The sequence below is a fragment of the Urocitellus parryii genome, chromosome 1 (assembly GCF_045843805.1).
Source record: "Urocitellus parryii isolate mUroPar1 chromosome 1, mUroPar1.hap1, whole genome shotgun sequence".
Lineage (NCBI taxonomy): Eukaryota > Metazoa > Chordata > Mammalia > Rodentia > Sciuridae > Urocitellus > Urocitellus parryii.
This window is the reverse complement of record NC_135531.1, coordinates 126,227,468-126,299,556: the sequence shown is the minus strand read 5'-3', so window position 1 is coordinate 126,299,556 and position 72,089 is coordinate 126,227,468. Positions and strand designations below refer to the sequence as shown.

At 44.5% G+C, this 72,089-nt stretch overlaps 2 pseudogenes; one reads left to right on the top strand and one right to left on the bottom strand.

The window, feature by feature from the left end:
* The first annotated feature begins 22,417 nt into the window (after positions 1–22,417).
* Positions 22,418–27,435, top strand: LOC144254818 (melanoma inhibitory activity protein 2-like; annotated as a pseudogene).
* Positions 27,436–28,345: 910 nt separating this feature from the next.
* LOC144254811 (melanoma inhibitory activity protein 2-like) lies at positions 28,346–71,561 on the bottom strand (annotated as a pseudogene).
* Positions 71,562–72,089: the final 528 nt, after the last annotated feature.

The window sequence follows — 72,089 nt, the reverse complement described above, 5'->3', positions numbered from 1 at the left end:
GATAGGGATTTGGGTTACTTCCAATTTGGGGTTATTACAAATAAACTGCAATAAACATTCATGGATAAGACTTTGTGTGGAAATGTATTTTCATTTCTCTTTTGGTAAATACGTAAGAATCAAATGACTAAATTGTTTGGTAGGTAAGTGTTTAACTTTCTAGGAAACTGCCAAACCATTGTTCAAAGTGACTGTTCCATAGGTCTTCTTCCTGAGAAATTTTAGTTCATGAGGGCTTTAGTTGCTTCACATACTCATTAACACACAATATGGACACTTCGATTTTAGCCATTCTGGGAGAAGTGATATCTCATCTAGCATAATTATTTTGACATTCATCCATGCTTTGCATTCATCTGTGATTTTCATTTGTATAACTGTAATGACTAATATTATCAAATATTTTGTCATGTGCTTGACCTTGGTGCATCTTCTTTGGGGAAATGTCTGCTCAAATCTTTTCATATTTTTATTTATTTTTGAAAAAAAAAAAACCCTGGGGATTGAATCCAGGAACACTTAACCACTGAATCACACCTCCAGCCCTATTTATTTTTTGTTTTGAGACAGGGTCTCATTAAATTGCCTAGGGTCTCACTAAATTGCTGAGGCTGGCTTTGAACTTATGATCCTCCGGCCTCAGCCTCTGGAGCCACTGGGATTACTGGCATGTGCCACCATGCCTGGCTCAAATCTTTTTCTAATTTTAAAGCAGCTGTTTTTTTTTTTCTTTCTTACTACTGAATTGTTGAGAGTTCTTTATAGATTCTTTTTATAGGTCTTGTATCAGATGTTTTTCAATTTTTTTTTTCTGAGCTTGTGGCCTTTATTATTTCCATAAGGGTGTCTGTTAGTGGATGAGTATCTTAAATTTTGGTGAAGTCCAATTTATTGTTTTTTAAAAAAATGGTTTTTGATTTTGTATCACATTTAAGAAATCCTTCCCAAGTCCAGAGTTCAGAGGCAGGAGGATCATAAGTTCAAAGCCAGCCTCAGCAATTTAGTGAGATTTTAATTTAGATTTTTCTCTCAAGTTTCCTTCTTTCATGGTTTTAGCTCTTATATTTGGATCTATTGCCTATTTCAAGTTAATTTTTATATGTGGTAGAAATTAAGGGTCGGGCTGGGGATGTGGCTCAAGCGGTAGCGCGCTCGCCTGGCATGCGTGCGGCCCGGGTTCGATCCTCAGCACCACATACCAACAAAGATGTTGTGTCCGCCGAGAACTAAAAAATAAATATTAAAAATTCTCTCTCTCCTCTCTCACTCTCTCTAAAAAAAAAAAAAAAAAGAAATTAAGGGTCAAAATTCTTTTTCTTTTAACAAATCTGATTGTTCTTGTGCAATCCATGGAAAGGCTATTTCCCTCCCACTTAATTGCCTTGGCATCTTTTGTAAAAAATAATCTACCAACCACATATGTCTAAGTCTATATCTCAACTTCCTTTTAGGTTTCATTTTTCTATGTACCTATCTTTCTGTAAATAGCACACTGTCTTAATTACTGTAGCCTTATAATATATCTTGAAATCAGGAATCGTAAGTTCTCCAATATTCTTTTTTTTTTCAAAGTAGTTTTATCTAGTATAGGTCCTCCATACTTCCATTCACCACATTTGACTTGCCAATTTCTACCCCAAAATTCTGTTGATATTTTGATTGGAATTAAAGTGAATTTATAGATATATTTGTTATGAAATGATAAAATTATAAGCCATACTTTTTAAAAGTATTTAAAAATTCTTTTCCATCCATCTCCTCTCTCCTATCCTTTTGGAACTCTAATTAAAAGTATATGAGGCCATTTGAAATTGTCTTGCAGCTTACTAATTCCTTCAAATACTAATTCCTTAGTATTTTTCCTCATTTCATTTTTAATGGTTCCTATTGCTATGTATTCAATTCACTAATTTTTCTTTTTAGTGTTTTATTTTCAGTTAATCTTTTTTTAAAAAATATTTTTTAGTTGTATATGGGCACAATACCTTTCTATTATTTATTTATTTTTATGTGGTGCTGAGGATCAAACCCAGTGTCTCACACATGACAGGCAAACTCTTTACCACTGAGCCTCCCCCTCTTTCTGTTAATCTTATCCAAAGTAGTTTCAGTTCAGACTTTGTGGGTTTTTTTATCTCAAAGTTCAGTTCAGGTCCTTTTTGTATCTTTACTTCTCCTTAATATCCTGTGCATTCCTCCACCTTCTGGAACAAAGAGAATAGAGATATAAGCTTTTCAGTGTCTTTGTCTACTAATTCTGTCACCTGTGTCATTTCTGGGTCTGTTTGTTTTGACTGAATTTTCCCTTGAGCATGTATCAAAGTCTTTGCCTTCTTTGCCAACCTAATAATTTGTTATTGAAGCCATACATTGCAAAGTTTACGTTATTATGTGCAAGAGATTTTTGTCTATGAACTATTCCTGGATGTGTATGGTAAATGCTGTTCATTTCTTTCTAGTGAATTATTTCTGGCCTAGGTAATTTCTTCACCAAATTTGCAGATCTCTGCAGCTGACCGTGCTACTCCGACTTCTCTTCACAGCTTCCTCCTCTGTGGCACTCTGCCCTGTGAATTCTAGCTGCCTTGGCGTTCCCCAATTTTTAACTCAGGGAGACTTCTGGGCTCAGTTTGGATTCTTGCTCTGTGCTATGGCGTGGAAACTTTACTGGCAGTAATCTGGGATGCCAAGTAGGGTTCACATTTGGTTTCCTTTCTCTTATGGATTCTGTATAGTTTAATATAGTTCAATGCTTGAAAACAGCTATTTCATATATTTTTGTATAGGGTGGGAGAATAAATCCAATTCCAGTTACTCCAACATCTCCAGCCTCACTCACAGCGAAGGCAATTTTTTTGATACTTCCCATTCTGGTCAGGGATGAAGCAAGGTAGGTATGAGTATGCATGTGTGTGTTTCTGTTTGTTTACATGTGTAATAAATACATACATGTGTGCATACCTATGTGTGAGCATATGTATATGTGTACACTTGCAGATATGTGTGCCTCTCCTTGAAGAACATAAAAAGACTCACTAATCTGTACATCATTTGGGCTGTGTGTAGGACATACTTGCAGGGTGTACACAAATCATATTCCTTTGGTGTTAAAAGAGAGAAGACGGCTGGGAGAAGCTTCCATATATTAATTGTGGGTCTGTTTGTTTTGACTGAGTTTTCCCTTGAGCATGTATCAAAGTCTTTGCCTTCTTTGCAGACCTAATAATTTTTTTATTGAATGACAAACATTGCAAATTTTACATTATTATGTGCAAGAGATTTTTGTATATGAAGGTGGGTCCAGTTGAAATGATAATTCAGGTTCCAGAAATGACAAGCTAAATTTCTCTTTCTAAAGATGAGTAGCAGATAATAAGTCAATCCAGGTGTGTGTGTGTGGCAAGGGGTAGGAAAGATAGGGTCAAAATAATACCTGACGCTATCACTTTTATTTTAAAAATGTAATCCTATCATGATCTCCTTGGAAGGCACAACAGATTGTCTTTATTAGCATGATTGTTACCAGTTACCACACAATTCTGCTTCTGAGAAGTCATCTCAGGGCTGAGTGTGAGAAACAGAAGAGTTGCTGGTCACTGAATGGCCACAGCTGTTTCTGAGAGCTGAAGTTCTATTGAGGAAGCCCCTGGAGGGTGACCAGGGAGACTCTCCTCTGCTAACCCTACTTCCATTTGCAGTATCCATTTCAACCCTCCATGGGCCTGGCCCTGCCTCCAGATTCTACACTTTGCTGCCAACAGAACGGAAATGGAGAAAGTACTGGGTGTTTAATCAGTACTGACCAAGGAATGGAGTGGGAGGAGGGCAGGGGGCAAAGGGTCTGGGAATGAGGAGAGATCTAGTAAAAGGAGAAGAGTTGAACCTCATAAAGGCATTTTATGGTGTGGCCAGGATGAGAGTTGTTGGCATCACATGTTTACTGGCCCCCCAGGCTCTGCAGGAGCTGGGAAGTGCATCCACTCCCAATCTTGCCTTTTGCCAAGCGGCATTCTTGCTGACTGAGCAATTATTTAAAAGTTTACCTCTTGGAACATTTCAGTTCTATACTCACAAATGGGGCAACAAAGAAACTTTGAAAGTGAGGACTTGGCAAATCTTTAAGGAGGCAGTTCTGGTTTGGAGGGATCATCCAGAAAAGCACCACCCCCAAAATATGTGCTGAAGAGCTGGGTGGTCAGCAATGCCAAGACGGGGTGAGGCCAGGCTTCTGATGATTTCCCAGAAGTTGGCCTAAAGGGAGGGTCAGCCCCGTCATCATCAGACTGCTTACAGTCAGAGGACAAACACTACCTTGCGTTTTCCAGTCCTTTGTAATGGGAACATGGCTTATCACCGAAGGCTCAAAGTTCTTCCAAGATGTCTGGCCTTTGGAAACAGCCCCACGGAGCACCCAGACAGGGAAGCCCTGCAAAAGCCATTTCTTATTCGCATCCCAACTTGGATCCAGAATATCCCTGTGGGATTTGAAATGGATAAGAAGTAATATCCTCTTTGCATTGTCAGCAGCCAGATGGTGGCCTTGAACTCTGGTTCAGAGCCATGACCTAGGACATGGGCCTGGCAGAGACTTGTGCTGCATGCGGGTGACATCTAACAGCTGGAAGAGACCTGTTAGGTTGTCCTGAACATCTTCCACCTTCACTTCTCAAGGGCATCATTACTTTCCTTCTTTATTATTTTCCATAGGTAATATGTGCTCGTGATACAAATTTCAAAAGCACAAAAAAAGTAAAACCACGAAGTCTTCTTTCTTCTCCTAACTCCCAGCTACCCTGTTTCCCCCAGATTTAGCCAGTAGTTCATATTTTTCATGCCCTTCTAGTGGTAATTTATGTACAAATTCGGCTAGTATGTAAATGTGTAATTTTTTTTTTACGACCCCCTCCTTTCCCTTCACAGATTGGGTAGCAATTAAGTTCCAGAGAGATTTACAGGGTAGGGCTTATACTGGAAGTGCTCCTGAGGTCAGCATCTGTAAGAGAAGAGAAGGAAATAGGACTGAGCAAAGAGAGGAATTAAACAATACTGCAATCTCAGTAGAAGCCTCAGTTGGTCCCACAAAGAGCTCAGAATCTGAAGTGGTCCTCCAGAGATGCCCCAGTTTGGGGTAAGGTGAGCAGGCCTTATATTAGCCCTTGGATATGGGTATAATTTTTGAGAAGCTGTTCTCTGGAGTGAACTCAGCTATCAATCACCAATATTCACAGTACTGGGGGATCTGGGTGAGCCCGCATAGCATCTACTCAGCAGCATATTATGTACAGGATTTTGTACGTAGCTTTAAAAAAAAAAACACTTTACAGTAGATCTTGAAGATTATTTTTCACCATAGATAAGCTTGTTATTCCATTTTTAATGGCTACAGTGTTCCATTGTGTGGGTATAGCATAAATTACATATTTCCCAGTGATGGACAAGTAGTTGTCTTTTTTTTGTAGTTACACACTGTTCTGCAGTATAGAATTATCATTTCACGCATGGACAAATACTCAAATACAAGTTCAAAGGTCAAGGAATATGTGCATCCCTGATTCTGGAAGATATTATCCAGTTCTGTCTGGGGCGCTATCAGTTCTCACTCCCAGCAGCAAGGTATGAGACTGTTTTTCCAACCCTTGCGAGCCCTACATTATCGGATTTTAAATTTTTCCAAATTAGGTTGCAAATGGAATCCTGTGGTAGTTTCAGTTTGTACTTCTCTTTTTCATGAGTGAGATTAAGTGTCTTGTTGTTATTGTTTAAATTTAATTTTCTGAAAATGTTTTGTCCAATTTTCTTTTGGCCATTGGCCATTCTGTAGTTGATTGACAGAAATTCTTTATGTAATATTATTAGTCAGCTTTTCATTGATGTGATCAAAATACTTGACAAGAACAACTTAGAGGTGGAAAAGCTTGTTTGGGGATCACAGTTTCAGAGAGTCAGTCCATGGTGAACCCACTCCATCACTCTGGGCCTGAGGTGGGGCAGACATCAAGGTGGAAGGGCGAGGTGGAGGGAAGCAAGCTGCTTAGCTCATGGCAGCTTGGAAGGAGAGAGAGAGGAGAGAGAGAGAGAGAGAGAGAGAGAGAGAGAGAGAGAGAGAGAGAGAGAGAGAGAGAGAGAGAGAGAGAAGAAGAAGAAGAAGAAGAAGAAGAAGAAGAAGAAGAAGAAGAAGAAGAAGAAGAAGAAGAAGAGGGGGAAGGGGAGGGGGAGGGGGAGGGGGAGGGGAGAATCAGTGTCAAGATATAATCCCTGAGTGGCTGATTTCCTGCAACCATATCCCATCTGCCTATAGTTTCCACTCAGTAGTCTACTCAGATTATTAACCCATCAAATGGATTAATCCACTGTTGAGGTTACAGCCCTCATCATTGTCTAAAAGCCTTACCTCTGAACCGTTCTGCACTGATACTCATGCTTTCAAAACATGAGATTTGGTGGGGGGACATTTCTAAACCCAAACCATAACAACTATGAAAATGAGACTTTTGTCAAATAAATCAACATTCACTCTTTACTTAATTTAAGAAGAAGAAGAAACTGTCCTGTATTTGAGGACCCTTTAAAGAGTAGTTTCTGTGCCATTTCAAATTCTATTACATGTACCAAGTTCTTCCATCCGTCACCGAGTCCCCATGCTGGGGCTGAAACCAGTGGCAGCTTTTCTTCCTTTAGTGACATGTGCCCTATTTAAGCAGCGCGGAAAGTCCTGCAATTTCCCTGGGAATCTTTGACCTGGATCTGGTCTATTGTAACCTGAACTTCTTTGTGAGCTCCTGATTTTTGGTTCAATGGGGTTGGTGCTCTAGCTGTCCATCAGTTTCCTCAGGGGTGGGGGTGGGTTCTACCCAGCAATGGATAGCCCGTATGGATGCTTACGTCCCTTATATAAAATTAACTTATGCACATCCTCCCTTATAACTTCAGTCTAGATTACCTATAGTAATGGAAACAATGGAAATGCTATGCAAATATTATTGTAAATATTGTTATATTGTATTGTTTAAGGAATAATGATGAGAAAAAAACTGTACGTATTCATTACAGAAGCACTTTTTTTCTGAATATTTCTAATCCATGTTTGGTTGAATTTGCAGATGTGGAACCTATGAATCCAGAGCACAGACTGAACAGTGGCCCCTTGACCCCCCACATTTCAGTACATTCTGTGACTAGATTATATGAGGATAGAGAGAGTTGAGCTTGGTTGGAGCTTCAGGTGGAGTGTCCTGGGTTATAGGAATGACAGTTGAACTTGGGTTCAAATGTTCCCATTGCCATTTAACCACCATGTCCCTTTGGACACGCTAGTGAATCTCTCTCTGAGATGTAATCCCTGCTTTGTTTAACAGGGAAAATAACAGGCATCTGCATGGGTTGCTGAGAGAATTGGATGAGATAGTGTTCAAACTACTCAACATGACTCAAGAGGCCCTTCACTGGAGGGTCCCTCTCTGTCCCTCAGCTCCCTGGTCCCTGTCTTGATGCTTGCACTCCAGCCACATCAAACGTCTTTCAGTTTTTTGGATGCCCGTGCTTGGACTAAGGCCCACCATCTTATAAGTCTCAGAGTGGTCTCCTGCTTAGAGATGCCTCCCAGGACACTCCTGCTCCCTGGAAGCTTTAGTTGCTCCTTCCATGTTCTACCCTGGCATGCTGCAGTACAGCACTCATCACTCCTGTTGGCCTGTCTCCTCCAGGCTGACAGCATCAGAAAGCAGGGCACTAGGCTCTCAGCGAAGATTTGCTGAAGCATAGATGGAAGGTTGAATGAATGGGCTGTTGGATGGAAGAATGAAGGAATGGAGAAATGGAAAGAAGGAAAGGAGCGAGGGAGGGTGGGGAGGGATAGAGGAGCCTAGGGTGTCATTAGACACTCTGGGAAGGGCCTCATGAACTTCTGAAGGTCCTGACTTGCTAATTTCAAAAAAAGAGAAACATTTTTTCAGTAGAAGCCTGATGTGAACAACCTCTTCTCATTAACCCACTAAGAAACCATGGCTGATAGACTTGCTTTACCCATGTTCTCTCTACCTAAGCATGTGAAGCTGTGTGCTTATATGAACCTCAGTGTCCTCACTCTGTACCCATTAACTATCTTCTCTCTGATTCCCCCTCCCTCATGGCTTTGCCAGACTCTGATAATCACTCTACACTCTACATCTATGAGATTGGCTTTTTTTTTTTTTGCTTCTATATAAGTGAAAACATCTAGTGTTTGTCTTTCTATGTCTGATACTTAGCACAATGTTCTCCCATCTCATCTATGATGCTGCAAATGACAGGATTTCATTTTTCTGGCAGAATAACATTCCCTTGTTTTATTCATTTCTTGATTCATTCATCCATTTGGTAGACACTTGGATCAATCCATACATTGGCTATTGTGAATAGTACTGCAATAAACATAGGAGTGCAGATGTCTCTGACATCTGATTTAATTTTCTTTGGATATATACTCAATAGTGGGGTTTCTGGATCATATGGCAGTTCTATTTCTAGTTTTGTGAGGGGCCTCCATACATTTTCCATAATGACTTCATTAATTTACCTTTCTACTATCAGTGTATGAGAGTTCCTCTTTCTCTGCATCTTCTTAAGTCTTTATAAAGATATATCCCTTTCCCTACTTAACAAACAGCCTCATAGAAACAGTCACACTTTCATGAAGGCTTAGGGTTGTCATTGTAACAGACATTTTTTTCCCCCGAGTCTTGTATTCTTCAGTGCTCTTGGGGGCTGTTGCTCATGCTGTGCTAGTTGGTCTTGCATGAAATGGCATCTGTTTTGCTTTTATTAATGATTCTTCTCCTCTTCCTTTTTATTGCATATTCCCTCTTGTGTGTCTCCCTTTGTCCTGAGGGTGACTTTTTTTGCATGAACTTTCAGATAACTACTTCTATGAGACCTTTAAATTTTTTATTGTGGTAAAATCACATAACAACCTGCCATATTAACTACTTTAAGTGCACAGTTCTGTGGCATTAGATACATTTATAATTTTGTGCAACCATCATCTCCACCATCCATCTCCGTAACTTTTCTCAACTTGTAAAACTGAAACTCTATCTCCATTAAACAATGACTCCTCATTTCCTTCTTCCCCCAGCCTCTGGAAACCATCATTTTAATTTCTGTCTTTATGAATTTGACTACTATAATTCCACATGAGAGGAATCAAACAATATTTTTCCTTTTTATGACTAACTTACTTCACTTACCACAATGTGCTCAAGGCTCATCCATGTCATGGCATGTGTCAGAATTTCCTTCCTTTTTAATCATGCTCCTTTTGAATAATGCTTCCTTAGACACAAGTACCACATTTTGCTCTTACATTCATCTGTCACTGAAACTTGTGTTGCTTCTATTTCTCTTAAGCTTCTTTGCAGCATCTTTAACCCAGTTGAAAGGCTGACCTTGTTGAGTTCTGGTCTCTGGACAACCCACACCTTCCTGTGGGAGATGACTTAGGAACCAAAATGTTCCCTTGTGTTTACTCAGGGCCGCGCAGATGTGACAAGATCCAGCCAAGCTGAAGACACCCGTCATGGAACAATCCACTGCAGCCTTAAACATCCTCAGATGGATGGAAATGTCTCAAGAACTGATTCCAGGAGGGAACAAGGAGATTATTATCCAGGGACTACTGATTTGAAGATTCAGGATTGTTGTAAACATGCTGAAAACAAAGGCTAGAACACCAACACTTGGTGTGAAAAGCCAACACTCATCCTACGCAAGAGGGTTCAGTGGAAGAGTAGTCTGCCCCTGCTGGTTGGGTCTGTGCCTTTGGAGGAGCAATTCCAGCTCTGACTAGCACAGTAAGGCAAGCAAGCGCCTGTGGGACAATGAATACATGCTCTCACCACTCCAGCCTGGCAGAGACCTCAGTGTGTGTGTGTGTGTGTGTGTGTGTGTGTGTGTGTGTGTGAATTAGAGCTAATGGGACCACGTTTTCTATATACTCTTGGTTCAGTTTTGTTAGAACATATACGTCTAGTAGGTCTGTCTATTTCCAGAATCTATGAACTTCATCCTGACATGCTTTGATGCTTCTGATCCTGGTCTGCACAAAGCCAATGAGACAAGGCAGATACTCTCCCACTACTGTTCTTCATTGGCAAGGATTTGAGTACACCAGAGCCTCCTAGATCTTCCATCAGTTCTTTTTGTCTCAAAGGCAGGACCCTTCCAAGTCTTAGGAGGAAATCTACAGGCACCTCTAAACTGTCACCCTGAAACCTGGGCCAGCTTTCCTGACTCCCCATACAATAGACCTCCCTCTGCTGCTCATGGCTGTGGAGAGAGAAATCAGATACTTGGTCAACAGAGGCTTGTGCTCCCTAGTACCAAGTCCTAGTGAGAGCAAGCATTCATTATTGAACACATGTCTAAACTAAAAGTAAGGCCCTTGAGTGAAACATTAAGCTTAAACTTGATATCACAGAGTCCTGTGATAACAGAGGTACCTTTTCAAAGTTCTATTCTGTGCATTAGCACATTTGGATCTACTGAGACCAAGGATGGGAGGCAGATGTTGTTTAGAAACCTAAATGTTCTAAAACTCCATGTGGACTCAGAACCTTGTGGACAAGAGAACAGAGGAGAGATGTGCTCAAAAGTGCCTGCTGTCTGTAATGCTGAATTGTGCAAGATGTTTCCCTAAAATAGCTTACAAGAGCAGCCCAGAACTGGATAGATATTCAGCTAAGTTCTACCAGACTTATAAGGAAGGATGAATGCCACATCTTCTCAAATTATTTCATGAAATATAGAGGAATCACTCCCAAATTCATTATATGAAGCCAGTATCACTCTGATACCAAAACTAGATAAAAACACATCAAGGAAAGAAAACTACACAGCAATATTATTAATGAACATAGATGCAGACATTCTTAATAAAATACAAGCAAATTGCATTCAAAACACATTATGAAGATTGTATACCATGGTACACAATGGGAGTGTTCCCTCTCTTTATATTCATGGAATAATTTGAGAAGATGTAGCATTCATCCTTCTTTACATCTGGTGGTGGGCTTTTCACTGTTGGAAGGTTTTTTATTACAGCTTTAAACTAATTGGTTGATATTGATCTGATCAGGTTTTCTATATACTCTTGGTTCAGTTTTGTTAGACATATACGTCTAGAAATCTGTCAGTATTATCTGGATGTTCTGATTTATTAGAATACAAGTTTACAAAACAGTCCATAATGATTCTCTGAATTTCAGAAATGTCTGTGGTGATAGATATCTTCTTTTTCATCTCTAGTTTTGAAAATTTGGGTATTCTCTCTCTTTTTATTAGTTTAAGTAAGGAATTATCAATTTTCAAAGAACCAACTCTTCATTGCATTAATCCTTTGTATTATATTTTATTCTCTATTTCATTAATTTTGGCCCTGATCTTAATTATTTTATTTCTTCTACTGGTTTTGGAATTATTTTGATCTTACTATTCTAGGGCCTGGAGATGTAGCATTAAAGTATTTCTTTCAAATATTTCTTTTAATGTAGGCACTTAGTGCAACAAACTTTCTTCTTAGAATCACCCTCCTAAGTGTCATAGAAACTTTGGTACACGGTATCACTTTTTTAGTTTGATTCTAGAAATTTTAAATTTCTTCTCTAATTTTTTCTATGATTCATTCCTTGTTTAAATGACTATTGTTCAAACTCCATGTGTTTATGTAGTTTCTATACTTTTTCTTGCTGTTGAAATTTTATTCCATTATGATCTGATAAAATCATTAGGGACTGTTTTGTAAACTTATATTCTAATAAATCAGGGGTTATGTTGACTTTTTAAATATTTGTTATAAACTTGCTTTTTGTCTTAAAATATAGTCTATTTTGGAAAAAATTTCCATTATCTTCAGAGAAAAAAAATGAATCCAACCATTGTTGAATGAAATATTCCATAGATATTTATAAGGATCATTTGATTCATAGTGTTATTTAGGTCAGAAGTCTCTTTATTGATTTTATGTCTGGGTGACCTGTCTGTTGGTGACAGGAGTGCATTGAAATCATCATTATTATTGTGTTGGACACTTTGTGTCAAGTTTTTGTTTGGTGTAATTAGGTGAACTTATATTTGGAGCATAAATATTTGCTATTGTTATATCTTCTCATTGGATTGCTACCTTTACTAGTATGTAATGCTCTTCCTGGTCTCTTCTAATTAATTTTTACTTGAAATTTTTACTTGAAATCTTTTTTCCTACTTGTTTTTTGACTGCATCTGAATGAAGTTTTCTTGTTCTTTTACTTCCTGCCTGTGGATGTCGTTAGTCTCTTGCAAACAGCATATAATTGGGTCTTGTTTTTAAATCTACTCCCCAGTCTATTTCTTTTAATTGGAGAATTGAGACAATTTACATTAATAATTATTATATAGAGATTCTTATTACTTTCTGCCATTTTGGTTTGTTTCATATACTTAATTTGAGCTTAGGTTTCACTGGCTTAATTGCTATTCTAGTGAACTTCATCCATTTGAGGGCTGTGGGGTTTAATTTTGAATTCTTCTTTATGTAGTATTCCTTTAAGTATTTTCTGTATAGGTGTCTTAGTTGTCATGGATTTTTAAAATTAATCCTTATTCTAAAAAGTTTTTTTAAAGTTTCTTTTTTGATTCTGAATAATAGCTTTGATGGATACAAAAATATTGATTGATAATTGTTTTCTTTCAGAGTTTGTGTTATCTAATTCCTAGCCTTCTGAATTTTAGAGTCTAACCTGAGAAATCAAAAGTAAATCTTACTGGTTTACTTCTAAAATGACCTTTTTATTATGACTGTTAATAGTCTAGCTTAATTCTCTTTGTTCGGCATTTTGACTATGCTCTATCTTGGAGAGGTTCTTTTTTGATATTCTCTATTTATGGTTCTCTATGCCTACTGTATGTGGCTCTCTATTTCATTATAAGGCTTGGAAAATATTCTGCTTTTATTTCACTGAAAAGGTTCTTAATGCCATTATCTTGTATTTTCACGTCCTTTTCAAACCCCAATGATGCTTAACTTTGTTCTCTTAATATTGTCCCAAAGTTCTTGTATACTTTGATCATAGTCTTTTTTATTTATTTGTTTTCTGTGTACAGAGTGTTAAAGTTCACATTTCTTGTCTTTGAGGCCTGAAGCTCTGTTTTCTATATAATCTTATCTGTTGGTGATATACAGTAAATTTTTATTTTATTTATTGTGTTTTTCATTTCCAAGACTACTGTTTTGTTTCTTTTTAGAATCTCTATTTAAATGGTCATTCACCTCTTCTATTTTCTTTCTTAATTTATTTCTTAGATTTTTTTAAAATCTCATTAATCTTTTCAATGATCAATTTTGAACTCTTTCTCAGGAATTTTATCTCCTTTATTTGTGGGTTCCTTTTTGGGAGCATTGTAACAGTTTCCTCATGTTTTCAGAGGTCTTGGACTAGTGCATCTTTGAGATGGTTTCCTTTTCATGTTTTATGAGAGTACTTTCGTGTGTTCTTATCTCTTTTGTAATAAGTCTTGTGTTGTTGGTATATCTTAGCTTTGACTCTTAGACTCAGCATAATCCAAGTGTAAATTTCAACTGTCTCTCATTTTGCCTCTCACGTTGGTTCTGTAGAATTGATGATTTCAGACACTCTTGGAGTGCTTCTGCAATACTATGGGTTCCTCTGAGCTACCATCTTGGAATCTCTCTCTGTTTTTGCTATAGGAACAGATGTCTAAAAGTGGGAACCAAGGTCCTCCCTAGCCCAATACCTGGGTCATTGGTTTGGGGTTTTTGTCTCCTCTATTCTACGTATTAAAGTACTGTTGAAACTTGAGCAGGGTTGATTTGCATGAAGCAAGGTGCACTGTCACTTGACTGACTTGGGCATGTAGCTACACAGCAGAGTCTCTATCCTGTGAACTGGTAGTGTCCCAGTCACTTCCAAGCTCCTCTCAGAAAAACAGGAAATAAACAACAACAACAGCAGCAGTGAACAATATTCAATATTTAAATAAATGCCTGGTGACTACTATGACATTCACAACACTAATTACCACAAAAAGAGAAATGGCAGGGTCAGCAGTTAACAACAGCAACAATAGTAAACATAAATGAACCAGATCTAGCATTAAAGTAAATAGCAGGTGTCACCTACACCATCCACACTACTAATAACCACAGCAACAAGAATGGTGAGGGCAGGATGGATATAAACTAAAGAGTTCTGAAAGATGGTATAATTGAAATTCACTAAGGGAAAAGAAAATGGGGTAGGCAGGCAGAAGAAGACTTAAAATATTAAAAAAAAATAGGAAAGCAGGAGAGAGATAATAGGTGATGGCTATAAAGAAGGAGGAGTGAAAAATAACTAAAAATAAACAAACTAAATAGAGAACAAGAAATTTGGCTATTAGAGGGGGGAGAAAGGAAAGGGAAAAGTGACAAGAGAAACAAAAAATGAAAACCAAACAAATAGACAAACAAAAACTCAAACCAAATCAACCCACCAAACAATGGTCCTATCCCTCTAAAGACAAAACAAGGTGAAATAATAAATGGGTGAGGAAAAGATTATAAAAATAACACACACACACACACAAATGGAAAAAGAAAAAAGTGAAAAAATTTGTAATGAAAAATGAAGAGATTGTCTCCTCTGAGGTCCTCAAAGCTGCTGATGAGGACAGATCTACACTACCCTGCCATACTGTCCTTCCCACTTTTTGGGCTGTTAATCCTTTAGGGAGATCAAGGATGGGCATTGTTACACCTCTCTTCTTTGTGTTGCTCACTAACTGGAATGGCCTGGAATCGATGCTGGTTGAAATAGCTCTCAGCTTCCCTTGTACTCACCAGCATAAGGGAACAGGAAGTACTGACAATTGGAGTTTTTTCCAGACAGACTAGATGGATGCACTCCCAGGGCAGGACTGATGCAGAGTTTTAAGTGGGAAGTTCCTGCTGCTAGCATTCAGCTCTGATCAGAACCTCTGACTTTTTCATGAGTTATCTGCTCCAGAGAGATTGGATCCACACACATCCTAAGGCTGGGCAGATGCTGATCTCTTCTGGGCATCTGGATCTCAGGGGCCTCCCAACAACTCCGCTGGGAGAGCAGGGTAAGTAACCTTCCACAATCTTCTACACTCCACTACCCATGGATCAGATGCTGAGTGTAATCATACCTGCCTGTCCAAATTCTGAACCCTACTGGGAGCTGCCAGACCCAAAGGAAAAATGAACCATACTCCCTTCCATATCTCCAACTTGAATTCCCCTGGGCACAGTCTTTTCCATGCTCATTTCATTTGTGCCTCACCAGAGGCACTCACTGGAACAGCCTGGCAATGCTTCCTGTGATCTCCCAGGCTCCTGCAGCAGCAAACCTCAGCATGGTCACTTTGGGATGGCTCCCTGCCTCAGCTCTCTGCTCACCAGCCCAGCAACACGGAACACTTTTTAAACACCAGCTTCCCACACAGCCTCTGGTTCAGCTAAGATCAGAACCACCTCTCTGCTCCATGAATTCTCCCGTGCCAATTTGTTTGCCCTGTTTGTCTTTCTGCCTGTGTCATCCCTCCCCTCCGAGGTAGACTGGTGCCACTGGTGCCACTAACCTGCTTCCAAAGTAATGTGTCTTGGCCTGTGTTCAGAGTGCCTGAATCTCCGCATCTCTGGGACTTTTTACTGTCTGATATGAAATTTCAGGGAGCTCCCTCTTTCACCCACCTTCCTATGAAGCTGGACTCTGGCTGCTTGAATCCCAAGCCACAGAACTTCTGGGAGATGCTCCCTTCCTCTATTCTGCCATCTTTCTCAACCTACTAAACCTCTTTATGTCTCAGTTTTCTTATCTGAAAATAGAGATAATTCTAACAAGTCCTCAAAGTTAATGTAGGAGAGAATTAAAGGTGATAAGACTTGAGAAGCTTGGACCCCTGCAGCAAGGGTAGGAGAAGCATTGCAAAGAGACAAGAGTCACCTGAGGCTGTGGAGCATTCCCTGTAGAACAGAACCAGCTTCTTGGAGACCAGCATGCTGCAGAGGTTTTAAGAACCAATGGGACTTGGTCTGAGATTGTACGAGGAGCTTGTCTTAGACATGAGTCACTCTAGAAATAACTTTTTTTCCCCTACTTGAAACCACTTGTGTTTTGCTGGGTTTAGCTACTGCTCTGCTATGATTCCCAGCCTCCTCCAGCCCTCACCCCTCATCTATTCTCCCTTTCTTGGGATTCACTTAGACTCTGCCACAGACGAGTCCTCTCTCCCCAAAACACCTGCTCATTAACTGGCCACCTGCCCCTCCCCATGAGAGGTGTCTGGTGAGCCAGGATTAAGGAAGCTTAAACTCAGAGAGGTTAAGTGACTTGCCAAGAAGCACCCAGCAGATCAATTTTGAATCCAGAAACAGGAACCAGATGTCTGCACCTTACTCCATGCTTGCTTTGGACGGAGGAGTGTGGGGCCTGAGAGCTCTGATAGAAAGGCTGGGCTCCTCTGGGAAAGACTGAGAATTCCAAGCCATCCTGTGATTTATGTCCAGGAGTTTCCCCCTAAGTATGTCTTAGGAGAAGCCATTTTTTTTTTAAAAAATTCAACTTTGAGGGTACCCCCTGAGTTTGCAAGTTTCACATATGACATGAATTTCTATCATTTAGGAGAAGATGCCACAATGAATGAAATTAATGGATTGAGGATTTGGCACAAGCTATATCAAGTATCAAGTAATGAGCTTTCCGTTTCCAGTCACACATTCAGTGCTTCTCAATTCAGCCACAATTGGCAAGAGTTGAACTGGTTATTAAAGCAAAATCTGGAAAAGGCAATTAAGCGCTCCCTGGGTTAAAAGGTTGAATCCAGTGGAAACACGACTCATAAATTTTGTTCACAGATATCCTCGTTATTCAGAGCCCATGGCTTTCAAACAGAGACTTGTAGGAGAGCAGGCGCCTACTCACTCAGAGTTGGGTGATAAAAGGCATGTGTAGTGCTTGCCAGCTGTCCTGGGGGCCTTCCAGCGAGCCCAGGCCTGTGCTCTGACCTGCTGCTGCAGGGGAATGGAGGTGGGAGCTGTCAGGGTCCTCAGGGAAGCTCAGCATTGCTCTTGTAGCTTCTTGGGAGGTGCAAAGCCCCGCTTGGAATGTCTTCTGTGTGCTTCTATTTGGGCATTTAGGAATAGGCTCAATAGCCATCTTAGTTAGCCCAGGATGGAGGGGTGTCCTGGGATGCAGGACTTCGGCTGGTAAAACTGGAAGAGTCCCATGCAAACTAGGACAATCTGGCCACTCTGTAAATGAATCTGATTTTTTTTTTTTTTGCAAGAGTTATTTCCTGCCCAACAACTTCACAAAATGAACATAAAACCAAAGGTGTTGGATTTAGACCCCCTGCCTCCACCTCTGCAGCTATAAAATGGGAATCTGTATATTTCCACCCTCTGCCCTCATGTGAGGATTAAGTATGCTGAGCCCAGGGCAAAGACACAGTCAAGGCTACTGACCAGCTGTGGAGCCCATTAACCTTCTATCCTTGCTCAGTGTGGCTGGTTTACGGGGCTCTTCTATTCACCCTGCAGCAGCCTTAGGAAACCTAAGGGCTCAGAGAAGTCCAGAGTCCTCTCCATAAGGTACTCAAACTGTGTTACTCAAACTAACAAATCTTTGGAAGAGGTGGCCAATAGTTCACAGTAGTTCTTCATCAGGCAGTGGGCCCAGTGAAGAGGTTGAGTGTCCTAAGGTAAGTCAGATGTCCTGCTCTGAGACAGGCTTTGTTGATTTTCTAATTTATCATATTTTGAGAAGTCTGCATCGTACAAGCAGGAAAACCCACAACTCAGATGGATTATCTCTTTGTTAAGGAGGTCTTTTTAGTGTTCAAGAACTCTCTCTTACTTTGTTTTTTTTTTTTTTTTTTCAGAGAGGTTTTGCTATTAAAAAGACAGAGGCTACAGACAAGACAAGAAGCACCCCTTTGGGAACTCAGGGAAGCTATCAGCTCGCTCCACATGTTTGAATCTCTTTCGAAAAAGTTACACAGCAGAATATCTCACTCCAAATTTACATGCAGTGCAGTCATCCGTGGAGATGCTGTCATTGCTGATAATCCAGCAATTAAAATGGAACGTGCCTGCTAATTAAAGCTGCCACTCAGCTACGAGATGCATATTTGTTTTCAGATGGAGCTGAATTTGCTCCTGCCTGTCTTTAGTTGAAGCTGAAGACTGAATATTTAGATTAGAATGTAAGGTCCAAAGAGTGACATTTCTCTAAATGTCTGTCCTCCTTTGAAAAATGAACCTTTATACCAATTAAGCTCAAATTAAAAGCTCAAATCAATTCATCTTGAATTTCAAAAGTGTTTGTGTGTTTGGCTTGCATTTTCTTTGTTTTCTTCATGGTACTTACTTTTTCTTTGTTTGATCCATGAGGAAACTTTTAAAAATTATTTTTTTATTCTAATTGGTTATACATGAGGGAAGAATGCAATTCATTTCATATTGTACCTATAGAGCACAATTTTTCAGGTCACTGATTATACACAAAGTATTTTCACACCATTCGTGTCTTCATACATGTGCTTAGGATAATGATGTCTAACTCATTCCACCGTCATTTCTACTCCCTTGCCCTCTCCCTCTCCTTTGTCCTATCTAAAGTCCCTCCATTCCTCCAATGCCCTCCCCCACCAATCGCCATTATGAGTCAGCAACCTCATATCAAAGAAACATTCCTTTGGTGTTTTGGGATTGGCTAAATTCACTTAGCATTATATTATCCAACTCCATCCATTTACCTGCAAATGCCATGATTTTATTCTCTTTTAATGCTGAGTAACGTTCCATTGTGTATATATACCACAGTTTCCCTACCCATTCATCTACTGAAGGGCATCTGGGCTGATTCTACAATTTAGCTATTGTGAATTGTGCTGCTATAAACGTGAATATGGCTATGTCCCTGTAGTAAGTTATTTTTAAGTCCTTTGGTTATAAACCGAGGAGTGGGATAGCTGGGTCAAATGGTGGTTCCATTCCAAGTTTTCCAAGGAATCTCCATACTACTTTCATGAGGAAAATTTTAATAATTTGAAGTGTTCATAGCTAGCTTTTTGTCTAGATTTATACTTTCCTTCAATTTATAATTAATTTAAACACCTACCATTAAGCTTGGTTTATTTAGTGGGATCTGAAGGCTGCATAGTCTACTATAGAGAATGCCTCCCCAAGAGGATTCTGGGTTTGAAACCTGTTTTAGTTGCCATATAAATGGAAAAATTGGCATCCAGTCAAGGAAAGGAATGAGTCAGGCCTGAGTAGTGCTAGACAATTCTCCCGAGTAGGGATTATCCTGTGAGCCCCACCCTGAGGTGAGCTGATTGGAATACTGGGACCTGTTCTGCCTAGTGGTTCTCAGCAGCAGGAAGTGGAAGATGCAGTGGTATGCCAGGTCTCTCGCTGAGGTCACCAAGCTTCCCAGCCTTTATAGGACTGGAAGATAAATGACAGGTGCACCTTTAGTCTTCTTCTGTGCTCAGGACAGATGAAGACTTTTAAAAGACTAATCTGTTGCTCACTCTTTCTTCTTGTGCCAAGACATGATCTGAGGCCCTATTAACACCATTCTCAAGGTAGCCACTTATCACTGGAGTAGAACTGAGATGAAAGTGAGCATAGCTGCCATCCTGGCCTCACGGCAGCCTGTCTGAGTGCCTACCATGGGAGAGAGAGATCCTGCTAGAGGAAAGGAAGAGAGAAATGGCCACGGGAAGTCACTGTTCACAGTCTGAATGGGCCTGCAGCATCCCCCTCTCCTCACAGTGTTTGAGGGCATGTGGGAGATGAGTCTCCCCAGCTTCCCAGAAAAACAATCAGCCTCTTGGATCCTTGTTTTGTGGGTTTCTGAGATTGGTAAGATGGAACATTCCAGAGAAAGAGCACTTCTTCACCAAATGGTTCATGAGAAAGGCTGCTTAGAGGGTGTGGCTGGTGAACTCCAGGCCGGGAGCTCACTGTTTTGGCCCTGCCAGGGGTGTCTTTCTGGACAAAGCATCTCAGAGGAAGTCAGACAGCCACAACGGTGGGCAGGAACAACGGCGGGGCCTTGCACAGGGGCAGGCAGAGACTTTAAAGAGGACTCTTGGCTTCTGGATGAAACGCAGCCGGTCCCCTGGGCGGCCTGGTGTGCTGTATTCAGGCTTTTTATTGAACCACCGAGTATACAGATGTCTCCCACCCACGCAGGCTTCAGAGGCCCGGTCCTCACTGCAGAGCCTGAAACTATGTGAACGGTCTTCACCTTGAGGTGTATGGAGATGAAAACAGCTTCTTCCTGCTAGGAGAATACCTCTTGGGCAGTTAGGGATGTACGTGCCTACTAGGCAATAGCTGCAGATGATAATATTAAAATCAGAATGCTCAGTTCCCACTGTCTGGTTTGGGCTTTTGTTCCCTGGAATTTCATTATCTATCTGGCAGCCAGATGGTTATTTCAAAATTTATTTCTCTGTAGGTGCAAAATTATTTCAAAATTTAATTCTCTGTAGTCTCTCGGTGCAAAATTCCAACTCTTAGCCCCCTAGTATATAAGGCTGTGAGCTACTCCCCTCCTCAAAGCTCTTCTGCTTTACAATTTGCATCTTTCTGCCACTCTTCCTTGGATTTGTATGGGTTAACTGCTTTGATCAACTCAAGGGTCCCTCCATACAGATACCTTCCCTGACCAGCCAGATTCAAGGAGTTGCTTTCCCTTTCCAGTAATTTCTTCATATAACCTTGCTTGTCTTCTTAGCTATCTGAAACAATTGTGTTAGTTACTTTTTTCCTTGATTATTGTCAGTCTCGCTTCTAGAAGACCTATTATGGCCAAGACCTGGTGCCTGGTGCAGAGTGTGTTCTCAATAAGAATTGGACAAGGGAAGGACCTTTCCTAGGATTCCTGGGACTAGAGGATCATCTTCTTTCCTTGTGTTTTCCCAGCAGGCTTTATGAGGTGGGAGCTGTAATGGGCACAAGCTCATTCCTCCTGCAGATTGTGTGCCAAAGTGATGTGTGCACAGCCCTAGCACCACCCTTCTCCCTCAGCCTCTGCTTCACACAGAATGAGCTGCTTCCATCCACAGGGGCCTCTCTCTGGCCGGCCCCCCACCTCGGGCAGCTGTGCTGGCTGGCACCTTCCTCCTCCGCCTGTGCTGGAGGTGGCTGTGTTTCCTCTTGGAGCCCAGCCAGAAGACAGAGGCTCCTGGGAGTATCTCCTCTGATGCTGGCCACATGCCTTTGCTCCTTGTCCTGACCTTCTCCCTGGGATAGGGGCTCTTGAGTTCAGAAGTAAACAAATTCCCAGAAGCTCTGGGAGGAAGGGAGGTCAATTCTTAGTCACTGGGCAAGAGAGAAAATGTAGAATTCTCACCAAAAGCAGGACCTCTGCCCATTCACAGGTGAGACAACCTGTTGTAACCCAAGAGGACACAAGCCTGCAGTCTCTAACCTTTACTAGGACTTAAAGCAAAGCCAGGGATGAGATACGTGGGCTAGAGCCCCATGGCTGCAAAGTGACCTCTCTGAGCCTCAGTTTCATTGTTCACAAATGGGTCTAGCAGTAACTTCTAAGACCCAGGGCAATTGTGAAAAGTCCAGAATGCAATACAAGCCCTGGAAAGAGCGTGGAGTGAGTTCAGTGTGGAAAAATCAGGGAATGCCAGGGAGTGTTAGTGGAAAACATTGCAGAAAGAACCCTTGGCTCATGGGGGTGAATCAAAGGGAAATGGGAGAGATAAAGCCTTCCCCTTGCTTCCAGCTGAGGACAACAATAGGAGGCTGAGTCCTCCAGGGAACATTTCGATTTAAACTTGGTGATACTGTCTGGAAGCATAAGTGTGCTAGGTGAGAGAGACCTGAGCCTCATTGGTCTTGGCCCCAAGTGCCAAATTCTAGGCCAGAAACACAGTTAGGCATGAGGGAAGAGAAAGAGATGCCTGGGAGAAAATTCCAGAAGAACAGAGATGCTTGGTGAAGGCTGAGTGAATGAATGGTTGAATCCAGTACCATGATCTCCTGAACCCCTTGTCCTATTCTTCTGGGCCTTCCACCTGCATGCCAATTCAGATCTATGCCACAGAACTGGGGCAGGTCCCAGATTTTCACTGGATTCAGGTTCAACTCCGAGAGACCCACCTGAGGAGCACCTGCTACTGGGGCTTCTTTCCTTCATTTCCTGGGTACTTGTGGGGGGTCTCCAGTGTGCTTTGGGGCTACTCTGGGCCTTCCAAACTGGGGAGCAGCTCTATCCAACCCTTCCCACCTCCTTCCAGTCTCAGCCCAGACATAGGAGAGCTGGGTGTCAACTGAAGGAGCAGGGGGATGGATGGGCCTGGAGCTGGGGACGCCACCTGGGGATGAGGCTCTGGACAATTACCATTGACAATGACCATTGCATCTCCCAGCGATCACCTCAGGAAGGGAACAAAGGTAACAGAAGGATAATTGGAAGCCCTCTTTAAAAAAAATGTTTTTTTGAAAGAAGCAGCAGAATGCTTAAGTGTGTAAAAAGCTCTATTTAAATTTCTTGCCTGTAGCATATACTCTAACCTATAATTATGGCAAAGGATAATTATGAAAATTTCTGGGCTCATTAAAGACAGACAATTGACATCCAAAATCATTTGAACTAAAACGATGCTGGAATGAGCCTCTTCCAGAGACCCAGGGAGAGGAAACTTGGCTTTTTAAAAACTTGAAGTTGTGGATAAACCCAGCAAGTCCCAGGTCACCTCAGGTGATGCTTCCCTCCTCAGGAAAGAGGTGACACAGCCTGCCCTCTGCTCATCTCTTGCTACCCACTTAAGGCCTCCAATATTATTCCTGTGGAGGGCCATCTGAGACCCCTGTTGTCTGTGTGTTTGCAGAGGCTCCTGCTCTGCCCTGGGGTGGCTCAGGGAACCAAGGGGGCCATCAGGCACCTTTAGTTTGTTGGTTTCCTGGGGATATCTCATGACTCTGGAGTCAGACTGCCAGACTCAAATCCATGTGCCACCATTCACTAGTTGTGACCCAGCAGAGCCCCTCCTCTCCTAGAGGAGCTGGGCCAGTACAAGAGTGCCCAGGAGGAAGCTCCCTTTGCAGGAAGTTGGACTTTGCCCTTCCATGTGCCCCTGCTGTACCCCGCCCCCCACAAGCCAGCACCATGATTCAACTGCTGCCATGTCCCACCCAGGAGCATGTAGACAAGCAGGACACTGAGGTGCAGGCAAGAGCCTTACAGTCAGAGAACACTCAGCAACCTTCTCCCAGGGCTGAGAGAAGGCCATCTCTGCTGTGTCCTCAGCAATAAGAATACAGCTCATAGGCACTAGCTCTGGGGTGAGCTTACTGGGCAGGCTCTCTCAGGCTGAGGATGCTACCAGCATTTGATCCTAAAATCACCATCTCCCAGGGCCTCGCCTCTTATCCCATGACTTCCTACACCTTCTGGCCCAAGCTCCCATATCACTCTGTCTCTGCTAGGCAGGTAGGGTCATGCTGGGGGTTCTGATGTCTGCGGGGCTCAGGCCTCAGCCCCTGTGGACCATCTGCCTCCATCCAGCCCCAGGACGCTGCCCACATCATGCTCTCTTCCAAATTGTCATGTCCTAAGAACTAGCTGGGCTTCAGAGGGCAGAATTTCAGAGGGAACCCTCGGTGACTGGTCTCCTGGCGGTCATCCTAAGGTTGGGGTGGGAAACTTCTCTGGTCTCAGGGCTGCTATAAGGCCACATTGTGATTGGCTGAGTTAGTAATCAAAGATTAGTGCCACCTGGTTGGACCCAGGGAAGTCAACATAGTTTTTCTTTGGCTGGGGGTTCTGTTTGTGGCCTCTGGTCAGTAAGGGGTACTTCTGTGGATGGTCAAAGCCAGGACTGTAACAAAAACCCTTCCTTAGAACTGAAATTAAGTCTTCAGCCTGAGGCTTAGTTCAGGTCTAATCCTGAAGAGAACCTGAGTGTTTTCTTAGCATTTATGACTCTAGACAACCACCATAACTGAAATAATAATAATGATAATAATGGGAGGCAGATAAAACAACTTAAATGTAAAACATATTCTACAAGGGGAAAACAATAGGAAAATAACCTCACAATAAGTCTGTGAAGCTTTCTGAGACAGGATACAAAAGGCACTAACCATAAAAGGAAGTGGAATGATCTGGAAATCAAAAAGTAAAAGTTTCTATTTTTCATCATCAAAGAACCCATTAAGCCACACATGGAAAAATATTTGAAATACACATGTCTAATAAAGGAATTATAACCAGAATACATAAAGACCTCTGTAGCTTGGTCAAAATAAAAAGATGAGCCAGTTTGGAAGATGAGAACAAAGGTCTCACAAAAGAATGGAATGTGTGGAGTGTCCAGCAAGCTGGTAAAGGGTGATCAAGATCATCAGGCATCAGAAATAATTCCTATGACCTCTATGATAAGTGTCAACAGGGCTGGGGATGAAGCTTGCCTAGCATGTAGAAGGCCTTGGAGTTTAACCTCCAACACTGCAAGAAAAGGAAAGGGAGAAAGAATAAAGGACGGAAAAAGACAAAGGACTGGGAGGGAGGGGAGAAAGGAAAGATTCATTAGAAGGGCAAAGGATACAAATATAAGTATATGATTTACTAGCTCTTTAAAAATTTTACAAAGGTTTAGAATTTTCGTTACATCAAACTGGGTGATATTATGACTGTATGGAACACACATAATAAGTTCTGGCCTGGCCTGGCCTAAACCAAATCACCAGGTAGGTGACCTGGAGAGGACTCCTCTCTGGCTCCACTGGGACAGGCTTGAACCTGCGCTACTTCAGGATGCACAGCCTAGGGAAGGGGCCCAGATTCCCTGACAGGCAGTGTGAGTGTGCTAGGCCCCTGGGAGCCCAGGACTGGGGCTCCCATGCCCATGCCCACAGCGCCCCCCACCCTCACTGGTTCACAATGGTCTGCTCCGTTGCCTGGTGCAGCTTTATATTCCTGACCAAAGGCCTGAGTGTCCATAGCCTCTTTTGGCTGGGCACGGTGTGGTTGTGGAGGGAATAGCCAAAGTAGCCTTAGCATGATGGAGGGGCACCAGGTGCCCCTCAGCCATACTTGGGAGTGGTCCTGGAAGAAGTAAGCAGGGTTGTGGTGGGCCTTGTCTGAAGACATGGAAACACTCCCTATTCCTTATGGCTGTCCATGGGAGTTGGAGATACGTACAGCTATAGGATTTTTTGTTGTTGTCTTGTTTTTGTGGAGAAGTTTTCAGTCTGAGAAGCAGGCTTTACTTGAGAAGAGAAAAAAAGCTTGCTCTGAAACTTTCTGAAATAATTGAGAAAAAATGTGAACTACTTGAAAAAGTCAGTCTTGTCCAAAAAGAATATGAAGACTCAGAGTCATCTTTAAAGAATGCCATTTTGGAGAAGGAGTCAATACAAGTGGAAATTTTGGAGGCAATATATGCAAACCTGGATAGGTCCATATCTAAATTTGAGGACGAAATACTCTTTCTGGAAGAAGAGCTAAAAGAAGAGAAAACTAAACATTCTCAACTGGATGAATTGATAGAGTATATATCAAAAACGATTAAGTCCCTAGAAGAGGAATCAAAACCCCTCAGATCACATATACCTGAAGCTACAACAACCTTAACAATATTTCACCTGAATGCAGAAGGATTGAAGGTACCAATCAAAGACGTTTCAAATGAAAATTCCCAACTCCTGGAAAGTCAGAAACAGCTTTTACACGAAGCGGAAGTATGGGAAGAAGAAGTGAATGGCCTTAATCATCAGAAAACAACACTTGAAGACTCCAAAGAACATGAAGAACAAGTTCTAAGAGAGAAAGAAAAATCACATTAAGTCTCTGTCTGAACACTTGCTGAAAGATTGGGCTCCGGGGCTTGAAGAAGACCTACCAGACGATGGTAACTTGGACTTGGAAATGAAAAGTGAATCAGAAATCGGTGCTCACTTAGAGGATCAGCCAAAAGGAGCTTTGGAGAAACAGCTTTATGCTGATAAGTTAAATTCCTCTTTTAAAATCTTGGAAGGAGAAAGAAATCAAGTTTTTACTTTAGTATCTGAAGTTGTTGAAACAAAGGAAGACCTTACAGAAGAGATTAAAAATCTGAAGACAGAACAAGCATCTTTGCAGTCAAACAATACACGACTTGAAAGTGAGAATCAGCATCTTGAGCAGAAACTTAAACTCATCATTGAAATATATGAAGCCATTGTAAGGAAACTCCAGAGGATAGTAAGAGAAGAGGAAAATGACCGGGTAGTGCAAGAGGAGAAACTTTTCAAAATGGAGGAAATCATCAGCCAGGCCAGTGAACAGCTTAAGACCTATAGAAAGCAGGTCAAAGACCTTGAAGAAGAATTACAGAGAACCATTTATTTTTATCAGGGGCAGATTACACACTATGAGGAAAAAGCATAAGATAAAGAGTGGGCAGCTCAGAGGGCTGAAAGATACCTCAATGATTTAGGGAAACAAGAAGCTCACGACAGTCAAAACTTCCCCCAAAATGAGTTTAAATTTTAAAAAGATCCTTCTGCACTTCAGGTTTCAAATACAGCCATTGGCAGAGAGCATTTCCCAAATGGTCCCTCACCATTGGGTGGACCTTCATCTGAAATGGGAGCTCCACTTCTGGGAAAGGAGGGTCCACTCAGACGCTCACCTTTGCTTCCAGGGGTAGGAGGAAGAGGCTCAAGAGGCCCAGAGAATCCTCTGGGCCCTCAAATTATCAATGAAAGAAGAGAATCCGGCTATGATGGGATAAGTGATCATCAGAGAGTGCCTTATAACATTAGGCCCCTGTCATCTCCATGGGAACAGGACCCTAAGATGATGATGGCTCCACCAGGCCAACCATATTGTGATCTACGTCTTCCTCTACCAAGGCAAGATGGATGTCACTCTAATTATGGTGGACCATCGGGACCAGCAGAACTCAGAAGTTCTACTCTGCTGCCTTTGGATCAAATGGATGGGCCTATGTTTTCTGAAATGGAATCCAGTAGAAATGATTCCAACGTGGATCTTGATAATTCCAATGTGCCCGAGTCATCTCTCCGGGCTGAAAACCAAGAAACTGCCTCTGGCTTTGCTTTCTCACCTTTCCCTCCAATCAGAGGTCCATTGTTTCCAGTGGATCCAAGGAATCACTTCATGAGAAGAGGACCTTTTTTACCTCCTCCTCCTCCAGGAAACATGTATGGAGCATCTCGAGAATATTTTCCATGGGGCCCACCACCCCCTCCATTCCCAGTGGAGCCATGGTGTTTTCCTCATTATCTCCCCCCAAGAGCTGAATTTCCCCCCCCTCCCTCCCGTGCATTCTGAAAGTAGAAGTGAGTTCCCCTCAGGGTTGAGTCCACCTTCAAATGAGCCTGCTACCCAACATACAGAACCACAACAAGAAATTTGACAATATTTTTTATCTGACTTCAAAAGTGATCTATCTCTCATTTTTAGTTTAAATATAACTGCTTTTACTCAAATGATTATACTTTTAAATGATTAAGCTTCCAATTGAAGCTTAGTGGAATTATAATTGTTAGAATTGTATTTCGTAAATAAAGATTGTTTAAAAATTGATTTTATCAGTAAATTATTTTTATTTTATTTTATTCTAGATAGAGTAAGTCAATTTGATTAATTTACTATTACATAAGCAACAATGGGAGTTCTATATACATAATCTTGAAGTCGGGGATTTTTAAAAATTCAAAGCATGTGCCTTTATGCAAAGAATTGTACATATTATGATTGTAGCATATATGAAAGTAACTCTGCTCAATGAAAGATTTTTATTGATTTAAAGTTTAGTTTGGCATTGAGGATAATAATAAAAATCAGCTAGTTTTTCCATAAAAAAATAATCAGAGCGTATTAAGAGTATAAAAGAAAACATGACTGTTATGTAAACAGGAGATTTTAAGTATAAAAAATTTCAGTTCTCGTGAAAATTTTTAAGAATGCTACAATCATAATATGTACAAATATGTACAATTCTTTGCATAAAGGCACATGCTTTGAATTTTTAAAAATCCCCGACTTCAAGATTATGTATATAGAACTCCCATTGTTGCTTATGTAATAGTAAATTAATCAAATTGACTTACTCTATCTAGAATAAAATAAAATAAAAATAATTTACTGATAAAATCAATTTTTAAACAATCTTTATTTACGAAATACAATTCTAACAATTATAATTCCACTAAGCTTCAATTGGAAGCTTAATCATTTAAAAGTATAATCATTTGAGTAAAAGCAGTTATATTTAAACTAAAAATGAGAGATAGATCACTTTTGAAGTCAGATAAAAAATATTGTCAAATTTCTTGTTGTGGTTCTGTATGTTGGGTAGCAGGCTCATTTGAAGGTGGACTCAACCCTGAGGGGAACTCACTTCTACTTTCAGAATGCACGGGAGGGAGGGGGGGGAAATTCAGCTCTTGGGGGGAGATAATGAGGAAAACACCATGGCTCCACTGGGAATGGAGGGGGTGGTGGGCCCCATGGAAAATATTCTCGAGATGCTCCATACATGTTTCCTGGAGGAGGAGGAGGTAAAAAAGGTCCTCTTCTCATGAAGTGATTCCTTGGATCCACTGGAAACAATGGACCTCTGATTGGAGGGAAAGGTGAGAAAGCAAAGCCAGAGGCAGTTTCTTGGTTTTCAGCCCGGAGAGATGACTCGGGCACATTGGAATTATCAAGATCCACGTTGGAATCATTTCTACTGGATTCCATTTCAGAAAACATAGGCCCATCCATTTGATCCAAAGGCAGCAGAGTAGAACTTCTGAGTTCTGCTGGTCCCGATGGTCCACCATAATTAGAGTGACATCCATCTTGCCTTGGTAGAGGAAGACGTAGATCACAATATGGTTGGCCTGGTGGAGCCATCATCATCTTAGGGTCCTGTTCCCATGGAGATGACAGGGGCCTAATGTTATAAGGCACTCTCTGATGATCACTTATCCCATCATAGCCGGATTCTCTTCTTTCATTGATAATTTGAGGGCCCAGAGGATTCTCTGGGCCTCTTGAGCCTCTTCCTCCTACCCCTGGAAGCAAAGGTGAGCGTCTGAGTGGACCCTCCTTTCCCAGAAGTGGAGCTCCCATTTCAGATGAAGGTCCACCCAATGGTGAGGGACCATTTGGGAAATGCTCTCTGCCAATGGCTGTATTTGAAACCTGAAGTGCAGAAGGATCTTTTTAAAATTTAAACTCATTTTGGGGGAAGTTTTGACTGTCGTGAGCTTCTTGTTTCCCTAAATCATTGAGGTATCTTTCAGCCCTCTGAGCTGCCCACTCTTTATCTTATGCTTTTTCCTCATAGTGTGTAATCTGCCCCTGATAAAAATAAATGGTTCTCTGTAATTCTTCTTCAAGGTCTTTGACCTGCTTTCTATAGGTCTTAAGCTGTTCACTGGCCTGGCTGATGATTTCCTCCATTTTGAAAAGTTTCTCCTCTTGCACTACCCGGTCATTTTCCTCTTCTCTTACTATCCTCTGGAGTTTCCTTACAATGGCTTCATATATTTCAATGATGAGTTTAAGTTTCTGCTCAAGATGCTGATTCTCACTTTCAAGTCGTGTATTGTTTGACTGCAAAGATGCTTGTTCTGTCTTCAGATTTTTAATCTCTTCTGTAAGGTCTTCCTTTGTTTCAACAACTTCAGATACTAAAGTAAAAACTTGATTTCTTTCTCCTTCCAAGATTTTAAAAGAGGAATTTAACTTATCAGCATAAAGCTGTTTCTCCAAAGCTCCTTTTGGCTGATCCTCTAAGTGAGCACCGATTTCTGATTCACTTTTCATTTCCAAGTCCAAGTTACCATCGTCTGGTAGGTCTTCTTCAAGCCCCGGAGCCCAATCTTTCAGCAAGTGTTCAGACAGAGACTTAATGTGATTTTTCTTTCTCTCTTAGAACTTGTTCTTCATGTTCTTTGGAGTCTTCAAGTGTTGTTTTCTGATGATTAAGGCCATTCACTTCTTCTTCCCATACTTCCGCTTCGTGTAAAAGCTGTTTCTGACTTTCCAGGAGTTGGGAATTTTCATTTGAAACGTCTTTGATTGGTACCTTCAATCCTTCTGCATTCAGGTGAAATATTGTTAAGGTTGTTGTAGCTTCAGGTATATGTGATCTGAGGGGTTTTGATTCCTCTTCTAGGGACTTAATCGTTTTTGATATATACTCTATCAATTCATCCAGTTGAGAATGTTTAGTTTTCTCTTCTTTTAGCTCTTCTTCCAGAAAGAGTATTTCGTCCTCAAATTTAGATATGGACCTATCCAGGTTTGCATATATTGCCTCCAAAATTTCCACTTGTATTGACTCCTTCTCCAAAATGGCATTCTTTAAAGATGACTCTGAGTCTTCATATTCTTTTTGGACAAGACTGACTTTTTCAAGTAGTTCACATTTTTTCTCAATTATTTCAGAAAGTTTCAGAGCAAGCTTTTTTTCTCTTCTCAAGTAAAGCCTGCTTCTCAGACTGAAAACTTCTCCACAAAAACAAGACAACAACAAAAAATCCTATAGCTGTACGTATCTCCAACTCCCATGGACAGCCATAAGGAATAGGGAGTGTTTCCATGTCTTCAGACAAGGCCCACCACAACCCTGCTTACTTCTTCCAGGACCACTCCCAAGTATGGCTGAGGGGCACCTGGTGCCCCTCCATCATGCTAAGGCTACTTTGGCTATTCCCTCCACAACCACACCGTGCCCAGCCAAAAGAGGCTATGGACACTCAGGCCTTTGGTCAGGAATATAAAGCTGCACCAGGCAACGGAGCAGACCATTGTGAACCAGTGAGGGTGGGGGGCGCTGTGGGCATGGGCATGGGAGCCCCAGTCCTGGGCTCCCAGGGGCCTAGCACACTCACACTGCCTGTCAGGGAATCTGGGCCCCTTCCCTAGGCTGTGCATCCTGAAGTAGCGCAGGTTCAAGCCTGTCCCAGTGGAGCCAGAGAGGAGTCCTCTCCAGGTCACCTACCTGGTGATTTGGTTTAGGCCAGGCCAGGCCAGAACTTATTATGTGTGTTCCATACAGTCATAATATCACCCAGTTTGATGTAACGAAAATTCTAAACCTTTGTAAAATTTTTAAAGAGCTAGTAAATCATATACTTATATTTGTATCCTTTGCCCTTCTAATGAATCTTTCCTTTCTCCCCTCCCTCCCAGTCCTTTGTCTTTTTCCGTCCTTTATTCTTTCTCCCTTTCCTTTTCTTGCAGTGTTGGAGGTTAAACTCCAAGGCCTTCTACATGCTAGGCAAGCTTCATCCCCAGCCCTGTTGACACTTATCATAGAGGTCATAGGAATTATTTCTGATGCCTGATGATCTTGATCACCCTTTACCAGCTTGCTGGACACTCCACACATTCCATTCTTTTGTGAGACCTTTGTTCTCATCTTCCAAACTGGCTCATCTTTTTATTTTGACCAAGCTACAGAGGTCTTTATGTATTCTGGTTATAATTCCTTTATTAGACATGTGTATTTCAAATATTTTTCCATGTGTGGCTTAATGGGTTCTTTGATGATGAAAAATAGAAACTTTTACTTTTTGATTTCCAGATCATTCCACTTCCTTTTATGGTTAGTGCCTTTTGTATCCTGTCTCAGAAAGCTTCACAGACTTATTGTGAGGTTATTTTCCTATTGTTTTCCCCTTGTAGAATATGTTTTACATTTAAGTGATGATCTGCCTCAAATTATTATTATTATTTCAGTTATGGTGGTTGTCTAGAGTCATAAATGCAAAGAAAACACTCAGGTTCTCTTCAGGATTAGACCTGAACTAAGCCTCAGGCTGAAGACTTAATTTCAGTTCTAAGAAAGGGTTTTTGTTACAGTCTTGGCTTTGTTACTGACCAGAGGCCACAAACAGAACCCCCAGCCAAAGAAAAACTATGTTGACTTCCCTGGATCCAACCAGGTGGCACTAACCTTTGATTACTAACTCAGCCAACCACAATGTGGCCTTATAGCAGCCCTGGGACCAGAGAAGTTTCCCACCCCAACCTTAGGATGACCGCCAGGAGACAGGGCACTGAGGATGCTTGTATATATACTTAGGAGTAGAAACCCTGGGAGATTTTATAAACGTGTAGATAAGAAATTGTCAGTCTGATTTAGAAAGCCATTCTACCATTTTACATTCTCACCAGTAATGTCAGAGAATCTCAGTTGTTCTGTGTCCTCACCAGCATATGGTGTCAACCGTCCTTTTATTTTAACCATTCTTTGGGTATAAAATATTTTTCTGTGCCCTTAATTTATACATTTCTAAAGCACTTAGGCAAATGGGTATTAACCCATTTCCCTTCTTTTCATCCTATTACTTTCTTCATGTTTCCACTGATACTCACTCTGGTTTTATTTGAGCTACTGCAGATTGATCTAAAAATTATCTGCTTACAATTCTCATTTATTACTCTGCTTTGCCACTATGGGCAAGCCTGCTTATTTAAAAACAGATAACATCCCTGCATTTATGCCCTGTGATTCTGTACAATTTTTGACTCATTGGAATACAATTTTAATCCATGGAATTACTCATACTTTTACCAAACTATTTTTGATTGAACGAGCACATCTTACCCTTACCCACACTTTGAAGACTGAATTGCATAGGACCAAGCTCTTTGTTGTGTACTTTCTCATCTATTCCCCATGTTACCCTGTGAGAGACACAACAAGGGACTATCACTTCCATGCTTGGTGTCTTCGCTCACATCCATGGTGTTATCTGATTGACAGATGGACAGACAGCCCATGCTTCATTCTCTCACAGAGCCTGATAGTGGCCCAGATCCAGGCACTCCTGCTCTGTGGTCAGGTAGGCTCTTGTAGGGCATGACTTGCTGTCTGCTTCCTGGTCTTGGGGCTGCACATGTGGCTGGGATGGCGCCTGGTGATCAGCCATGTGGCGGTGCTGTGGGTGGTGATGGAAAAAACAGACCACCTCCAGGAGAGGTCCAGGACTCTTCTGCCCTCGTGGACATGTTGTGCTTTCCCTTACAGACCATGGGATGGGTGTACACGTGAACTCGCTCCACCCTTCTGACCTTTATCCTGATTGGTTTCTGCGCATTATATTAGCTGTGTGTACTTCCTCAATGAAGAGATCCTGCTTTGGCTGGTCTCCCTGGTGTGTCTGATTGTCCTCCGGAGAGGGATGGCTGGGTGCGGGTGGCCAGTCGACCTTTGCCTTTCTTGGCTCCTTCCTGGTCAGGGCGTGCTTTCTCCATCTCTTCTGCAGGTCAGGAGGAAACGGGGGAGCGGAGAGGGGGCTAAAAACCTCGCCAGGCTCTGTGGAGTATTTCCTTGAATGCACCCAAAATGGTGCCCAGCAAGATGAAAGCAAGTCTTACTTTTGCTCACCCATCCTCCTTATAGAAATCAGAGTAATTGTTGGCCTCCCAGAAAACTACCCTGACCATGTCATCTCCTGCCCTTAATATGTTCCCATGCACTGGGGTCTATGCTATATATATATATATATATATTTGTGTCTTTAGTCCTATAATAATCCCTTGGATAGGAGTTAACACTTTTGCATATGGATGCAAAAGGTGAGTCTGGGGAGATTGCACTTACTACCTTGTTGGAAATCACAGCCAGGTATTGTAGAAAGTGAGATCTGGCTAGGAAGTCTATTCACTGAGTCACCCTGTGCCCTGCTTCCTGCTTCTTCATTTTCTTCCTGACCCATCCGTAGCGGGTTCAACAATGCCTCCTTAAAAGATATATCCAAGTCCATCCCCCAGTTCCTGTGAAATGGCCTTATTTGGAAATTGGGTCTTTGTAGGTATGATGCAGTTATGATGAGATAAGCCTGGATTGCGTGGGTCTTAAATCCAAGGACTGGTGTCCTAATCAGCAGGCTATGTGAGAACCGGAGACACAGGGAGACACCACATGATGAGAGGCAGATTGGAGTGAGGTATCTACACACCAAGGAGGCCCCAGGATCACCACAGCCACCAGAAAAGCATGGAACAGGCAACAAAGGATCCTTTTTCTGGAAACTTCAGAGGGAGCATGGCCCTGCCAACCCCTTAATTTTGGATTTCTAACCTCCAAACCGTGAAAGAACAAATTTCTACTGTTTTAAGGTACTCAATGGTGGTAGTAGTTATGACACCCCCAGGGAAGCTGTGTGTCATCTCATTCTTCCAACAGGGAGAGCCCTAGTCATGCCGTGCTGCATTCTGCTCCTGGATATTTCCAGAAGGAATGGCTTTACCACTTGTGGCTCCACTAAAACTTGGGAGGCAGGAAGTAAGAAAAGTGGTTTTATTCAAAGCCAGCTTTGAGGAAGAAATAGGAGAAATTTCTGTCTCAAATCTCCATCTTTGGGCTCCTTGGGTCTGGCAGAAAGGTTTTATAAGAGAAAAGAAGGCAGAATGATGCCAAAGGCAGGAAGGACACGGGTCGGTTTAACTAGGCTGTATTCGTCAGAATCGTGTCCACCTGTGATTCCCCAGCACCTGCCCAGGCCAGAGGGGGTCTTCAGCCTCCACTCTCAGTGTGAGGAGCTAGAGAAACCGTTGTCAGGAAGTTTCTCTGAATTTCTAAGGGAATCTGCTTCGTGGAGATGTTCAATGCCATCCACACATGAAAGGCCAAAGGCCCAAAGCCAGGAAACTTGTTCAACATTTTTTAATCAATGATTTCCTAAATGAATTTGACCTTGGGGTCCCTTTCTCACAAAACACCTTTTAGTATGGTGTGAAGCAGGGGGAGCACACTTCTAGAAATGCTGCTCAGGGCCTAACAGGTCTCTTCCCTGGCTCGGCCAGGGCAGTCCCCGGAGCCACATGTGGGCCTCCTCCTTAATCCAGCCTGTTCATGTTTAGTCATCACTCTGACAGGCCCTGGCCCACTCTCATCAGTGCCAGAACACAAAAGACCTCTGCACATTGAATTATTATCTGAAACGCTATGAAAGTGCCACTCACCGTGGCAATATTTAATATCAGACAGGGACCCACAGGCAAAAAATAGCAGAGGCAGACACGCAGGCCTGCGTCGCCTTTTCTCCAGTGTGAAAGGCAAGAAGGCTGAGTTGCGGAGCAGCTCTGGGGGGATTCTACAGCAGCTTCTGAGAGGAATTTCCCCAAAGGCAAGCTCAAAACCCTCAATCACTACTCCGTGATGCTGCCCCGGCAGGCCTCCATCTCAGGGCCAAGCATGCCTCAGCACCCACGGGGCAGCCCAGCTAGGCCTCCCTTTTACTTGTGCCCAAAAAGCGAAAGGGAGCATTTTCTCATCTTTTTTTTTTTTAAATTATTTATTTATTCCTTCGGCAGACACAACATCTTTATTTGTATGTGGTGCTGAGGATCGAACCCAGGCCACACGCATGTCAGGCGAGCGCGATACCACTTGAGCCACATCCCCAGCCCCAATTTTCTCATCTTTTGAACTTACCCATATGTAGGCCTGAGGACAGACAGGCCACACACTTGCTGGGTCTGCAAGGGGCCGTGTCCCTCAGGTAGCCCTGTTGTGTTCTAACAGTGGACACCTTGAAGCAAGGTCAGGGGCTGCACCTGGCATCCTGTTGCCCACCATATTTCCCAAAACCCATCTCTTCCTGGGTAACTTCTTGGCAGAAATGTCTCTTTCTCTGGGAAGCCTTCCCCAGCCTACTGTGTGCCCAGATGTACCAGCCACCCTGGACGTCCTCCCTTGAGGCACTGAACACCACACAGTGACTTGAGGATTGGGTGGCTAAGTTCACAGCTATGTTCCCAGCACACAGAGGTGTCTGTCCCTCAGATGAGGATGAATGCATGTGTCTTCCCCTCAGTCCCCACTACCCTGCCCAGAGCATCCTTTAACTGAGCACTCCTCTGGTTATCTTTACTCAAACACCCCCCCCCTTCATGTTCAGTGTTTATGGCAGTCTCAAGCTCTTGCAAAGATTTCCACCCTGAGGTGCAACAAATATCTGTGTCAATTTGCATCATTCAGTTAGTGTTCTGGCTGTCACATCCCATTTTGAACTTGGTTTGAGGTTGCCAAGAAGGTCAAGGTTTCAGTGATGGGTCCATGTGCTGTTCCTGACTGTGCAGGTGCAGAGAGGAGGGAGCCCAGGGTCCAGGAGGAGGTCTCCTGTTATGGGGTTTGCTGTGGAGCAATTTCTCTGAAAGTGTATCAGTGGCAAATCAAGTTAAAAATAAGGCTGTTTTCTCAACCAGCTCAGGTTCAGTTACACCCAACGTCCTGACTCTAGGACTGCATTTAATTAGAACAGGTAGATTCTGGGTTAGCTACAGAGAGGACCAGCGGACTCATCTCCCCCTGGGCTTTGGGATTTCTAAAGATTATTCTCCCACATCAGCAACATATGTCATTTTCCTCACTAGGGAGTAGGATGGTGGCATTTTATTTTATTTTTTTAAATGGCAGCTGAGTCCAAGCCGTCTTCTAATACTTTAGTTTTTTTTTTCTCTTTCCACATTTTCTTATTGGTGCATGACAGTTGTACATAAGGACGGGATTTGTTGTTACATATTCATACATGTGCATGATATGATGATGTAATTTAGCCAATATCACTTCCACCTCCCACCCCTTTCTCCCTTTCTTCTACAGATCTCCCTTTGATTTTCATGAGATCCTTGGCTTCCCACTCCCCCCCCCCCACCTTTTTCCTCTCTAGCTTCCACATATGAGAGAAAACATACAAACCTTTCCTTCTGAGTTTGACTTATTTTGATTAACATAATGGTCCCTAGTTCCATCTATTTTCCTGCAAATGACATGATTTCATTTTTCTTTATGGCTGAAAAGAACTCTATTGTCTATCATATTTTCTTTGTCCATTTATCCACTAAAACTATGGATACCTAGGCTGTTTCCATAGTTTGGTTATTGTGAATTGTGGTGCCAACCACTCCCTAGTTCATACATGGGCATGAATGTATCACTGTAGGATGATGACTTTAATTCTTTAGGATAAATACCCAAGAGTGGTATAGCTGCGTCATATGGTGGTTCCATGCCTGGTCTTTTGAGGCACCTCCATGTTAATTTCCATAGTGGTGGTACTACTTTACAATCTCAAGATGGTGGCATTTTAAAAAGAGAAAACTGAGGGCCAGAAATGGGCTGTTCTTTTGGTTAAATTCAAACGCTCAGGACTTTTGACTCCAGACTACTGTTATTTGGATGGTTACTTTAATGAACACAAGAGAATCAGGTTGAATCAAAATTTTTATCTGTTTACTATTTGCTATGTCCCAGGAAGTTTGCTAAAAGTCTTATGTACATGATCTCATTTAATCCCTCCATTAACTCTTTGAGGTGGGCATTATCCCCATTTTATAGATAAGGAAACTGAGGGACAGAGAGGTTAAATAACTTGCCCAGGATAACACAACTGATATATGACCAACCACTGGCTGATGATTGATAGGAAAGCTATGTTTTTAACTGACTTTCTGGCAGCTTCCAGATATCCAGCTAGTCCCCTAAGGTCAGACAGATGACCTATGTGCCCTGGGTTAATGTAAAAATCCATTAGTGTCTCTGACTGTCATTCAGGCTCTGGCGGCTGGGAGGGCTACTGCGGATGGCCTCTGACACAGATGGGCATGGCTGGGATAATTAAAGGGGACTTGGAGGCTGCCAGTAATGCTCTTAAGTGAGTGATAATGACCTGGGACCAGCAGGCACTGACTGTCTCCTGGTTCCTGACTTCCTCTTGCTATCTCTGAAATCACTCCCTAGTTCATACGACCCAGGGTCCTCTGTGCAGGCCTGTGCCAGAAGCTCTAAGGATGAGACCCCTTGATACAGAGCTCCATTCAGGCCTGTACCTTTGAGATCCTCTGTGGCCTCTGTACCCACCGCAGGGCCAGCAGCTGTGATGGTCCCAATGCAGTGGCAACTGTCAATCAATGGGAAGACTGGCTCTGCCATCTAGTACTGCGGGACCTCAGGCATGTTCTAGAACTTCTCAGAGCTTTGATTTCTTCTTCCATAAATTAGGGATTTTAACATTTATCTAGTCATCAAGAGGAGTCCATGAGATCATAGATGCAGGTGGTCAGCACAAGCTAAATATTCCTTGAGTATAAGGATAACGATGATGGGGTTGGCAATAGTGACAATAATGCAGGAGGTCTCTACCTACCAGGTTCCAGCCCGCGCTAGACTATGAACTAGAATGGTTCAGAGCCTATGTAAGGGGGTGACCTTTCTTAGAAGAGCAAATGACAACATAAAACTGATAATATATTAAGTGGGCTGGAGTCATTCTTATAATTTGTATCTAGGCTCTGACTTTTACAAATTGTGTGAGCTCATGAAAGTTACTTTGGGGCTGGAGAAAAAAAGAAAGTTACTTAACCACTCTGAGCCCATCCACTGGGAAGAAATTTTGCCCGCAGGAGTAGGACTGGGCTTCATTCATTCCTGGGAGGTAGGGTTAGGTCTTCCCAGGGCACTGGAGATGTCAGCAGATCTGATGAGTGGTGGTCTCCTTGGCAAATTCTTCCTGCTGGTGGCGCTAGCAGGGTGGCAGAGGCCGTTCTTGAAGGAGAGCTGGTCTGGCTGAACCAGGTGATGGGTTTGTGTAGCAGCTCTCCTGCCTCTGTTCTCAGGAGCCACTCACCTGCAATCGCTTTCTTTGAAATTGGCTGTCTCTTTGGGGCTGCACATCCGGTCACCAGCCTAGCCCTTTCTTTGTGATGAACCTCCTCTTTGTGAGAAGGTGCCCAGCCCCTGAGGCCAGACTTCCCTGCCCATTACACCTGGCACCTGAGTAAATATTGCCTTTCTGCTGGCCACTTCCCTAGAGCAGGTGCTGGCTCTGGGCTGGGCAGTCAGGAGCGGGATGTGAGCCATAAGCCTCCAGGGACCCTGAGGACATGTGCCAGGCCCTGGGAATGCAAAGGTGACCCAAGCCTATGAGCCCTGGAGTTGGGTGCAGGAGATATAATAGAGCAAGACTGGGATCTCTGCACTCCACTCTGCACATGACCTGGGCTTTGCCATTCACCCAACTGTGAGTTCTGGTAACATACATGATTCCTGCTAGCCTCAGTTTCCCCCTCTCTCACCTGGATTAACAACATTATCTTCCTCAAGGATCGATGGGATCAAATGCACTTAGCACAAGGCTTGGTGTAAAACACGATTTACCTTCATTATCCATGCATCATTATACTCCACCGAGAAGCTTTTAGTTAGTAAGGAGCTGGACAAGCGTGGACTGACCTAGTGCAAGTCCTAGATGCAGCGGGAGCTCTGGAAAAGGGCACCCAGAGCTGCCTGGACATCCTGAAGGTGTCACTGGATGACAGCCAAGGGGAAGGAAGCCTCCAGGAGGACCCGAGGTGTAAAGGGCACATCCCTTCTTTCCAGTTACTAACACATGGATGTGTCTTATCTCCCATTTCAGGACCATGTGACATGCCGGCCATGACAAGTTATCATGGAATTTCTGAGTGAAGGGCAGTGGTAGGTGAGGACAGGAGTCCCCTCTCCCTTCAGTGATTGGAAAGTCATCGTACGAGAACTAAAGTATGTGATGGCTTCTACCAGCAGCCAATTTCTGGCCACGTAGAGCCAGGTCAGGGAGAGCACAAGAAAATGAAGAGTGTAGGGGGAGGGTGTGGGTGAATGGTGTGGGCTCTGAGCTCCCCCAGGTGGAGGAGCCAGGGCTCAGGGCTGGGCGGCCGTGGCCCCGCTGTGTCCCTGGAGTGATAGGGATGGGGTGGGGAGTCTGGCCAGGGAGCCTCCCATGGTCCTTTGTTCATATCCCGCTGGGCATGGCACTGGGTTTGGAGAGTGAAACCGCAGCCTCTAGGCTACTGACGAGGGAGGTGGGCAGGTCCCCAGGACCTGACCCCACCTGTTCAGCCTCTTCTATAACCCAAAAGAAGGCCCTTTGCTTTCCTGCTGGCTTCTTGAGCATCATCCCTCATCCCTCCTCCTTTGCCTTCTCTTGGTGGGTCCTCCCTCAGGCCTCCCCTTTCTCAGTGCTCAGCATCTCTCCATCCAGCTGCCAAGACCTCAACCCAAGAAGCCACCCCTCATTCTTCTTTTCCCTTACTGCTCCAGCCAATCCCCAAGCAAGACACTTCCTGGGTCTGATGTCCTCATTCTCTCTCCTCTACCACCAGCATGGCCCAAGCTTTCTTCACCTCCTGCCTCAAAAACTATCACCGTCTCCAGTCTGGTTCTCCAATCTCCCTCACTTGCATCCATGTCTCTTCCTGCATGCCGTACCTCACCTGAGCCCCTCTCCTATCTCAGTTCCTATTCCTCTTTCCTGCTAATGGCACTCTCACGACTTGGGCCTCTGGATTAATCAGCTTTTCATCACTGCCACCAAAATACCTCACAAGAAAACTTAGAGGAGGAAAAGGTTATTTTGGGCTCATGATTTAGATGTTTCAGTCCACAGCTGGCCGATGCCATTGCTCTAGGCGAGGCAGAAAATCATGGTGGAATGGTATGAAGAAGGAAATTTTCTCAGCTGTAAGGAGACAGTTGCAGGGACAGGTAGAATCCAAGACCACAACCCCAGTACCTATTTCCTCGAGTCACACCACACTTGCCTGCAACTACCACTCAGTAGTCCATTTGAATTATTAATCCATCAACTGGATTAATCCACCAATGAGGTTACAGCTCTCACAGTCCAATCTTTTTACCTCTGAACATTGCTGCATGGCCTAACACATAAGTTTTGGGGGGACATTCCTAGATCCAAATCATAACAGCCTCCTTATCATTTCTCATATATCCCCCAAACTGCTACAGGGCCTCAACACTTGCCCTTCCCTCTGCCTGGAATACTTCCCACAGATACCTTCACAGGTCACCGATTCCTTTCACTCATGTCGCTGTGTTAATGTCACTTCTTTGGAGAGGCCTCTCTATCCCTTTCCTTCCTATCACGTGTTTAATTGCCTTCAATGTCTTATTTGTCTGAAATAATCTCAAGGGTTTGTTCAGGTGGTAATTGTCTATTTCCCTTCAGCTCATCTGTGAACTCATCAAACTAGGCCCATGACTATCGTGTTGATTGTGGTACCCTGGTTCCTGGCATGGGGCAGGCTTTCGTGGTAGGCAATCAATAAATTTGTGTCTTGGGTGATGGAGATGGGTGGGGAAGGTGCCTGGCAGCCCGGCATGAGGAAAGTCAGGAGCCATTATTGGGTCTAGTCCACTGTGACATGGACCCTTCGTCCTTTCGGGCATCAGGGACTGGGGACAGAAATGTAAATTCTATCTATGGGCTTTTTTTTTTTAACTTTTATTATAGAAACTTTCAACCATCTGCAAAAAGTGAATAGTAAAAACCAATCCATGCACTTCTCACTCACCTTCCACAGTGGCCAACCCTTGGCAAATTTTTTATATATATTCTACAGCCCCACACCCCAGTGTTTCTGAAGCTAATCCCTGGGTGCTTCTTTCTTGTAGCAAGTTTAGAAATACTTTCCTGCAACCTCTCAGATTCCCTCACTCTTCCCAGAGTCCTCAGAGGCCCTGCCTTCTTCCCAGGTAAGACTAACTTTCAACATGCTACCTATCTGCTAAGTACATTCCCACAAAGGTATAAATGACCGAGATTTGCACTGGATCTTAGGTTGACAATATGCTCTTCCAAATTCCGTGTTTTAATGGTGGGGCAGGCAGGGAGTGATGACCAAGCCTTCCCTGTCCCTGGGTGACCCAAGCTTCAGCTGGGCTAGAGCCTGTGCTGGGTGCTCTGCAGAGAGCAGGGTGCGGACAGTGAAAGGAATGAAGGCTCCTTGTGAGTCAGAACCTGAGCTAGGGCTGTTCTGGGGGAGCCCAAGTGTCTTCAGAAGTCATTCCTGGTGACTTCTGGTGGAAAAACACCAGGGTCAATCCCTGTGGATCCCTGAGAGGCGGGTGGAGCCTCCGCTGCTTGTGAGAGCTGAGCTGGCCCTCGCCACAGCCATGGCTAGATGGGCTGGTTACATCAATGCCTCCCTTCTCTGTCCTTCTAGAACATTCCTTTGTATTTCAAAGTTGGTAAAGCGCCATTTTCATTGGATGGTCTTTTAATTTAGGTTGCATGACTGTTCTGCCAAAATGATTTTATTATAAAATATGGAAAACTCCATTTTGAAAAGAAAATAATACAAAGCAGATTTGGCCTCACATATTACAATCAGTTGTAAAACAGATCTCAACTAACAACTCTTCTTGTGACAGTGAAATAAAGATTCCTGATGTCTCCTAAGATGTCCCAGTCCCCGGGCCCAACCAGCCACCAGTTGTCCAGCTGCCTAGAGAGCCCACTGAACCTGGATCTGACCTGCTTCTGGGGAAGAAGCTAGAATCAGTCTGGACTCCCTCCCATGGGTTGTTGGGCCAATTTCTCCAACCCCACCCAAGTCCTAGACCTTTGGCCAGATTTCCCACTAAATTTTATGAGAAGCTGTGGGAAGACTCTTCCAAAATCTTAACCCATAGGTCCTGATTTATGACCTTTGGTGAGCAGGAGAATCAGCCAGAGAGCTTGATACAAATCCAGATTCTTGGGCCCCACAGCAAAGGTTCTAACAGGGGCCTGGACCCTGCAGTTTGCTAAGCTAGCCCTAGTGCTTTTGAAGCAAGACACCCTGGACCATATTGCAGAAGCACTGCTCTGCTGAGAAGCACAGCATGGTGGGTAAAGGGCAAGATTATCGGAATTGGAAATCCTGAGTTTGAATCTTGGCTTATTGACTGTCTAATTTAACCTGCCAGCACTTCAGTTTTCTCCTTTTTAAATGCAGATAATGACAATATCTGCAACCTTTGGTTTCTGTGGGTGATGTGAGACAATGTCTTGAGAGTCTAGCACAGTGCCTGGCATGATGCAAGGGCTTAGTTTGTGTTGGCTGTGTTAGTATGTTAGTATCCTAATTCCCACCCTTCCCCCATATTCCCCTTCCCGCACCCTGGCTTTTTTTTTTTTTTTTTTTTAGAATATGATCAATTATATCTCTGGGTTTTGGACCCCAATATGAAGTATTTATTAACTTCTGTGGTTTCAATATTCACACCACAGGCAATTTAGAGCTTCCAAAGTGATCAGATTGAACTTGAGAAGTGATATCCACAATTGGCTGACATGTGCTGGTATAAACTGGCTCCCATGTACCACCAATAAGTCCTGCTCACTGTGAGCCCCGAAGTGCGTGGCTGCAGCCTCAGCTGGATCTGGTAAATGCAAACAGCTATGCACAGAGGATCTGATGTAATTGCTACCTCCTGCTGCAAGGGGCAGCTGGGTTTTGCACATTTTTGCAGTCTGTGTGTAGTCATAGATGGTGCAGGAAATGGGAATTGTAGCCTCAAATTACCGTCATTGGGAACCCAGGGCAGAAATGATTATCAAAGAGCAGAGAAGGCTCCAACCCGCTAATATTTACCATTTGCCATGGACCGCATGAAAGAGTGTGATGCCTCTGAAGCCACTTCTGTCTCCTTTGCTGGTTCTGGTTTTGTTTTGATCATAGAGAATAGTAAGTTTATAGCATAAAACAAGTGTGGGTCTTGGAGCCAGACTGTCTGGGATCAAATCCCTGCACTGCTACTTAATAAGATCTCTGTGACCTTGAGAGTTGTCCAAACTCTTGGGCACTCAGTTTGCTCCTCTGTAAAGTGGGAGTATTAACGAACACCTCAGATCTATATATCTGAGCTAAATGGTTACATGTCACTTAGAAGCCTGGCCATAAGATAAGAAAAGCTCAAAGATAGCAGAGCCACAAAATGAAAGGAGTCTGAGTTTCCCCTGAAGAGAGTTTTGCAGGACAGCTGCCTGACCAGAAACCCACTGCAGACTTTCTATGAGTGAAAAATACAGTTGAACCTGAACAACACAGATTGAACTGTGTAGGTCTACTTATACATGGATTTTTCTCTCCCCTTTCTCTCTCTTTTTTTCCCCCAGATCTGTAACAGTTTGAAAAAAAAAAATTCGGAGATGAACTATGAACCTAGAAGCATTGAAAAAATTAAGAAAAAGTATTTCATAAAAACACATGTACATAAGTCTATGTCATCATTTTCTACCATTAAATATCCACAGATCTATTCTAGAAAGCTAAACATATCAAAATTTATCTTCACAATTACAGACTGCATATGGCATCATGCAATCTGGAAATGCAAAGATACAATATTAAATCATACCTGCGTAAAACTGACTGTAGTACACACTGTACTATTGTAATAATTTCATAGACCCCTTCAAGGGTCACATCACTTAAAATGCCCTGTAACTCTGATCACCCAGTAGGAGCAGTTTTCTCTCACTAAATTGCTTATCTTCACAAAAAGGGATCTCTCACTGTTTTTCTGTAAAATACGTATACATACAAAATATGTGTTAACTTACTGTTATTAGGAGGGATTCTGGTCAATAGCAGGCTATCATAAGTTTTTAAGAAATCAAAAATTACATGTAGATTTTCAACTGCATGAGGAAGGTGGTCAGTGTCCTAACCCCTGTGTGATTCAAGGATCAACCATAAATCATAGAGATTCTAGATATTTCTATCACAGCAGCTAACTTTAGGCAAATCTAATACATCATATAAGCAACCTGGGAACCATTCAAAGAGATAATAATGTTCCAGAGCCATTAAACTGAGGTATAAGGTACAAGGTACAAGAGCTCTTGGGGTCCTTTCATTGCCAGATAGAGAAAGCAATCAGCAGATTCAAATATGAACCCAGCTTGAAAGGTACAAGGGCACAGCTTCTGCACAGCAGATGGTTTTCCATGTGCTTTTTACACATGCTATGTGGCAACATCCCCCAATTTTTTAATTTGCATAGGAAGAAGTATCTTCCAAGCCACCCTAGGCAGGTCAGCTGGTTTAGAATAAAAAGCAAAGGTCTATTCATTGCCCTGTATTCAACTACGCTACTCTCCAAGGGAAACTTAGGTGCAGAGATGATGAGGCATGGCCCAGGCCCTGCAGAGAGTTGGTGAAAGTCAGCTCTTTGTGGTTACATTGGTGTCCCCAGGCTGTGGGGAAAGACTGGCAAACCTCTCTAGGAGCTGCCTTGCAGGTTGTCTTGGTCCCTTGTGTAGTGTGAACTAACTACACTGGTGGACTCTCAGGAGTACCCTGTGACTTCTCTGTCCCTGCTGTTTAGGAGCAAAGAAAGTTTCGGTGCTAAGGACCACTAGAAAGACAGTATCCTAGGAGGCAGATCTATTTAAACATGAAAAACAGAGGCCTACTTTCAATTGCTACTGGTGTTCAAACTCTTCCCATTGTGCCAAGATGGGCCCATTGCTTTGTGCCCTTTCCTGCCTCCTGGGCTGTATTCTTCAGCTCTTTGGGGTTAGCCTACAAGGCTACCTCTTAGATTGGTTCTTTCCAGTTTGCTCATTGCCAAGCCCTGACAGCTCCCCCCCCCCATGCAAATTTTCACCTGGATTCTTCCTCCTAACTTCCACTGCTGTCACCTCCAGGGGCCTCTGAGCTTTCTCACCTGGCCCCCTGCAGCCCCTTGCTCAGAATCCCCTGCCCCAGCACCCCAGCCCTCCCACTCAGCCGTTCTGTGGCTGCATTCCTCCTATTCTGTGGCTGCATTCCTCCTATCCCTCTGCAACGCAGCTCCCCAACTCCTCACAGTCTGCTTGAAAACTTTCCATGTCTTTGTTGGCTTTGACCCTGAATTGTCGATGGTTTTCTAATGGAATCAGAGCCTTCTTTGTTCCAAAGTTTTCTCATTGTTTTCCTTCCATGGGATTGTAGAAAACATCTCCCGCCAGGCACACCCTACTGTTTTTGTGAAAATTACAGGCTGCAAATAACTGCTTAAGTCAACTGCCAGATGAGGTACTCTCTTCAGAGGGAAAATTCCAGCTGTTGAAGGAGCTTATGGGCTTTATTTTTGGAGCCAAGAGTTTGTCAAGTGAAGAACAGAATTTTCTAGGTGCCCCACTCCATTCTAAGCATAAAGCATGAGGATGTCTCAGAGTGGTCTACTTCTTTCAAGGTCAAATTGATGACTCCAATACTCACTCAACCCTTTTTCTGTTGACTTCCTTGGGGCCCTTCTGCAGCCTTATGGTAGACACTCTGGGGGACACAGAGAGAGGAACAAAGTTGAGTGACAAGGCAGAGGACCTGAGGAAGAGGCCAGTCCTTATTCTGCTGCCCCTGAGACCTGGCTTTATTTTCTGTCTCAGGCTCATGAGCTGATGTGACATCCTGAGGATACTTTCTGGCTTAAGTCAGGTGGTTCCCTCAATCCAAGTAGTCTCCTCCGCTGAGACCCCCTCCCCCACCAAAAGGAAAAAAAAAAACCCACCAAATGCCTTCCCTTAAACACTTGGGGAAGGAAGCTGCCACAGATGTAAGCTCAAACCACCTCTGCCCCTTGCTCCTGGGTGACCTGCCTTTCCACAGAACTTTCTGGATACAACTGAGAAGCACATGAAGTACATTCACCTGTTCTCTGTCCCAGACCTCACTTTCCTCAAATGTACTGACTCACCCTGAAAAACATCTTGATGCACATACCATCCTCCATAGCCACTACTCAAGCAGGCCCTGAGTTCTAGAACTTTCCCAGTCTCAGGCATCCTGATCCCTCCCATCAAATCCTGCAATTATCAAACTAATCTGATAAACTAAATTATATTGGGGGGTTTAGAGAACAGTAATTGCTCAACACTCTCCTAACAACTTGCTATTCAAAATGTGGCCCGCAGGCCATGATTTAGTCCGCTTTTCTGTGCAACCAAAAAGACCTGACAAGAACAATTTTAGAGGAAAAGTTTACTTGGGGGCTCACAGTTTCATAGTCATAAATTCCATTTCTTGGGGTCTGAGGTGAGGCAGAATGTCCTGGCAGAAGTGTGTGTCAGAGGAAAGTAGCCGAGGACATGACACCAGGGAGCAGAGGGAGAAAGCTCCACTCCCCAGGAATAAAATATTTATCACAAAGCTACATCCCCCAATGACCCACCTGCTCCAGCCAAACCCTACCTAACTACAGTTACCACCCAGTTAATCCCTATAAGGGGATTGCACTGATTTGGTTAAGGTTCTCATAACCCAATCATTTCACCTCTAAACTTTCTTGCATTGTTTCACACATGAGCTTTTGGGGAATCCTCACACCTAAACCATAACAGACCAGTAGCAGCAACATAATAACATCCCTTGGGAGTGCATTATAAATGTAGACTCTTACGCCCACTCCAGCCCTTCTGAATCTGTACTTTAACAAGACCCTCAAGTGACTCAAACACACATTACAATCCAAGAAGCATTAACCTGATCTATATAATTTGCCCCTTTCAATAGTGTTATTACTTTTAAGGGTAGATATTTCATGTTAAAGATTCCGGTAGTTTGGCATTTCACACTTTTACAAAGCTTTTTCACAAGTATGAACTTGTACGTTTCGTCAGAACAGCTAGACTATACACTGTGAGTTCTTGAAAGCACCAAGATCCTGAACGATTCTAATAGTTATTTAATTAGTAGCTAACCAATTAATAAATGCAAAGTCCCCTGAGACAGGACAGGGGACACTATTTGTGTTTTAGTGAGAACACTAAGGCTCAACTAGGTCAGGATGACTCAGCTCATGAAAAGCAGGATTCATACTCCAGCCCAGGCTTCTGTCTTTGTGTCCTGTTATTAAAGTCAGTTCTTCGGGTGAGGAGTCTCTTTGATGCTCTGTAACAGGGAAATTTGAGGGCTCACCCCCTCCCATCATGCCCTAAGGACTCTGAATTCAAATTCTAAAATGAGGCCCAGGAATGGCCTTCCTGCCTGCAGGACAGAGAGCCCTATGGCAATCTGCACGGGCCCCCCAGAGCTCCATCCTGCAAGCAGCTGCAGGCCCGCTCTGCACCAGGCACAGCCCCCCCTCCTTGGATCTGGGTCTCATTGGGAAACCAAGCAGGGAACTGCTCCAGGAGACGAACACCTGCTGCTCATCCCCTGAGCCCCACCTCTCCAGGACCCAGAGAGAGGAAGGGGCCACGAAGCCCTTGCAAGAGTGTGGGTGAGAGGTGAGGCAGGGCTTATTGATAATGGTTTCCGGGTTGTGGGGCTTGTGAAGCTGAAACTATCTACCCCAGCCAGGATCCACTTCCTCGCTGGCGCTGGGCTCTGGCCATCCACCTGGAATTGGTTAGATGTGGCCAAAGTGCAGGGAGGTGCATTAGCAGAGGAGCTCCCACGTCTCCGCTGAGGCCGACACAGGCATAGTAATCAGGAAGGGCAGGGGCGTCTGGACAGCAAGAATGCTCCAGGCTTCCCTAGGGATCAGCTGCAAGGAGAGAAGCAGATGAAGGCTTTGTTGTTTCACAATTTCCTCCTGTCTCAGTCCTGACTTTAGAAAAGACCTTTTCTATTTGGGCGAAGGAACAGGGAGGGCAGATGTCTCTCCTTCAGTGCCCTGTCTTCCGTTTTCCACCATGGTGCCCCTGCACCCATGCTGACATGGAAAAGGTTCAGTGCAGGGGACTGCAAGCTCCACACACTATCTCTAATTTGCAGTGGAGGCCATAGTAGCAAGGTGCTCAGGGATTGGGATTCATGGTGTGTCACTGTCCCCTGCAACTTCACTCACTTTTTGACCTGGGTGCCCTCACTGTGAAGAACAGATGGGCAAAGATAATAATCTTAGTGACAGTTAACACTCTGAGCATATCCAGTACTGGGCATTTTACATGCATTCAATCATTTGATCCCAATCCCAATCCTAGTAGATAGGAAAGACCTGTTACATTTTACAGATGGGGCAAAGGAACTACAAAATGCCACACAATTGCCCACAGCCACACACAGAATGGAAGAGCCCTTTCAACCACCTCTTAGAGTACATTTAAAAATATATTTTTTAGTTGTAGGTGGATCTTTATTATTTATTTATTTATTTGTGGTGCTGAGAATCAAACCCAGTGCCTCACACATGCCAGGCAAGTGCTCTACCACTGAGCCACAACCCCAGCTCCTCTTGTAGTAAATTAGTGAAGAAAAGGCATCATGGTGTGCTGTACAGTGCAGCAAGAGGACCTGTGCCCAGGGGACACAGACCATGCTTCTCGGTGCTCTGGGCTCAGGCCTGTGGATGAAGACCAGGAGAAATGACTGACAGAGGGACATGTGAATCAGAGCTTCACCCTGGGACAAATAGAAGGATCTGTCAACTGTTGGGCTACGTATCCTGGGGACTGGATTGGAAAGGCAGGAGGCCTGAAGGCTGGGAGGAGGCTCTTTTAGCAGGACAGAGATGAGGGGTGAGGGATGAAGCAGGGCAGAGCAGACAGACTGTGTATTAGAGCAGAGGTGCATTTGATAGAATGCAGCCCCTACAAAGGTGCTTGCAATGGTTCCTCTCCCAGGCTGGGGCTTCCAAACCAGAATGGGCAAGCTCCCTGTGTCTCTTCTCTACATGACCCATGGCAGGGATGAAGTGGATTGAGGTTAGATTTGGTTCCTAAAGTTTGGCCCAGTGGCCCCCATCCTTTCCAAGGCAGCACAGCTCTTCCCAGCAAGCCTAGCAAGGTAGTGGGTAGGCTCTGGTACCTCCAGAGGTGGTAGGGAGGAGTCGAGTTGACCTTGGTGAACTTCTCAAACCCCAGCCACCCCTGGCATGGCCTGAGCCATTGTCCTTTCTTGGCTCTTACAGATAACTGTGCGGCTGAGTGGGCTGTTGCCCAGGAGAGTGCTGGGAAGCTGCGATGGCTGGAGGTGACTTCACCTCTCAGGACTCTCTCTAAAGCCCCAGGGGATGAATGAAAGTTTGGGCACCAGAATGTTGGCACATAAAGGGGCATTTGTAGGAAAAAAAAAAGAGATTTCTTAAATTAGAATCCATCCGTTCTATGCTAATGCCTCCTGAAGGAAAACTTCCAACTTGGATCCCAAGCCTTTTCTCTCTTGGACCCACTTGTGCCTGTAATTAGGAGGCTGTGGCTCTTTAATACAGCCGGAAGGCCTGGCTTGATCAGGATGTGCTCTTTTTGAGGCTAAAATCAGGTTCACATGCTCTTTCTCTTGGCTATGGGGCTCCTGCTTTTTATTTCCTGTGTTTTGAGTGGAAAAGTAGATTCCTGTGTGATTTATTCTTTTCTCGCTGGCAGTAATAACTGCCAGTTACCCAGAAGCATGATTCTGACAGCTGGATTTCTAAGGTTAGGTGATGGCTGTATCATGGAGCCCTTGTTACTTGGTTCCCTGGTTGGCTAACCATTCCTCCTTTCCCCGAGATGGAGGCTGCTTGCTACAGAGAAAAGTGATTCTTCTGTGTGAACTGATCATAGATCCTGATATCCCGCAGGATCCTCATACGGGAGAGAAGCAGAGGTGAGCAGAATCATTGAGAAAACTGAAGAGAGCCACTTGACCTCACAATGCCATCCACCATGTGGACAGCTGCCATACTGGCTTAGACAGCTGGGCTTTTGATGAGCACCTTTAAATGGACTGGCAGGTGTATATGGGGTGACCTAGGTTTCAAGAAGAGGGTGAGCCTATTGCTGATCTAATCGCCACCAGAATCTCTTCTGCTACCACCAAGAGTGAGTAGAACTCTCAAAGGGATGGTCATTCTCTGATCTCACTGGTTATCCTCTCTTTATAACTCAGTGTGAAGGTGCCTGCCATTTCTAATCCCCTCTTATGGGGATGACTGGCTTTGTTTCCTCTTCAAGAGGTTTCAGGAATCCGTGAGTCAGTAGGGGATAAAGAAAGAAATCTTGTCCAACAGCAAAGCTTTCCTAATAAAAGTGCAATCCCTGGCAATTTCTATCTGTGTAAAAGGTCAGTTAGGGGCAGTCAGTGGGCCTGCAAACTTAAACTACAAAAGTAGAATTTAGGTAGGAGGAAGTTCTACAGGAAGGTGGCCTTGGGGACCATCTGTTCTGAACTCCTCATGGCTGGGTATTCCCTCCACAGCAGCCTTTTCCCTTTATTGCCTCCTAAAAGAGACTATTTAAATATCCTTTACCTTAATCAGTCCCTTCCATGAGATTTCAATATCATAGATCTACTCTGTTGCTGATTATGTCCTCTTGGAGGGACATTATGACAGCTAACAACCCCCCCCCTGCCATCATGATTTTTTGTCCTGCTGCAGGTGACACCATCCTCTGTGAGGGAGCCTGCTCTACAGCATTTCCCTGATCAGTAGCTGTGCAGCTTCTGCTTGGATGCCCCTAGCACTGGAGAGCTCCCTATCTGCTCCTCTGGAGGGGAGATCCAGAGATGGCCAGCTCTGTGGTGAGAGACTGCTCCTCCTATAGGTCTCCTCTTCTGGACCTATTTCTGCTTCCTGCAGGCACAAAGAGCACATTACCTGTCCCCGCTGCCCATTCGACCTGTGAGCCAGTGACAAGTGACCACTCATGCCACATTTGTTCCCTGCTTGTCACCAAGGCTGCCTTATATAAAAGCCAATCTACTCTCAGAGCTGACACTGAGGGCTTTTGGTGATACAGTAGGTTGAATTGAAAAAGACATTGAAGTGTCCAAATCCCAGTATCCATGAATGTGACCTTATTTGGAAGTAGGGTGTTTCTAGATAAAATTGAATGAGGTCATAGTGAATTAGGGTGGGCTCTAAACCCGATGACCAGTGTGCTTACGAGAGACTAAGACCACTCACACACACACACACACACACACACATCCCAAGACACCGTGTGATGATGGAGGTGGAAGTCGTAGCTGAGGAACTCCTAGGATTGCCTGGAGCCACCAGAAGCTGAAGGAGGAGAGGGAAGATTCCTCCTGGAGCCTGGAGCAGGAGCACCACCTCCCAAGCCTTCATTCTGGGCTTCCAGCCTCCAGAGCGCTGGGGAACACATCCCCGTAGTTCACTCAGGTGCAGCCTCTGTTACCGTCCACTTGGGAAGTTAACACAGGCAGGTAACAGGAAGGAGAAGGTAAAGGGCCTCCCCCCTCACACATATTTCTCAGTTTATGGCTAGGTGAGTAAAATTTTAAGTCAATTTTCTGGAAATTAATCATGGCCTCTCAGGCCCTTTCAAGGAGTAACCTCAGACTTTGAAGAGGGGATGGAGGGAGGCCAACTCCTCTCAAATAGGCCTTCTCTCCTAAAACATTCTAGAACCTTCACTGTGTCTAGTCATGATGAAAAATAATAAACCGACACCAGGCTCAAGTTACAAAGCTGATTCCTCCCATCAACCCCGTGAATCAATGGTGGAGAAATGGGTCCAGAGAGGCTACGTGATTCACCCCAAATCACATAGGTCACAATGATAGGGAAAGAAGCTGTGTCTTTGAACATTATTCCCACCGACCTCGTTGTGCCTCAGCTGCTGCTTCTGTAAAATAGGGTAACAGTAGTTTCCACATCAAGTGGAAGTAAGATTTACAAAAGAGCAACACCTGGCCCGTGGTAACAGCAAATAGAAAGTGCTTATGATGATGATGATCCTAATTGTAAAGAGTAAGATCCTCTTGTGAAAAAGGCAGCCTTGGAAGACACTTAGCAATAGAGAGAACAAATGTGATTGATATCTACAGAGACTCGAATGAATCTCCTGAGAATTACGCCACCTGAGAAAATCCGCCCCCCCAGAGACTCTGTACCGTCTGATTCCATTTATATTATGAAATGACGAAGTGTTAGAGACGGAGTGCAGGCTGGCAGATGCAGAGGTGAGGGGCGGGAAGGAAGTGGATGTGGTTATAAAAGGGCAACAGGGCGGGCGTGGGGTGATTGTGGCTTCAGAACTGTTCTGTATATCAGCTGCAGTGGTGGAACATGTACCTTTATGGGAGATAAAACAGAACTGAACTCAACAAACACGCATGTGTGCACACACACACGTACAGAACAAGTCCATCTGGGGAAATGTGAACAAGATTGATGGACCTATTAATGAGAACATCCCGGTTGTCATATTATACCATAACCTCATAAGATGTTGTCATTGGAAGAAATTGGGTGAAGGGCACACAGGAGCTTTTATTTCTTACAAGTGCATAAAAATCTGTGATTATCTCAAAGCATTAAATTGAAAAAAGCTAACTTTGAAAATAGAAATGTAAACAAAATAAATCAGAGAATGAAACTGAGTTCTCATTTTTCAAATCCAGAATTTATTTTTCTCTTTGGAATTTTCCATTTCTCTCTCTCTCTCTCTCTCTCTCTCTCTCTCTCTCTCTCTCTCTCTCTCTCTCTCTTTCTCTCTCTCTTGAGATAGGGTCCTGTTAAGTTGTCCAAGTTTGCCAGCTCCTCTTGTCTCAAACTCCTGAGCAGCTGGCACTATAGGTGTGCATTATCACACCCAGCTCCCTTTGGGATTTTCCTTAGGGCCATGTAGTGTGTTCAGTTACGCTGACTTGGGAGATGTGTATGTGAGCCCACTGTACCAGGCTATGTGTGTGTCTCAGAGTCTGGGCTGGGGCTGCTCCGCAGTCAGGCTGGAGAAATGGAAGTAGGGGAGAAGCCAGAGAAGGAAGCCTGGCTCCCACCCCTGCCTGTGGAGCCCCAAGGCAAGTGATGGGGAGAGATGATTGGGACAAGTGAGGACGCTGCCCATAGTCCCTCTGGGTATGTCTCTTCAAAGGAGCAGCAGAGGCAGGGAGGAAAGCTGCCGTCAAGCTGCTACTTGAAGAGGGATGAGGCTGAGCCTGAAGAACCTTCCATCAGGGACTTGCCGGGACCTGCTCAGGAATGTGGTAGGGAGAACAAGTACAGCAGTGTCCATTGCCTATGACCACATGAACGTTGCTTGTCCTGGCCACAAATAGGCCAAGGGCATCACTGGAGAAGGCTTCATCATCATCTCTGGGGAATGCACCTGCTCCCTCTGCACGTCCAGCTCTGTGGGAGTCGTGACTCACCTGCCTACCTGCGGCCGTTCCTTGAGGCAGAAACCTAGAACATGTACCACGTTCTGCAGTGACTGGGTGGAGGTCAGAGGTGCAGAGGTGCTGTCATTGAGCTGTCTGCCTGCAGTGCACTCAGAAAACCTCCTTGGAACCAGATTCTGAAGGACTCCTGGGTGAGCTGATCGGCTGGCTCCCTGAACCATTTGTTTTGAAAGTGAATGTCATCTGTTTCTTTGTTCTTTTAGTTGGCAGCTACAGGTTCAAAAATGGAGAGGCCCTAAGTCCCTCCAGCCCCTCCTCACTTTAGCAGCTGACCCTCGTTCTGGGTTGGGGTGGGGATGAAGGAACCTGCCTGGTGTCCCACAGCACACTGAAACCCAGACATGTTCAACTCCAGCAACCGAGCTCTCCGCAGCACGGCCATTCGCTTTCTATCCCCAGGGTACACTCAGCAGGGCCTCAGAAGACTGTAGCTCTCAGTCAAGGGGGGCTTGTCCAGAGACCCCTCCCCTCCATGAGTTGGCAGCAGAGTTGCCTCTCTTGACACCCATTCCACTGTCCCTCCACCTAAACTGCGAAACCCTCTATGACCAGTCAGCCTCATGCCACTCAGGACACGTGTATAGAGGAGTGAAGTGACCAGTCACAGGAGTGAATGACACAAGTCCAATGTGGACTGCTCTAACACTGAAGAATGGTGGGTTCCTCAGAACGATGCCCACAGTGTCTAACACCCACCTCTCTGTCCCATGCACAGCCCAGTCCTGGTACAATCATAGTGGGTCCTGTCACATGGCTGTCTCCCATGATGGATTGAACAGAGCTACCAGCATAGGAAGAGAGGGGAAAGTGAAAATAAGCCAGATCTGGGAACCACTGGACTCACCTAACAAGGAAAGGCACAGGGCAGGATAGGGCAGGAAGGCCACATTTTGTTGTTCTGGTGGTAGGCAGAAGGGTGAGTACGGTAGAAGTCCGCAGCTGGCATCAGGAAACCTGGATTCTGTCCCTACCTTGCCACCGCTCTGCCCAGATATCTCAGCATTCTTGGGCATATCAGGGGTGTACCCAGGGACAGGTGGCAGAAGGAGACATGGCTCCCACCCCATTTAGCCAGAATTGTGCCTCTTCTGTCTGATTGCACTTTGGAGCCCACCTAAAGCTATTTTGAAAGGACTCAACAGCTCAAGCTGCTCGAAAGCCATCAGCTAGATGTGTGAGCACCACCAGAACAGATCTCAGCTTCCAGAATGAGAGTGACACCTTGGACAGATGGTAGGGGGACCGTTCCTGTAGAGGAGGAGACTTCTTAAGGGGGTGCAGGCTGGGGGAGGGAGAGACCCACTAGGAAGTCCCGGATGCCTGGGGCGAGCAGCTGACAGCCTTGCTCACAGACGGGGAGGGGATGCCAAACCTCTGCGAAGCTTAACCTGGACACAGTCCAAGAAGATGGGGCTGTGGTGCCCTGGAATTCCTCTTCAATTATTATAAGCTGTGCTCTGGTGACAGCGTGTTGCTGAAAACCAGAGATGACCATGGGAGAGGGCAATGAGCCCAGGTATGTGGGGGTCGGGCTCTTCCTCCTCCAAGCCTGCTCCAAAGCAGCCCTGAGAAGAGTTGAGCCCAAGGGGCTCTGAACCCCCATGGACATGAATTGTGAACTGTGGTTTTGTCATTGCTGTCCACAATTTCTGAAGGCCCAGAGCAGAAAAAAAATTACAAAATCAAGTACATTCTCTTTCTGAATCTGTGTACAAACAAGTTAACTGAGCAGCCATGGATCAAAAATATATTTTTTTTCCTTTTTGTCTCTTTGAAATCTCTAGCATTTCTCATTCAGTTTTGTTGCACTTGAAAACAGCACTTTTTTTCTGGCTGATTGGGCCTGTCTGTCTGTCCATCCAGCTGAAGTTCCATGCTGCCTGACCCAAGCTCCTCATGCTAATAGCAGCAGCTGGCACCGCCTAGACGGGTCCCTCTGAGGGGCGTGTGAATCTGTGTGTGTGCATGTGAGCAGAGGGCATCTGCCTGTGAGTGTTAGTCCTTCCTCTTTCCAGGCTCTTGGCTGTGTTCCACACTCTTGATTACAGCAACCAGTAGGGAAATGATGGTGGTTTGAGTCACACGATTTCATTTCCAAGGATTCATGGCCTTGGGTCTCAGGCAAACCCCTTATTCTTTTGGAGGCTCAGTTTCCTCACCTGTGAGGTGAGAGTTAATGAGAGTGCTCTCTGTGTAGCACTGTGAGGATTGCATAGTGCATTCATAGAGCAGTGGCGGCCCATCGTACAGGCTTGTGTTGGAAATAACAGCAACAACTATCATTGTCCCAATAGTCAGGGGACAATGGGGGTGCTCTGGAATGCCAGCCTTGTCCTTGTGGGTAATATCCAGTCAGGCTGATCTCATCTCAGCCTCTCCCATGGCCTCTCTCAGGCAGAGTCCATCAACACCCAGAGGTGCAGCTGCAGCTCTCCACCCAAGCTGTGCACAGCCTCCAGATAGGACCCTCAATGACTGCTTTGCGTGCCACACGACACCTGCTCTCTTTCCTGGAAGATTGCATCATTAGTCATCTTCTGGCTAAGGAAGAGCTGGCCCCTGTGGGCTCCTATCTGTGGACTCAAGATTCCTTAAAGCACACATTTACATGGTCTGTCCGCTCATCACTTGGTTCTCCTGCTCTTTAACTCCCCAGTGTGCTGACTGACAAGGTCCAATTATTTCTGTGTGTGTGTGTGTGTGTGTGTGTGTGTGTGTGTGTGTGTGTATGTGTGTTACTGGGGATTGAACCCAGGACCTCACACATGCTAGGCAATACTCTTCCTCTGAGCTACACTCTCCAGCCCCCAACACATGGTTTTGCATGGACTAATCAATTTGAAGCTGCACAGTGAAAGCACATCTCCTGCCAACTCCCTATTTAACCTCACCCGACCTTTGTCCTTCACAGTCATCAGGCAAAGTATGTTTTAATTTTTTCTCATTGCTGTGAGTTTGATCAGCAAGCAGGCCTTGGGCAACTTCCCCCTCTAGCCTGTCTATCATATAATGTGACTGCAAGTGGGCAAACTCATCAGTGACAGGTACAAACCTCCTGTGAGAAGGCACCCACCAGTTACCCATCTCCTAAATAAACCTCCCTCAAATCTGCTTCTGGGGAGCATGGCCCCTCAGGATGAAACCATCATCTATCTGATCAGCTAGCTTATGGTAACAGAATTCTCTCTTTGCCACTGCCTTGCCTCTTCACCAATTGGCTTCCATCATGTGGCGGGCTGATGGAGCCTTTTGCAAAGTCACAAATTTAGTATTCTCTCCGCTACTTTAAATTTTCGAAATTCCCCCTTCTTTGGGTCTTGTTGGAGCTGGAGACATTTTTTTTCACTTTTTTTTTTAATTGTTGCATTATAGTTACACATAATGATGGGATTTGCTGCTACATATTCATACATTCACACTGGTGCATTTCCAATGAGAGCAAGTGGAAGAGACTGTCACAAAGAGGAAGAGGAAAGGAGAGAGAAAGGAGAGGGGACAGCTCCAGGGACCCTTGAGGTACATGGACTCCCTTGCAATCCTCTCTTTCTCTTTTTTTTTTTTTTACTTAAAACTTGGCACAAGCCACACTGTAACAACCGCAACAGAAATGCGCTTTAATCACCCCTAATCCCGCCGCTCAAGCACATCGACTGTTTTTAATCTTCCCTTCCTTAATCTTCCCAAACTCTGCCTGTAAGCAGACATTTTCCTAAACAGACTTAATCATAACACGGCTTCGCAGTCTCCCCCTTATTTCTTAACCCTCGACCCACGCTGCTCTATGGGCTCTCTCAAGTATACTTTTGATGACTCACTCCATTCCATCAAGTGGGGCTTCTGGAATTTCCATCCCCCTAAGTGGCCATCACAAGGTTACTTGGAAGAGCCAGAGTTAGCTGGAAAACAACCATTTAGACGATTTCTATAATTTCTCAGTGTTGTTGAACTCTAGAAATATCTGGCAATCAAGTACTTCCTTGGAACAAGAGCATCCGTGTTTCCCAGACGGCAATCATCCGCTCGCTCACACGCATGCCTCCGTCTTCTAAAGAGGCTCAAGCCCAGATGCATGTGCACATCGTATTGTCTACACCGCCCAACCAGAGAGCACTCCTTTCAGTGACTTTCTTCAATTCTTCTTCATCTGCCCCATCCTCCTCCTCGGAGTCATGGACTTTCTAGGAGCAGCCACTTATTGAGTCTTTCCCTGCGCCAGGCACTCTCTATATCTTGGATCATTATTTTGTTGAATCTCGTTTGTTGCCACTGTTGTTCTCAGTTATGGCTGTGGTCCCTGAGGCGCAGCATGCTGGCGTGGCTTGTTGGAGGTCTAATGGCTCTCCAAGCTCGACTACCAGAGGCTGCCTGCCTCCTTCGGTGCCTTGGTCCTTGGAGCCACCCCCAGGGAGGAGTGCACCTTGGCACCATTCAGCTCCTCCAGGGAGGGCCTCTCCCCCAGGGGGAAGTTTGATCTTACGCCCCTAAAGCAGGCTGCTGGACCTGGGAATCCTTACCCATGGTAGAGTTCTTTTTAGGAGGAAAAGCAAGCCCTCTACACCCCACAGCCTGGACAGGACAGAGCTAGCCTGGCTGAGATGGGAACCGAGAGGCCAGGAGACTGGCAGAAATCAGGGCCCAAGACTAAAGGTCACAGGGTGAGTCACTGGCACTGCTAGGCGAATCCAAGTTTCCTGAGGACCAGGGCTCTGTCCCCCTCTCTAGGAAGTGATTCCTACAGGCCCCACCTGACATTGAAAACCAGGCTTTATAGTTGGCCAAGTGCTCTGTGCTCAGAAAAGGCTAGTGATAGAACCAGGCAGGGGAGCGCATACCTGTCATCCCAATGGCTCAAGAGGCTGCAGCAGGAGGACTGCGAGTTCAGGAACCAAGCCCCAGCAACTTAGTGAGGGAACAACTAAGCGAGACCCTGTCTCTAAATAAGAGACGTTTTATCAAAGAGCTGGGGATGTGACTTAATGGTTAAATGCCCCTGGGGTCAATCCCAGGTAATTAAAAAAAAAAAAAAAGCTAGTGATGTCACCTGAGCAGACTGCCCGGGGTGGGGGGGGGCGGGAAGAAGGCAGTGGCTAGAGCCTGGTGGAGAGAGATGGGGGCACCTGGCACCTGGAGACACCTGGGGGCACCTGGCACAGACTCAGACATGTAGGGGACACAATTCTGGGGCCCCACTGACTTGCCTTGTCAGGCCTCTCATAAAAGCTCCCCATATCTCCAAAAAGGTGAAGGATTTTTGCCCTTTTGAGTTTTTCATGCTGCAAAAACTTGGGAGGGACCTTTCATGATGACCACAAGTATTTCCTGGACAGAATTAAAACTACTGCAGAAACAGCTTCTGTCACTGACCCTCTGCACAGGGATTTAGTGAAATGAACCAGCATCCTACCTTCATGGAACTTCCACTTTGGCAGGAATAAACCATAAACAAATGAGATAGTTCCCGAAGATAAACACGTTGAAGGAGATAGATAATCAGGGAGACACAACAGGGGAACTGTGATTGGAGGTGCTGGGGCTGGAAACCAGTTTGTGGCGAGTGATTAGGGATGGTACTTATGAAGAGACCAGAACCTAGAAATCTTCCAGGTGCAGATCTGGGGGCAGAGTTCTCAGGTGAAATAGCAAATGCAAAGGCCCTGAGGTAGGAAACAACTCCATGAGCCAATGGGAAGGATTTTATTTTAGTTTTAGCACTAGTGCTGCTTAGAGTAAAAAGAGAGCTTTCCCCAACCCCCAGGATTCCAGGCCTACTTCCCCTTCCTCGTGTTATCTCTTTGGGCCAGGTTCCTCCTTGTCTCTGTGGTCATGTTTTCTCCTGTGGGTGCCTGTATTTGTGTGCATGTGTGTGTGGCTGGTGTGCTAATACAGCATTAGCTTTTCTAACTCTCATCTCCCTCTGGATTCTCAGTCTCAGAGCTTGTTTACATCTCTGATGGCCGCGTCCTCGTCAGGAGAAGTTAACAGATCAAAATCTCATTTCTTGGGCCTTGCAAAATGATAAATCACATCCTGTTTACCTTTTGGTTACTAGGAGGAGCACTAAAGTTTGCAACAAAACCTGTCTGTGGTTATTTAATTGGAGAAAGCTGCTCTTGTTAAGCAATCAGCAGTATAGTCCATTACTCCAGGAGACAATGAGCCTGCTCGTTTGCCGGTTGCTGATGGACATTAACTGACAGGTAGCTCTCACTTGTAAGGACATGGTGTAGCTGCTTCCTCCCCTGTGGGCAGGGTTGGGGTGGGTGTGCACCAGTCCTGAAGACAGTGCCTGAGCAGGGCCCACGATGTCTGACGGCGCTCTGCCTGCAACCCTGTGCTGCCTGGAGGGTCCTCTCCTCCATCCCACTCCCATGATGTGAGGGTTGCTGACAGGTGAGGAGAGAGAGTGCCCCAGGGGCTCAGAGGAGACTGACAGGCCATGTGGGGACTCCTCTTGCCACCACCCCATGGCTTTGCCTCACCACCCAGATGCCCCCTGGAATATATACTAAGCCTCACCCCACCAGGGTCCCCTGCAGAATGGCAGACCTCGGGAAGCCTAGTGGCACAGTCCACACACCCATGTCTGCCAGTTTCCTGGGGACAGTCTTGCACTCTGTTAATTAAACTTTAAATTTATGAGGTCATCATACATTCTGACAAGCAGTTGATGAAATAGCAGAGTCCACTGACACTTTATCCAGGTTCCAACAATGGTAACGTTTGGCAAAACAGCAGCAGAGTGTCACAACCAGGATATGGACTCTGATACGGTCAATAGAGACCTTCCCACCATCGAAGAAGCCTCCATAATCCCCTTTTATACTTCCACTTGCCTCCCTCCTGCCTGTCTCCTCCCTAACCCTTTGCAGCCACCAAACTGTTCTCCATTTCTAAAATTGTGTCGCTTCAAGAATGTTATAAAAATGGAATTGGACCGTATGTAGCCTTTGGGATTGGCTTTTCTCAGCATAATTCTCCAGAGGTCCATCTAGATGGTGCTTGTCTGCTAGGAGCCACAGCAAAAATATTGATACAGGCACCTTTGGGTTTAGTGACTGCCAGCCAGCCATTGAGATTATGATTATGTTAAGTTACATTCATATGGTAATTGGACTCCTGCTGTTTACCTGGGCCCATTACGGGACTCAGGTTACTCATGTCACTCTTGTAATGGGAGAGTTCCCATTGGTTGAGAAAGGATGGTAGGAGGGTGTTCCGGGGGAAGTGGAGCCCCCGGCTCAGGTAGACACACACGTGTGTGGACCAGCTTGTTAGGGGACGCACACGGCCTCTCACAAAATAAAACTTTGTTTCAGTTTGACTGGCTTGTGTTTTTGTGCCCAACCGGTTTGCAAGATTGCAAGCCGGGCCGTGCACTGACATCCCAGCAGGGAGGCGCCCAGCAGGAAGGCAGCAGGTGGTGCTCAGCGACAGCAGCGGCAGGAGCGGAGCTCAGAAAAGCCCGCAAGGCCCGGGGCCGAGCAGCCTGCAGCACTTGTCGATAGATCATTCTTTCCAGGGACTGAGTAGTATTCCAAGTATGGATGTACCACAGTCTATTGGGCCTTTCCCCCACTGAAGGCTGTCTGGATTAGTTCTAGTTTTCAGCTACTGTGAATAAAGCGGCTATGCACATTCGTGCAGATTTGGGCCTGAACATAAATCTTCATTCCTCCAGGATGAGTATCCAGGACTGCCACCGCTGGGTTCTATGGGAGCTGCGGTAGTTCCCCATATGCATCTTTTCCAGCGTGACTGTCCTGTTTCACATTCTCCTCAGTGTCTGAATGAGCCTCCTCTGCAGTCGGCACTGTCACTGGGTTTATTTTAGCCATTCTGATATAGTGGTATCTCATTGTGGTTTAAGTTACATTTTCCCAACAGCTAATGACATTGAACACCACCCTCTTTGGTAAAACCTCTTCTTCTGTCTGTCTTCTAATTGGTCTGTTTTTTACTGCTCAGTGTTACAAATCACTTATGTGTTCTAGAGTCTAGTTCTTTTCAGATATGTGGTTTGCAAATACACTCTCCTGCTCTGTAGCTGAATTTTTATCTCCTTTTGCAGGGCTTTGTTCAGAGGAAAAGTTTTTAATTTTGATGAAGTTCAGTTTATTCACTTTTCCCTTTATGGGTCATGCTTTTCATGCCATGTTGAAGGACTCTATCTAGTCCAGTTCCTGAAGATTTTTTTTCCTTCCTTCCTTCCTTCCTTCCTTCCTTCCTTCCTTCCTTCCTTCCTTCCTTCCTCCCTCCCTCCCTCCCTCCCTTTCTTCTTTCTATTTTTTTCTTACTTTCTTTTTAGGTTTTAAAGCAGTACCTTTTTACATTTCCATTTGTGATCCATTTTTAATTTTAATGTAACATGCGGGAGATAGTTTGAAGTTCTTTTTTGTTCACAATCTTTCCAGTGTTGTTTGTCGGAGGAGCGTCTTCCGTGCTCTTATCGATTCACATTTGCTCTCTTGTCAAATGACAGTGGACATATTTGTGTCAGTGTGTTCCTGGGTTCTCTCTTCCGACTTGTTGATCAACGAATCAGAATCCCACAGTCCTGATTGCTACAGCTGCATAGTAAGTCTTGAAGTCCAGGAGAGTGACCCTTCTCATTTTATTCTTTTTTCAAAAATTGTTTTAGCAATTCTACTTGGTATTTTCATATAAATTATAGTATAACATCCTGCAAAGGACTGTTTGATAACCAGCTTTTACTTAGCAGATAAGTGGACTATTACTACCTTTTCCATGACAATAAACACATTTCTATGTCATAATTTTCAATTGTCTTGTAATATTCTCTTTTGTGGCTACAGCATCATTTATCTGACCAATCCTCTATTATTGGATGCTTAGAGGTTTTCCTTTTGGAATTTTTTTTTGTGTGTTTCCCTGTTATAAGCAACACTGTGATAAATATCCTAAAGCCATATCTCTGAAATATATTAAATCATTTCCTTGGCAAAGATTTTGTTGAGTGAATTTGCTGATATCTTCTTGGTTCTTCTCTTTTCTGATGCTAGGTGGAGATCCAATTCCTTGACCCGAAGCTGAGATTTGGTCATTAGCTTAAACCCTGTTTCACTCCTGCCTTGCCTGTCATCCCACCTGTCTTCTCAGAATGCCAGGCCGATGAGCCGTCCCAGCTCTCCACCACCCAGGGCTCAGCATCTTCTTCGAGGCTGTCCCTGTAGCTCTGTGTCCTTTTCCTAACCCCAGATGCAGAACAGATGGAAAATGGATCCTGTGCCTAACTCTTTCTGGAAGATTTCCCCCACCCCCTTACCTTTGTCTAGTGATTCTCTGGGGGTTGCTCTTCCTTTCTGGAAGAATGTACCTAGGGACCCAGGAGCTCCTGGGCACCGGCTGCAGAGGCTCCATCTCCCTCATTGCTGAAGGGGCCCTCTCCCCACCCTGAGGAGCCTGCTGTGACTATTTTAAGAAAAGTCTTCAAGGGCTTCAAAGAGTAATAGGATAGCTTTCTGGGATGCTTGTTAAAATTCTTGAATATGTTTAAGGGATTTGCATTTTCAAAGACAGAATGTTTTCTGTTTGATGTTGAGAAAAGATTTTTTCCCCCTTTCCTGTGAGTTTAAATAATTTGCCTGGCTTTCTAGTGGAAAGACCACAGTGCTCTTATGTTCCGAATGTGGCATTTGTTAGAATCCTCAATGATTGCATGGATGTAAATGATTTTGAAACATGTTTCCGAATAAATGGCCATCTGCAAGTTGTCAGCTTAAAACATGGTGTCTTCCTTGCGTAGGAAAACTTCATTTCTCTGAAGGACATAGTCACAAAACCCAGAAATATCAGTTTTAAATGACCATTAATGAGGACTCGATGGTACCTTCCTGAAGGAATGGACTCAGTCTTCCCCCTTGTGGATAACTAGGAAAGTGCCTTTTCTTCCCCACTAAAAGTTACTTGGAATGTAGAAATTAGTTCTGAGGGGAAAGCAGAGAGTGTTTTCTTTTTTCTTCCTCATTTAAAAGTAATAGGAAGGACATTTTATGTAAAATTTGTGTTAGAGCAACTACACATACCTTTGTAATAGCTAATGACTTTACAACTGGTATTTTAAGATAATACTTTTGACACTTTAATATTTTTAAAAAAGTAAAAGGGGTGACATTTTACATATATAATTTATATATTAATGATACATGCATATTTACATATAATGTGTATTTATACATATAACAATTAAGTATTTGTATATGTGTGTGTATATAATTCACGTTTCCTGTCTCATATATCTGGAGCAATGGGCGACTTCATCAGTAAGCCATTCTCCTGTCCCTGTCTAGACTTCATGAGCTGAGAGGTCCAGGTTATACAAAGAGGTCACAGTAAGAAACTCTGGGGACTCAGAAGAGAGTGAGTGAGAATAGTCCGGTGCTATTCTTACTCCTTATGACCGTTCTCTGAATTCATTCCCATACAAGCTTACACTTTCCAGCTGAGGCCGGATTCAGAGAGGCCAAGTACCTTGCTCTTTCTCAGCCACGCAGCTGGTAAGCGGCAGAGCTTGGGTGTAAGGAAGGCCTGCCTGACTCCAAAGCCCAATGACGGGGTGCACCAGAGGCCTAGCGGCAGACTCCCTTCGAGGTGCACTTGAAAGCTCTGGAGAAGCTCTGGGCTCTGGGGGAAGCGGGAGGTTCCTGTCCTCGGGAGATTGTGGCCATTCTCCCTGCAGCAATATGAGAGAAGGGGGCAGAAGCGATCCGAGAACCTGTTACAGACTGCATTAGTCCCCCACCAATCCCTATGTGGAAATCCCAACCCTGGTGGCTCAGAGGGTGACTGCATTTGGAGACGAAGTTTTAAAAGAGGTAATTAAATTGAAACAAGGCCTTTAGGGTGAGTGCTAATCCAATATAATTGGGATCCTGATAAGAAAAATCTATTTGGATACAAACACATGAAGGGAAAGCAGATACACAGAATAGACAGCCAACTGCAGACCATGGGACTCAAAGGAAGCCAACCCTACCCACACCTTGATCTTGGGCCTCTAGCCTCTAGAACTATGGGAAAATAATTTCCTGTTGTTTAAGCTGCCCATTCTTTGGCAGTTTGTTACAGGAGCCTGACCATGCAAGTCCCATGCCCATGGTGGTTAAGAAGACCCTTGGAGGAAGGCTGTTGGCCGATGACCACCTTCCTGGGACTGTCACGGGTTGCCACGTGAGAGGGCACAGAGCAGGGAAGACAGCAGGTATGTGGGGGGTCAGTAAGCCCAGGATGGAGCCAGAGTGGGGAGCTTTTCTACTGAAAAGAGGCAGCCAGACCAGGAAAGGCCTGGAACACCAAACCAGAGTTTGGATTTGGCTTCCAAAGCCAGAGGAGTCACCAAAGTCCTGGACAACGAAGTGATGGGATAAATCAGAGTTCCAGAGCAGCTCAGCATCAGGTTTGTGTTGGGGGAATGTTTGAAGGTCGGGACCAGCTGAGAGAGGCTGCTGCCTTCCAGGATCAGAGTCTTAGGGGTTGGGATGGATGTGGTGGGCTGGGTCAGCAGAGGGTCCCCAAGAAGAAGTAGCTCCATGTGACCCAGAGGCCATGTACAAGGAATCCACATGACATGGTCAGATAGGTGGGATGTTACGACCCTGCTGGGGAGGGAGGTGAGGGTACGAGGGAGGGAGCCCGGAGCTGGCTTAGGTAGGAGCCATAGAACCCCCGTAGGTGTCCCCACATGACAGGTACCGAGGAAATCACACCGTTGACTTGCCAGTGTTGAAAGGCAGGGGTTAGTTTAAAGTGAATGCCTGTCTTTCTGATGCCGTAAACTCGTAGCAGGATTGGAGGAGGGAGTTGGCAAGCAGCTCCATCCTTTCAGAAAGAAATGAAAGACATGAAAGGTACTGGGTGGTTTTTCCATCATTAAAAAGCCACAGGGCCTTTATCCTGTGCCATGATTTAGAGTGGGAACTTTACTGGACCTATTCTTTAAAAAACCATAGAGAATGAGAAAGTTCTGGAAGGAAGAAAATGAGAAGTGAGAAGCATGATGGGGTCGGGGGCGGGGGTGGGGGCGGGAATGTCCACAAGTGGTGAGAGGAAGGCCCTGCTTCTGATGGACCCCACGACAAGCAACTCACAACCAAAGCTCCCCCATGTCACCCCAACAGTGCAACTGCTGCAAACCCTAGGAGTCACCTCCGGGTCCTGAACGTGTCACTTCAAGCAAAAGAAGAAAGTCTCAGATTATTAGGGGCTTTTCCCCTCTACCATGGGACAAAATTGCAATTGATGTCTCACTGAGCATGGGACCCATGCCCAGGAGTGCCACTGCAGTGGGTGGCCCCACGTGGGTTTTTTCTGCGCCCTGGGCCTTGTTCAGGTACCTTTCCTGTAGCTGCTGCTACTTGGGCATTTGTCTCTCAGAGAGGTTCCATGGAGAGGGGGAATCAGTTTGGTGACAGGCCAGGCTTTCTGTCTCATCTAGAACCTTCCCCCACAAGACTTCCCTAGTCACTGCCTTCTCAGAGCTCCAACTTCCATCAGCAGTGAGGGGACCATGTGTTACTGGAAACCCAAGATGGTAGGCTCACACTGTCCTCACCTGCGCCTGCCAGGATGAGAAGGAGATGGTCCCTGCTCCACAGATGAGACCTGAGGCCTAGGAAAGGCTAGTGCTCCTCCCACCCAGGCCTTGCAGAGAGCATACTCCTCCTGCAGAGCGGGGGCTAGCAGCACAGGCTCTGGGTCAGAGGGACCTGGGACAGTCTCTAAGCCAACTGAACTTGCTGGCTGCATGTTCACAGGTCCTGGTGTTGAGAGGCCACATTAAAGTGCCTTTTTTGGCTCAGGGCCTCTGCTGAGTCCTGGGTCCACCATTCCACATGCTTAGACAAGTCATTCCCCACCCCTGGGCCTGATCATACCTGTCCAATCCAAGGGTGAGAGGGTCCAGTGAGGATTCAGTGAGGCCATGGAAGGTCAAGGACTCTGAACACAAATGAAAATAATAGTAGGAGTAGTAGTAGCAGTAATAATAATAATAAAAAATTTGATTTCATAAAAAATTTGAAATTCCTGTTTCCTAGGAAGATTTTGTTAATAAAATGAAAAGTTAAGGCACAGCCTGGGGGAAAATAGTCACGCTACATATTTCTGACAAAGGAGTGTCCAGGATATACAAAGAGCTCTTACAATATCTCAACAGGAAGACAAGAGGCTCCATAAGACATTGGCAAAATAAGAATAATAACCGTGATAGCATAAGCTCACTGTAGCTCATTCTTACCAATTACCATAACTAAAAGCTACACCCAAGAACTCTAAAAAGTAGATTGAGGAGAAGAGCAAAACTTGGACATGGATAAGAGAGTCTCCCCTCCCTCCAGATTCATGCCCATTCCCAGCTTTTGCTTTGGTACTGGGGATTGAACCCCAGGGTGCTTTACCACTGAGCTATATTCCCAGCCCTACTTATTTTTTTTTTATTTTGAGACAGGGTCTTGCCAAGTTGCCCAAGCTGGGCTTAAACTTGCTACCTTCCTGCCTCAGCTCCTCCACCCCCACCCTGCGGAGTAGCTGGGATTACAGGAGTGTGTGCCATGGTACCTGGCTCAGGTTCTCTCCCTCCCTCCCTCAGCTTTGCCCAGAAAGCCAGATCCAATTGCACAGAGCAAGGAAGTGGTGGCAGAAGAATACTGCAGAAGAAACCCCAACTTTCTGGCCCAAAGAACCAGGACTGGGGCCTCTGATGGATCGAGTATGAGGGAAATCCAGGAAGGTAAATGGCAAAGTTGTTCCCTAATTCTGTGAACAAATGTACTTCAGACTGAGCTTAACCCCTGAGCTAAGCATCAATGAAAAAGACCCCAACCAGCACAGTAAAGCTTTGAAAACCAAACTAAGATCTAAACCATGTGCACACATTTTTAACATAATTGCTAAATAATGCACGCTCAGGACAGACCCAAATCAATTCAGCAAAGGCTTAGGGAACTAAACTGAGAATTCAACCACTGTATACAGAAGGCAAGACGGAACTTGCAGCTTGAATCTAACTAAATTGATTATCTGCCTAGCAAAAAACATCAACTTTCTCCAGAGGATTATTCATAGAACCCAAAGTCGACATATTCTCAAAATTTAAGACAGTCCATAATTATCTACCATGCAAAGAGCCCCCCCCCCAAAAAAATGTGACCAATTCTCAAGGGAAAAAGTTAACAGATGCTAATCCCAAAGTGAGTAGGGTTGAAGTTACAAGACAAAGACTTCAAAAAAGCTATTCAAGTATGTTCCATCAGGTCAAGAAAAACACATTGAGAATGAATAAGAAAATAATTCTCTACAGAAATTGTAAAAACAAAAAAAAGAACCAAATGGAAATGTTAGGATCAAATAATATAAAATCCAAGCTGGAAAATTTCAGTGGATGATTTCAAGAGAAGAATCATCTGCTATTGATGGTGGTAGCAAGAGGAGAAAGTCTGTAAACTTAAAGGCATAGCAAAAGAAATTACACAATCTCAAGGAAAAAAAAAAGAGAAGAAAACAATCAGAGCCTCAGAGAGCTCTGGGGGAAACATTTATAAAACTCTAACATGCATGCCATTGGAGTCCCAGAAGGAGAGGAAAAATAGTCTGGAAAAAAATGTTGACATAAAGGCCTAAAGCACCTCAAATTTCATGAAAAACATAAATTGACCTATTCAAGAGGCTCTGTAAACCCCCAAAAGATAAGGCCAATGAAAACCATGCTTAGATACAGCATAAAGTGCTGAAAACAAAGATAAAGAAAAATATCTTCAAAACATTTAGAGACCCAATGGTTCAGGAGGCTGAGGCAGGAAGATCTCAAGAGCCAGATTCAGCAACTCAGAGAGGCCCTTGGCAAATTAGCAAGACCGTGTCTTAAAATTAAAAAAAAAAAAAAAAGAAAGAAAAGGACTGGGGATGTGGCTCAGTGGTTAGGTGCCCCTGGGTTCAACCTGGTATCAAAAAAAAAAAAAAATTAGAGAAAAAGTCACAGAACATGTAGTAGAATAACAACTGTGGTCTGTCTATACAGTGGGATACCACTCAACAACAGAGAGGAGGAAACAATATATTGACTGAAACAACATGGATTACTCTCAAGAGCATTATGGCAAGTAAAAGAAGTCAAATAAAAGTATCTACTTTTGATTCTATTTATCTGAAATTCTAGAGAATGTGCCAGAGAGCAGATCAGTGGTAGCCTGGAGATGGGAATGCTGGGAGGGTGGATTATAAAAGTACAAGAGTTTAAGTGTTGATAGAAATGTTTGACTATCCTGACTGTAGTGATAGTTTCTCCTGTTTTCTGTAGATGAAAACTGGTCAAATTTACTATTTAAATAAATATTGTAATTTTTTTATAAAAATCGGACTTAATTGTATCAACTAAGTTATTAAAATGGGTAAAACATTTGAATGCTTAACGAATGAAAAGACACAAATCGACAATGTGCACATGAAATGATTCTCAACATCTTCGGTCGTCAGGAAAATACAGTTAAAACCATAAAGGCACACCACTCGACATCTGCTGGGATGGCAAAAATTAAAAAATCATGGTGAGGATTTAAAGAAACTAGAACTTTTATACATTGCTGTTGGGAATGCAAAAATAACATACCCACTTTGGAAGCAATTAGGCAGTCTCTTATGTAAACATATACTTACTATATGATCAAGCTCTTTGAATTCCAGTTATTTACCTAAGAGAAATAAAAACTACACTCACACAAAATCTTATGCTTAACTATTCATAGCATCATGATTTGTAATGGAAAAAACTGAAATGTCTATGCACAGATGAGTGGATACAGAAACTGCATTATACCATGCAATGCTGCGCTAGTCATTGATAAAAAGGAGCAAATGTCACGACACGGCAGGGACGAATTTAAAAACATAGTGCTGAAAAAGGAAGCTAGGTATCCCTGAAAGAGTGCCTGCTGCGAGATTCCATTTATTCCAGAACAGTAATATAGTATCCAAAAGCAAATTAGTAGTTGCTTGGGGCTGAGAAGCAGCGAGGTATTACTTGAAAAGAGGCATTTCTATTTATTAATTTGGGGACTGTTACATGGGCATATAGATTTGTGAACAGTACACTTTATGTTTTGTGTGTGTGTGTGTGTGCGCGCGCGCGCATGCCATTAATAGAGCTGATTTGAAGTATAACTATATAATATGAATTAGTTATATAAAATTAAAGAGGTCCTAATAACATGGTTATGGGTATCAAGAGAGACAAAGAGATGGCTGGAAAAATAAATTCTAGAAACTAACGTGAGTTTATAATGGGGTTACTTTGGTATTTCAAATCAAGTCGGGGGAGAAATGCATCGTTCATAAAAGATATTGAGTCAACGGATCATTCAAAGTGCAACGTAACATTGAAGCCTGTTACCACTTACAAAAAATAAACTTCACAAGGATTTAAAGTTAAGTCTATTAAAAAGTAAAAAAGCAAAGTCAGTTCAGATGGCCCAGCAGCAGGAAGGCAGCAGGGACAGGAGTGGAGGAGGAAGGTGGAGAGATGGGGCACCCTGGGGGGTGGGGGCAGGAGAACCCTGCTGGGCCATGCCTTGCTGGGGTATAGCCCGGGGGAATCCTGGGGGGTGCAGATTCCCCTGCTCACTCCTAAGGCTAGACACAAGCGCCAGCCCTCTTTCCTGAGGCTCAGTCCTCCCGTCTATGAAGTGGCTCAACTCTGGAGACTTGAAAGCTTCTCCTAAGGATGTCCTGACACCATGTGGGAATTGCCCAGGGCGGTCGCTGACACAGAGATGGTGTCAACAATACTGGTCCCTTCCCTCTAAGCAGGAGCACCAGGCCTCAGGGACAGGACTGAGATGGTGGCTCTGCAGGAGGAAGAAAACGCTCCACACACCTGTTCTCCCATAACTGTCTCGGTGCACAAGTGACCACAGAGAACCAGCAGCTGAAATCAAGTGACAGGGGCTGAGACCCATGTCTAGGCCACGGCCCTGAGGGGACTGAGAGGCTGGGGTGCCGAGGGGAGGGGACATCCACACAACCCTGGGCAGCTCATTCCAGCTGTCCCCTGGGACCTCCCTTCACCTTCCACTGAGGTGCCCGTCACCCAGAAGTCTCTGGGCAGAGGCCCTGGGCCAGCTCACTGGCCCCGCCCTGGAGAGCTGATCTAATGCCAGAAGATGTTTGGGTTCTCTTTGTTTCCCCTGAATCTCTCGGGGGACATCTGAATGAAGAGGCAGGTGAGGACCACAGGTGCTGGACGCTTGGGCAGGAGTCTCCATGGTAACAGAGCCATCTGGCTTTCTTGCCTGGCACCGGGCCTTGTGACTTCATGGTGGAATCTTCTCTGGGCAGGCAGAGGGGTGTTTGCCAGGGTGAGGAGGAGGAGGAGGCCCGTGAGGTGCTTTCTCTTTCCCATCTGAGTCCGAAGATCAGGCTTAATTATCAGGCCCCGGGGACACTGCTGGCTTCCACCCAGGACATTGTGGTGGAGCCTGCTGGAGAGTGTGAGTGGCACTGTGCCTGTGCCATTTTACTGAGGGCCTTCTGAGGAGTCTGTGAAGTCACACCTGGCCTCTTGCCATCCGGGACTCGCTGGTGAAGTGGAGCCAGGGCCCCCGTGGGAATGACTGAGGTGTGGGAGAGTGCTGCCCCCGCCATGGGGGAGTCCGCCCCAGCCAGCACCCTCTGGATAGCAGAAAGGGTAAGGCCTTCCGTGAGCCTCCCATGGAGGGGGCCGTGGTCATGACAACAGGTTTCTCCCCACAAGGCCGAACTGGGAGAACCCTTGAGCTAAATTCTCTCCTTCAAACAAAGAAGCCATCCACTGACATGTGTTAGGGCTGCCATAACAAGTCATCACAATTTGGTGGCTTAAAAAAACCCTGATTTGCTGGGCACGGTGGTGCACGTCTATAATCCTAGTGGCTCCAGAGGCTGAGGCAGGAGGATCTCGAGTTCGAAGCCAGCCTCAGCAAAAGCGAGGCCCTAAGCAACTCAGTGAGACTCTGTCTCTAAATAAAATACAAAATAGGGCTGGGGATGTGGCTCAGTGGTTGAGTGCCCCTGACTTCAATCCTCTGTGCCCGCCCCCTCCCCCCCCAAAAAAAACCCACCCTATTTATTCTTTCACAGTTCTGGAGGCCAGAAATCCAAAATCAAGGGAGGATTGGTTCCTTCTTGGGCGCT